General features: G+C 37.0%; 6 protein-coding genes across 8 annotated transcripts; 4 read left to right on the forward strand and 2 right to left on the reverse strand.

Annotated features, from left to right (window-relative positions):
* The first annotated feature begins 1,577 nt into the window (after nt 1-1,577).
* LOC145135931 (putative pectin methyltransferase QUA2) lies at nt 1,578-6,292 on the forward strand. The gene is made up of 10 exons (XM_079070143.1): nt 1,578-1,805; nt 2,238-2,518; nt 2,885-3,607; nt 3,714-3,849; nt 3,930-4,170; nt 4,245-4,464; nt 4,880-5,055; nt 5,122-5,425; nt 5,505-5,643; nt 5,757-6,292. Exons 3-10 carry the CDS (start codon nt 2,889-2,891, stop codon nt 5,919-5,921), a joined length of 2,100 nt encoding a protein of 699 aa, XP_078926269.1. The 5' UTR covers nt 1,578-1,805; nt 2,238-2,518; nt 2,885-2,888; the 3' UTR covers nt 5,922-6,292.
* A 2,379-nt stretch (nt 6,293-8,671) lies between these two features.
* On the forward strand, nt 8,672-12,855 carry LOC145135930 (uncharacterized). Of its 2 annotated transcripts, none has more exons than XM_079070141.1 (3): nt 8,672-9,637; nt 9,769-9,910; nt 10,067-12,855. In XM_079070141.1, the coding sequence occupies exons 1-3, from the start codon at nt 8,739-8,741 to the stop codon at nt 12,731-12,733; spliced, it is 3,708 nt and encodes a 1,235-aa protein (XP_078926267.1). In that variant the 5' UTR covers nt 8,672-8,738; the 3' UTR covers nt 12,734-12,855. The 2 variants fall into 2 exon arrangements, with proteins under 2 accessions (XP_078926267.1, XP_078926268.1); XM_079070142.1 differs by having other exon boundaries at nt 10,070-12,855.
* Nucleotides 12,856-13,725: 870 nt separating this feature from the next.
* Nucleotides 13,726-16,003, forward strand: APRL4 (APR-like 4). Its single transcript, XM_079070144.1, has 4 exons — nt 13,726-14,253; nt 14,509-14,696; nt 14,782-14,906; nt 15,373-16,003. Exons 1-4 carry the CDS (start codon nt 14,032-14,034, stop codon nt 15,810-15,812), a joined length of 975 nt encoding a protein of 324 aa, XP_078926270.1. The 5' UTR covers nt 13,726-14,031; the 3' UTR covers nt 15,813-16,003.
* A 4,484-nt stretch (nt 16,004-20,487) lies between these two features.
* On the reverse strand, nt 20,488-21,797 carry LOC145141412 (protein ADP-ribosyltransferase PARP3-like). Its single transcript, XM_079074707.1, has 4 exons — nt 21,584-21,797; nt 21,343-21,450; nt 21,096-21,259; nt 20,488-21,006 (listed from the first exon to the last, which is right to left on the reverse strand). Exons 2-4 carry the CDS (start codon nt 21,419-21,421, stop codon nt 20,617-20,619), a joined length of 633 nt encoding a protein of 210 aa, XP_078930833.1. The 5' UTR covers nt 21,422-21,450; nt 21,584-21,797; the 3' UTR covers nt 20,488-20,616.
* Nucleotides 21,798-27,286: 5,489 nt separating this feature from the next.
* LOC145137750 (nodulin-26-like) lies at nt 27,287-29,949 on the forward strand. The gene is made up of 5 exons (XM_079071890.1): nt 27,287-27,575; nt 27,662-27,880; nt 27,958-28,164; nt 28,248-28,309; nt 29,724-29,949. The coding sequence occupies exons 1-5, from the start codon at nt 27,423-27,425 to the stop codon at nt 29,947-29,949; spliced, it is 867 nt and encodes a 288-aa protein (XP_078928016.1). The 5' UTR covers nt 27,287-27,422.
* A 31-nt stretch (nt 29,950-29,980) lies between these two features.
* LOC145137749 (cryptochrome-1-like) lies at nt 29,981-35,187 on the reverse strand. Of its 2 annotated transcripts, XM_079071888.1 has the most exons (5): nt 34,285-35,186; nt 33,969-34,187; nt 31,204-31,910; nt 30,348-31,132; nt 29,981-30,198 (listed from the first exon to the last, which is right to left on the reverse strand). In XM_079071888.1, exons 1-5 carry the CDS (start codon nt 34,592-34,594, stop codon nt 30,195-30,197), a joined length of 2,025 nt encoding a protein of 674 aa, XP_078928014.1. In that variant the 5' UTR covers nt 34,595-35,186; the 3' UTR covers nt 29,981-30,194. The 2 variants fall into 2 exon arrangements, with proteins under 2 accessions (XP_078928014.1, XP_078928015.1); XM_079071889.1 differs by lacking the exon at nt 29,981-30,198 and having other exon boundaries at nt 30,344-31,132; nt 34,285-35,187.
* Nucleotides 35,188-71,597: the final 36,410 nt, after the last annotated feature.

Consider the following 71,597-nt stretch of genomic DNA (forward strand, 5'->3'; position numbering starts at 1 on the left):
AATACTAATTTCATTCAATAACAATATCAATTGCATTACATGAGGTGAAGATAATAGATTAGCCATAATGATTCCAATACTAATACCAACTAAATTTCACTTCATTATAGAAAACTAGGGCATCAACATTATTTGACCGATTGGGAGGAAGAAATCACAATGAATCTTGTAACCAAAAATTCTTTTGTTTGGGAAGTGCCAGATCGAGTTGGGAGGAAGCAATCACAATGAATCTTGTTGTATGCTATGTAGATAGATGAACCGAAGCCGAAGACATATTCTTCTCGAAGAAAACTAGGACACCAACATTATTTGACCGATTCGTGAATTATGTTACTGATATAAGTGAGATACGAGCCACATATAAAAACACTTCATTAATATTTTTCCCACGTAAGTAAAACCTGAAGAAATCGGTCATAATGATTGATGTGTATAAAAATAATAAACAATTACTTTGTAAAAAAACATTAAGGACTAACTGTGTAAAACTAAAAAATTAATTTAGAGTAGCCGGTCATAAGAATTAAATGTGTACAAAACAATAAGTTAAATGACTCATTTTACAAGAAATAACAAAAAAAAACTTAACATTTATAAAATAAGAAATACATTATTCATTTAAGTCGTTTCCGTTTTTTATATAATTACTAAAAAACATATTGGAGACAATTATAGAAAACTAAATAAACTCGTTAAAACGTTAGTCTGAATAACTTTATGAAAAAATAAGTTATAAGTTAGCTTATTAGCTATTTTTATTTTGTGAATACCGCAAAAAAAATAAAAATAAACGAAAATAAAAATAAAAATATATCATATAAGCATAGTATTATACAATGGATAAACACGAGATTGATAAAGTAATATATTTTTTTTATCTATATTTCAATATCATGTCCTTTTCATCAATTTAAGTTTGTTGTACACTTGTTTCCCTTCCGAATGTTAGAAAAAAATAGTATATATTTAAAAGAACTGCATTCTCATTATATATATATATATATATATATATATATATATATATATATATATATATATATATATATAATAGTTTCTGTATAAAAACTTGAAACGTGATTTTATATTATGTTCTATGATACGTTTTTACTTTTTAGTACAAAAATATTCACAATGTATATCTTTTAAATATAATTTTAGTTTTTAACTTGTTAAATTTAATGAATAATAAATAAAACTGTAGAATGTTGTACAGAAAAGGTAATCAAAAAGTGTTCTCATGTGTCGGTGGTCGAAACGTGAGATAATTATTCCAATTGTTTTTTATGTATCAAATACTTTAATGATAATATGTTTTTAATAAATTGAATCATCAAAATTTTTAACTCTATATTTCAAAATTTGTTATTACAACTTTTATTTCACATTTTGTTACAAAAAAAAGATTATTAATTTATTATTCAATGAGCATGAGAATATATAAATATAAATAATAAAAATTGGAGTGAAGCAGTAAAAAGGCTAAAACCCTGTACAAAGGGTTTTCAAAGATTCTATGCTTTCAATCAAAGTACCAATTTTCAGGAGCTTAAAGTTTTGGAATTTACCTTGGTCAGATTTCAAATTTCTAGGGTTTATCAGATATGGTGGAGCCTCCTTGGTGTTCATAAATTCATGCCGATGTAAAGCGTGAAACCGAAAAACCTTTCTCTCTCTTTCTATATCTATACATATATGTATAATGTATCTATTATCTTCTCTCTCATACATATAAATTGTATGTATTGACCGGCATTTCCGGCGGTAGATCTACACACTGACGGTGGTGGTGGTGGTGGTTCGAGGTAAATCTCTTTTTTTCTACATTTAATAGACCCAGCTGATCCCAAAGTCACCCATCCCTCTTTTAATTTAATTCAATATTCTACTATGTGTGTGAAATTATGTTTTAGTAAAGTCGTCTATGGATTCCCTCTATCTCTCTCTCTGTAACATTAAGTAAACGATGAAGTTAATATCGCGCTTAAATAATTGATTAAATTAATCAATTCGATGTGAATCTCATTGATTGACCTTGTGATCATAATTAATTACCAACATCTAAAGTAGTGTGTGAAACCAGTATTAGCGCGTTTAAGTTGACATTGATGCATTACGCATCTAAGTGTACTTGAGTCACCCCTATGTGTTTTAATGTATGTATAAAATATACATATACTCTCTCTCTCTCTCTCTCTCTCTCTCTAACTCTCTCTCTATCTGTCATCATATTATAGAGTGTGCAAGTGACTAGTATTAACGAGGGAGCTTTAGATCCAATTGCAAGATCAAATCTACACCCCTGTCTTTAGTCTCCGAAGTTGTACTAAAAAATCCTCATAAGCGTGTTCATAGCAGATGTAATCAGTGTTTTTGAGTGAGAAAAAAGCAGAGAAGAAATAGTGGAGTAGAATCGAGCGAAGACAGAGTAAATGAGAAACGGTGTATGAAATGATGGGGTATTGCAGAATTATTGGCTAAATTTGTTGATTTTGCTTGAATACTCTATCTAATTAAGGTAAACAAATTATTCCTTTCCATTCAGCCAAGTTTTCTCTTGTTTTCTGTGGATTCCTTGCAAATGTATGTGCAAATTATATTACATTTGTTGCTTTTTCCTAATTGAATTTCTGTTCTATTGTGAATTTGAATGATACATAATTCTGTTTCTCACTAAAGTGGTTAAGGATCTTGGCAAATTTTATTGAAAAAGTTGAGAATTGGCTTTGGGTTTATTGGATCTGCTGGAGTAATTTAATGAACAGATCTTGTATCAAGCTTTTACACCTTAATTCCAATGATACTTTGTCTTTCTTATTGTTTCTTTCAAAATTGAAGCTCTTTTTAGTACTTTTGTGATATGAATTTATCTTTTTAACTTCAGGAAAATGTCAAGACCACTTCATAGAGGTGTTTTGGGTGGTGGAAGACTTTCAGGAAACATTCAAGATTATGTAGAAGACTCTCAAATGAAGGTTAAAACCGATAAAGAAGATCTTGATAAAAGTTCAAAACTCCCCTCTGATTATGTATCTTTATCTTTAAGAAACCCATTCCAATTCCTTTTCTCAGATAACTCATCATCCAAACAAGACACCATTGAAAATGGTATCCTTGTATCTGATCCATTAACCTCCATAAGAAATCGCCACATGTTAACTTTACTTTTTCTTAAAGTCACTTTAGTTGCAATAGTAATCCTTGGTCTTTCCATGTCATTCTTATGGACAATATCCCTCACAACAACTTCAAAAGGTCAAATGATTCGTGGGTATAGAAGACTACAAGAACAACTTGTGTCAGATTTGTGGGACATTGGGGAGCTTTCACTTGGTTCCACTAAGTTTAAAGAATCTGAGTTTTGTTCACTAGAATCCGAAAATTTCGTACCTTGTTTCAACATTACTGAAAATCTTGAGATGGGTTTCACTGAAGGAAAAGAATATGATCGCCATTGTGGGCCCATGTCAAAACAGAATTGTTTAATTCTTGCTCCCCCTAAATACAAAATCCCTCATAGATGGCCTACTGGAAGAGATGTTATCTGGATTGACAATGTTAAAATCACTGCACAAGAAGTTCTTTCATCTGGAAGCTTGACAAAAAGGTCAGTAAATAAATAAAAGTAAAAAAGATACGAATTCGTTATTTTTCAAATCATTTTCTTATTCTTATTCTTCTTCTTAATATTGTTATTGTGATTGTGGTTGCAGGATGATGATGTTAGATGAAGACCAATTCTCATTTAGTTTTGCATCTTCAATGGTAGATGACAACATTGAAGACTACTCTCATCAGATTGCAGAAATGATTGGTTTAAGAAACGAATCATATCTTGTTCAAGCTGGAGTAAGTCAAACTTTGACTATTTGTTAATTGTTATATAGATTCATTTCCACTTATGGTGAAAATGATGTTTTTTTTTTCAGGTGAGAAGTGTATTAGATATAGGGTGTGGCTATGGTAGTTTAGGAGCACATTTATTCCCAAAACAAGTTTTAACAATGTGTATTGCAAACTATGAGGCTTCAGGGAGTCAAGTTGAAATAGCTCTTGAAAGAGGTCTTCCTGCAATGATTGGTTCCTTTGCTTCAAAACAGTTGCCATTTCCTTCTCTTTCATTTGACATGATACACACTGCATGGGATGGTGTTGAATGGGATAAAAAAGGTATCATTTTTCATCATTTCTTAAAGATTTATGAAATCTTGAATTAAAAAGGTCAACTTTTTGTTACATTACAGATGGTGTACATTTGATAGAAGTGGATCGAGTTTTGAGACCTGGTGGATACTTTGTATGGACATCAGCATATGCTAATACTCAAGCGCGTGATAAACAAAATTTAAAAAGATGGGATTTTGTGCGTAATTTTGCTAAAGATTTATGTTGGGATTTGTTATCTCAACAAGATAAAACAGTTGTGTGGAAAAAACCTAGCAAGAAAACTTGTTATGCTTCTAGGTATATCTTCTTTATATCTTTATACCACATGATATATTATATATCCAATAAATTATAAAAAAAAAAACATGAAATTGTGGGTGATGTGCATATTTACTATCTTTTACCCATAATAGCATCACAATTACTCACATTTCTTTAACCCAAAACATGTAAAATGCTTACAAGTTTCTTTTTCTAATTTTATATATGGTTAAAAATGAAAGACTGCAAGGTCTTTTTCATGAAAAAATAAAGTTAGGGTTTAATCCGGAAAAAACAGAAAATATAAGGTTTTTTATGCAATTAACCCTTTTATATATTGCTATTGTTAGTAAAGAAATAAAATTACATTGGTATTTTGGGTATAAAAGTAAAGTAGATTGTCTAATATTGAAAAAAAGAGTAAAGTAGGTTGCTATTTTGTGATTGAAAGGAAACATGGATCGGGTCCTTTAATCTGCAAAGAGGGGCATGATGTAGAATTACCATATTACCACCCACTTGAATCATGCATTGGAGGAACTCGTAGCCATAGATGGATTCCCATTGAAGAAAGGTCAACATGGCCTTCTAGAGCTTCATTGACCTCCAAAGAACTTTCAGTTCATGGTATTAATTTTATATAATTTGAAATCTCAAGAAAAACATTGAAAATATTATATCATATAATGACAGGTGTACTTGCGGATGATTTCATGGAAGATAATTTAAATTGGAGGTCATTAGTTGGAGACTACTGGTCTCTACTTTCTCCGTTGATATTTTCAGATCACCCAAAAAGACCCGGTGATGAAGACCCTATTCCACCTTACAACATGGTCCGGAATGTTCTAGATATGAATGCCCATTTTGGTGGTTTTAATTCTGCTTTATTGGATGCTAAAAAATCTGTTTGGGTTATGAATGTGGTCCCCACAACCGGGGTCAACCATCTTCCTCTTGTCCTTGACCGGGGTTTCGTAGGCGTATTACATGATTGGTATGTTTTTGTATCGAATTAATATTTCGATAAAAAAGTTTATTATTGTCAATTTGTTTATGTTGTTATTTTGTTTTAGGTGTGAAGCGTTTCCAAGTTACCCTAGGAGTTATGATATGGTGCATGCTGATGGACTTTTAAGCCTTGAAACAAAGAAACAGTCTCGTTGCAGTTTGCTTGATCTTTTCTTTGAGATAGATCGGTTACTCCGTCCAGAGGTATATATATATATATATATATATATATATATATATATATATATATATATATTAATAAAAATGATGGGGTTGTTTTAAATTTTAATATTTATTTTTTGTAAAATGAAATGCAGGGGTGGGTGATACTACGTGACACGTCAGCTCTGATTGAATCAGCAAGAGGCATCACAGCTAAATTAAAATGGGAAGCACGAGTGGTGGAAATCGACAGTAATAATGACGAAAAACTCCTTGTGTGCCAAAAACCCTTTTTAAGGAGCCAAATAAACACGATATGATATAATCACGTTTTCAATATTTTTTATTTATTCAGATAACTTTTGGGCAGAAAAAGAAAGCCCAAAGGGACTGAAGAGAAAAATAGAGTGTCTGATGAAAGGACTAAAAAAGCTCCCTATATGCAGCAGACAGGGATGGTGTAATTACACGAAAGTATAGGTGCGGGGTTTTTATACTTGAAGGGTATTTTCGTCTTTTGTCTCTCGTGGGTATATTTGACTATCTGATGAATTTAGTTTGGAAGATTGGTTATAAGAATAAGTGGAAGTATATATACGAGGCTTGACTTAGACGAAAGGAAATATTTGTTGTTTCTTGATGATCTTGACATTATTTTTTTGATTTATAATATTTGAATTCAATTCTTTGATATTTTGTTATTAAAATCCTTTTGACTTTTTATTAAAAGAGACAGGACTGGTTGACTCCTTTTGGCTTTGTAATTTGGAACTAAAGAAGGCTGTAGGACATGTTTGGCTTTGGCCATATCAACAGTTTTGGTCAATGTGGCTGCAGTTTCAGTCTAACTTTAAAATATTAAACAAACACCAATATACCCATATTTTTGTATTTTATAATATTTTAACATTTTAATAAACTCTAGGGGACCATTTCTGTAAATTAAATAAAAGAAGCCCTAAAAGCCATGAGGCTTCACGTTTTCTCCACGTCTTCCATCTTGGCAGCTACAAACTCAGGCATCACCTAAGCTAGACTTCGCTGGTTGTTACCTCTGACACGGATATCCTCCTTTCGACCATTGCTACAGTCGTCTCCCACCACATCGTTGCTCTCTCATTGACATCCAAATCGATTCGCAAAGAGTTGTGAATCAAGTATAGTTTTCTCCAAAAGGTTGTTGGACTTCCGACGATATTCTAGTCAAAAGAGCTTTGAAGAAGCCAACGATAACCATAAGTCGATGATCGAATAAGGAGCTTTGAAGAAGCCATAGCTAGCGTACACCATGTAAACCTTGCAAGCCTTTTTGGATTTTGTGTTCAGAATAATAATCTTCATTTTCTCATATATGATTTCATTCCAAATGGCGGATTATTGAACTGGAACTTAGTACACCCTTCATTTGCCGTGTACATAATCGTGGCAAATTGTGGCAGATACTTGCCGTGGCAACAACAACTGAAAACCACAATTAACATATCTAAAGCCCCATCATACCTACATCATAATTTCCGGTCGAAAGTCCTGGAAATGATGAATATAGTAATGAAAAAAAGGGAGGAGGGGGGGGGGGAAGAGAGAGAAACGTAATAAAATGTGTAGTGGTAGGATGATGCGGTGGTGTTGGTTTTCTGGTAGCAGCAATGATGATGTGGTGATGATGTAGATGGTGGTGATGATAGTTGTGATCGGTGGTTAGTTTTCAACGTCAATTAAGTGGTGGTGGTGGTGGTATGACGATTTGGTCGTGTTGGTATTGGTGATGGTGTGGTATCGTCACTAATACCAACAAGGTTTATATTCATTATAAGACTTCCGTTCAAATGATTCCAAAATTATATCCGTTGGGTGTGTTGGTTGTGTTTCTAATTTATATGACCAAGACGATAATGCAACATATACGTCTTCTCAAAATCATCTTTGAATGAATCAACATTGAACTATTGTTGCTACTTATTCTTATGCTAATCTTATAAATGCCATGAAAAACGTTTTCTTTAAAATAAATAACACATTTTATTAAAATAATTTAGAATCATTTTCTTGAAAAAGTCAAAACCATCTCTATAAAGCATACATAATGTATCTTACCATATTAGGCAAATAACAACAATTACATTTAAAACCAAAGATCAACATAAGAAAGAAATTGTTCCTTCCTAATCCTATAGACACCCACGATCTGTCACTGAGGTCACAAAAGCATCCGAAGAAGCCTCTATCGCCAAGTACCACCCCATATAACAAAACCTAATGGACAATGAAGCGAGTCGCCACTAGATGTCCCCAAAGACAATACTTCCACAAAACACCATGTGTCAGTCGACGTGCATAATCCTTCGTTAAAGAGCAACGCTACCTCTTTCATGTGTACACATCCTCAAACTAAAGAATAGTTTGGCAATGCCCATGCAAGATCACAACAAAATGAGCCGACTCTGGAATCACAAATCTTCATAGCTAACTCGCAAAAAAAGCTCGTGTTAGGTTTGGGAGGAGAAGAAGATTTTTGAAATCGATGGATAGTCTGGATCTTCTTGAAGGATCATGTGATCACTTTCCGAATATGATATTTTGACCCTATGCATGGTTACACGAAATCTAAATTATCGGGATATTTTTCTAAGAACAATCTCAAATCAAAACACTAATAAAAACCAGGAACTAGGGTTTTATAGAATTCAGATTCTTCTGATTACCAAAGATAAACATCCATCAACATTAAATGCTGATTTTATCCCTTAATTAAAGGAAGACGGTTTCAAGATAATCATAGAAAAACTTATCATGATTAATGTTTGATTTGAACTCTTTTGGTAATCTACAACCCCAAAAATCTTCACCGTAATGCTCTAATAGAAAATAATGAACATATGTATATGTAAGGTTGTAATAAGGAATAAGAAAAAGTATAATATAAATAGAAGTTAAAAACTACTTTGTATTTTTTTTTTTTCCAATAGTATTATATAGATTTATATGTTTTTTTTGGTAAGTACCAGTGTATGGTAACCCAAAGAGTTAACCTAGTCACAATTTAACTCAACCGGTTAACATGTACTTCTTTTCAAATTTCATCGAGTAAAAATTGGCACCCTTCACAACAACCCCGTAAGCCGTAAAATACCCAAATTATGGCCACCACCACCACCACCGGCGCTAGCGCCACCGTCGATCCCGATCGACCACCGCCTCTCCCACTAGACTCTATCCCCATCATCGATCTTAGCCTTCTCTCCCAATCAGAACTATTTTCCCTCTCCATGTGCTCCAATTCCTCATTCGATCGCAACCGCTGTGACGACGTTGTAATCCCCAAAATCGACCGGTCAGTTTTCAATGAATCCGCCGGTAGTCGTAAACAAACTTACTCACGCCTTCGCCTTGCCCCCGCCCAGTCCTCCACGTCCACCAAAACCACCATTCACCGCCGTACGCCTCGCCTACGTTCGTCACATACACCCACTCCCAACAACATTAATGACGCTGAACAAGCCGAAAACTCTCAGATCATTCGTATGTTGAAGGAGCTCTTTAAATCAGATCATAGTTTTGGGGAGTTAGTTCCGTTTGAAGTCGAACTAGACACCAATGTCGTAGTGCCTGAATCATTGAATCCCGAGACGAATCGAAAACGAGGGAGACCACGAAGGCAAGATGATGCGGTTTTCATTGATTCTCCGGACGCCAAGAGAATGCGTAATAATACAGTTAAGAAAGTAGTTGCTTACGATGCTGTTGGAGATATAGAAATGGTGAATAGTAGAGGCGTGAAAGTAAACTTGGAGAATTTGGGGATGCTGGAGGATCCATACGGGCTCGAAATTAGGAGGAGGACCGAAGGACTGTCGACTAAAGATGAGTTGTTAGGGTTTTTGGGAGGTTTGAATGGAGAGTGGGGGACTAGTACAAAGAAGAGGAAGGTCGTCGATGCAAGCTATTTTGGAGATGCTTTGCCCAAAGGCTGGAAGCTGAGCCTCTCTATCAAGAAGAGATCAGACCTTGTTTGGTTATTCTGTCGTCGTTACATAAGGTTTGTTTTCTCCCCTTTTCTTTCATAGTTTCAGTTTTTATCATGTAGGTATAGTTTTTTCATTTCTATTCATGTTTTAACTTTGAATCTAATAGCTATATGCTTCTTGAATGTACTCTGATGATAAACAGCCCTAGTGGTATGCAATTTGAGTCGTTCAAGGAAGTATCTATGTACTTGCTTTCCCTTCTCGGAGAAAAAAACTTGGATAAACCAACTCTCACTCCAAGCAACAATCGTCATAATTTTGGATCAAAAGGAGCTTCTATGAATGTAAGTTGGTATCTGCAGTTAGTTTCTTTTTTCTTTTTTCCTCTGTTCTTTGTTTTCCTTAGTCCTTTTTCTTTCCCCTCTTTATCATTATATATTTATATTATAAACTTTTCTCAGTTGCTTCTATTAACTTTTTTTCTTTTCAATTATCCATAGCAGAAAGATGTTTCTGTTCGAGTAGATACAAGAAGAAGCAGGCCTATTGTATTAGCACTGTCAAGTAGAGACTTTAAGAAGGAAGTCAAATCCAACATTGTGGATCCCATTGATATAAAAGTAGAAGAGTTTTTCAAGTGCCTCAAATGCTTCATTATCTTTGAAGGGAAGGTTGATCTATTTGACCACCAGGTGTTAGCCCACAAAACTGAAAGATCTCAACTTGATTCTGCAGTTTCTGAATGGAATGTAGTAAAAGGTGGAATTTTTGAATGTCAGTTTTGCAATACAACATTTAATAAAAGGAACCAGTATAATGAACATATTGGGACACATGAGACAAATGAAACCCAGACTTGTGAAGCATCAGAAGCTCCAACTGCAGAAAAGACTGTTGACCCTGTATTGTTTACTGAAGTTCCTGAGAATGTTGTAATGGAAACTGATAATGCACCTTTTGGTGATAAACTTATATCCGCTTCTCCTCAAAGTGATCATAAGATAAGTTCTGCAACAGAATCAGAAGTCAATGAGCACGTTCATGACCTTAACATTTTGGATAATGATAATAAAGGTGAACATGTTAACATGAATGAAGATGTTTCAGTTGAAGAATCTGGTGGTGAGATTGAAAAGGAAACTGATGATGCACCTTTTGGTGATAAATTGATATCTGTTTCTCCTCAAAGTGATCAAAAGATAAGTTCTGGAACAGAATCAGAATTCAATGATCATGTTCACGAGCTTAACATTCTGGATCATGATAATCAGGGTGAACATGTTAACATGAATGAAGATGTTTCAGCTGAAGAATCTAGTGGTGCGATTGAAAAGGAAACTGATGATGCACCTTTTGATGATAAACTTATATCTGCTTCTCCTCAAAGTGATCATAAGATAATTTCTGGAACAGAATCAGAATTCAATGATGATGTTCGTGACCTTAACATGAATGAAGATGTTTTAGTTGAAGAATCTGGTGGTGAGATTGAAAAGAAGTGTCATGAAGGTGAAAATGAATTCCTTGAAAGAGACAAATCTTCTGATGTTTCCGAATCTAAATCTGATTTCTCTTTAGGCCATGAAGCTTCTATTGATGAAAGCAGTGGGAAGCTTGAAAGTTGTGTTGTAACAGTTGATTGTATTGATGACAATTGCAATAAAGGGTTGGATGATTCCATTGATATTGTTGAGAAAGATATAGTTGGTATATCCAATGGTGAAGATGCACATGTTGATGAGAATCCAGAATGCATTCTTGAAAAAGGAATAAGTTCTGAAAACAGTCCTCTTCTTCAATCTACAAATGAATTATTAGACAGTATTGAGAAAGATAGTGTTGAGGTGCTCAATCTTGCAGATTCTGAAATTAGGGTTCAGCCATCATCAAAGATCTGTGAAGAAAAGGGCTTTCAGGAAAACATCAACATTTGTAGTCCTTTTGATGACTTGACATCTGAAAAAGAGGAACTTATAAATGAGGATCGTGTGGCTGAAGTGAATAAGCTTTTTGATTCAGAAACCCTTTTCCTTGATTCTTCACACAACACAAGCCTGAAAGATTCTCCTCAAAAACTAGGGTTTGACTTTGACGAAGATAGATTTTGTTATGGAAGAGTTGAAGATATTGGGAACAAGAGCAAGGGTGAGGAACCTGAGACACAAATGATTATGGAAGAATTTGAGCTTGAGAATGATGTAATCATCAACAATGCTTCTTCTTTAAACAGGTCAACAGAAGTCAACTTAGACGACTTCCAGATTCCTTCTTTGGGCAGCAGTCAAAACGACCTAAATCTTGAATTTTGTTCACTTGTCCCCACTGGGAACCAGCAAGAATTCAGCTTCCAAGATGATGATGTAACTGGTATTTACGAAAATGCCCATGAGGGGTCTGAAAGGGGACTGCTTGATCATTTCTCCATTACTGAAACCTCGGTGGTTTCAGATGATATTTTTGGGAATAGTTCTTCATATTCCACACCACTGGATGCGTTTAAATTCGATGAAGAAAGAGACATCCATGAGTTAAGTCTTAATTTTGGCAACTCCTCCTCACATGGTATTGGTCTGTATGAAAATACAGTCAATTTGAACCAGAAAAAAGATGATGTTCAAACCAATTTGACCATGGTTAACATCAACAATGAGATTGAAACTCAGGGTTTTGCTCATAATAATGCCAATATGGTTTATCCACAAGTTGTGGCTAATCAACAACAAAGTGGTAATGGAGTTTTTAGAGTTGATGAAAGGTATAATAATAATAATAATAATAATAATAATAATAACAATGGTTTTGGTTTTAATCTGAATGGGTTCAGATCATCATCATCAAGTAGTAGATCTGAACCTGTGGAATTCAGATTCCTAACAGGTAGATCTCAACATATCATGAATCCACATCGTCATCATCTTCAAGGGGCTTCTTCTGGGGTTTTTCCATACAATAATAATAATAATAATACAGGGATTATTGGGATGGATCAAGGTTTTGGTTCGGGGTTTTGGAGTGGAAAGAATGGAATGGGGGGTAGAAATGTAATTACAGGTGTATGTGCATGGTGTAGAAATGAATTCCATATGCAGCAGCCTGAAGTACAAGGACAAGGTGGTGGAATTGGTTCTTTATGCCCGAATTGCAGTGGCCAAGTCAACATGTTGTAGCTATAGCATATGCATATCTATCTGTGGTTTGACTAAGTCTAAGGTGACGTGTACATAGTCATGGATATTGTTAAAGACTCTTGAAATATCATGAATCAGTAGTTATCTCTTTTGAAACTGAATGTTGAAGGAAAAAGCTTTAATTATAAGTGGACTCTTTTCCTTTATTAGTATTATTGTCCTAATGGTAAAACATGGTGTTATGCTGATGTGGCTACTCATAATCCAAGTGAACGACTGAACAATGCATGAGTGAAGAGTGAAAAATGGCTATTAATTTATTTATATAATATGCATAAAGGGGAAAGATAGGGTATATAAGTAATAAGATGAGAAGTTCATAAAAACGATTATAATAGCATAAGATTTTTAATAGTAAGATGGTCATCTGTTTATTTTAATTTTACATAAAATGATTACCAATTTCGTATTGCAGATTCATAACTTCAAAAGATGGTTTCATTTCCTCAACTTTATACAATCTTTTTAAAAAATCTTTCAACCTAACATTCAATTTTCGCATTAATAATTTTTTGTGTGAAATTGATATTTGATTATTCTCACAACGACAAAAAAGAAACTTCTTAACTTTTTTGATAAAAATGTGTGATTTCCACGTTAACAATTTCGTAGCATATGAAAAACAATCTCACAGTACAGAAAGAATAATTCCGCAATATATAATTTTCTTTTTTAGTTGTTTAGTAGATGGTAAATCAAGGTAGATGAGCCATAATAAAACATGGTATAAGAAAATCATGGATATAATAAAATAAGAAAATAAACAATTCAATTATTTAATACATTAAAATTAGTTATTGTAACTAACAACCATACTAATCAAATAATTATTTCAAAAAATACAGCCGAATACATTTTTAATGTTAATGTTATAACATTGATTCTTGTTCTAGTTCGCATCTGCTCTTCTAAATAATTATTTTGTTAATATTAGATGTCTATGTAGTAGACTGACCAAGATTCCAAAATGTAAGCCTACCAAAAAAGAAAAAAGAAAAAAAAATCTATTTTTCCAAGTGGGTAACAATATTATCATTCTCTCAAGACTCTGAAACGCAAAAAACCCCTCGTTTGATTCACACCAACACAACCCATTCGCTGTTTTTGGTTTCTTCGTTTACCCTTTTCCCATAAATTCAAAATTATCAAAGGTTTTCAATTCATACCCAAATTCATTTCAATCTCATAGCCTCAACATTACCCGTTGAGGCTCATTCTGTTCTTCAATATTGAGGGTTTTTTTCTTTTCAATTGATTCTGTTTACCTGTGTATAAATATGTCGAAATCATCAAAACTCATGAGTCCAACAAGGATTTCTCAATTTGGGTTCGTTCTAATTGTGATTGTTGCTAGGCTAACATGCGCAGATGAGAACCCTAGGGTTTCTAATTCTATTTGTCATCCCAAATCGATTAACGATTCAATTTTTGGTTCCCAAGCTCCGGTTTGTCCTTTGAACGGGATTGATTATTCTTTCGGTGTTCTTGCTGTTATTGAGGTACGTACGCACACTTGAAAGCTCACATATTCACTTCTCGATTTATCATACAGCTGCTCTTTGATTTTACATAATAAAATTGGGGGTTTTCCGAATTTCAGATATACGAGTTAGCTTTCTGTATTTCGTTGTTATGTATTAGAATGATCACATTGGTTAATGTATTCAATTTGATTTTCATCATTAGTTGATGGATTTCAATTACACGAAACTATGATGTTCATTTGAATGTTGGTTGCAAATCTTTATTTTCAGGGAGATGAAACGTCATTGCAAAAGGCATTAAGTATGGTTCATAAGAATGCTGGAAATTACGTTGTTGTCCTCTTCTATGCATCATGGTGCCCTTTCTCAAGAACATTTAGACCAACTTTATCCCAAATGTCTTCCTTGTATCCTTCCATAGCTCATTTTGCAATTGAGGAATCTGTCATAAGGCCAAGGTTACATTTTTACCCATTGATTGGTTATTTATTTTATTTTTTTAAAATTTGAATATATGAATAACACCATAAAATTTGCATACAGCATACTCTCGAAATATGGTGTTCATGGGTTTCCTACTCTCTTTGTCTTGAACTCAACAATGCGTGTTCGTTATCATGGCTCAAGAACCCCTACTTCTCTTGTGGCTTTTTACACTAATGTTACAGGTAACTTCACTTTTTAATTAATTAATTTCTTATGGGATTTATGTTAAAAAAAGGAAAATGTCAGAAAAACATCGCATTATTTCAATCCACATGAATGATATTAAGTTTCTGAATGTTTAAAACCTTGCATTATTTCATGCATACGAAAAAAACCCATATATTAAATGTTTTGGAATGTCCGAAAAGCACAACCTATTATAGGCATCTTATTGAAAAGACGCAATATGGAGGTTTTAAAAGTCAAAGAATTTAATAGAGTTTTTTTTTTCAATAAGATGCCTATAATTGGTTGTGCTTCTCAAAATTTCCCTTAACAAAGGGCTAATCACAAAAATAACCAAAAATGGAAAGTTGAAAAAGTGATTATTTTTTGATATTGACTTCCTTTTTTTTATTAGACCTAATAAAAATGGTAAATTTACAAATAGATGATTATCATGTAACATTAATCTTATTTTATTTATAGGTATTAAAGCCGAATCTGTTAATGCAACATCCCTTGGTGAAACAATACACGAACACACAAATCAAAACATCAACGAGCCAGAAAACTGCCCTTTTTCATGGGCAAAATCACCCGAAAACATGTTCAGACACGAAACATACTTAACATTAGCCACCATTTTTGTGGTTTTAAGGTTGTTTTACTTAGGTTATCCGTTTATCATCACATGTGCACTTGTTTCTTGGAGAAGAAGGAATGTAAACATTCGGTTAAAAACATTGTGGGAGCACCCATTGGCTTACATGAATCGTGCAATACAATTATTCACTTCATTGACTGAGCCTTGCAAGAGAAGCAACCTGCATGGAGCCATGAATGCAAAAGCTGCATGGGCTTCAAAGTCTTTGGCTTCGGTTTCTTTTGGGGAGGCGAGTACTAGCCGTGATGGGTCTGGAAGTTGAGGGCGATTTGGTAATTTCCTTTTGGGATGTAATTTGTTTCTTGATAAGGAAGTTTTATGTCTAATTGGGTTCTTTGTGAAATGTAGATTACAATTTGTTTGATAGAAAAAGAATTGTTGTGTACTTGTTGTTGGTTGTAAATGTGTAAGAGACCAATTCACCTTTCGAAATCTGACTTTTATGCCCTTTCATTCTTTCTGTGTTTAAATTAAAAATAGTTAACGTGTAGTTTTGTTAATTGGGGTGTTGTGATAATGTAGATTGGAATAATCAGATGATTAAATATATTTACAAGGACGGCGAGAACATTACTTGGAATATCCATGGTGATATCTGGTTCTTGTTCCATGACCAAAGAATGTTATTCAATAAACTAATTTTACTTCGTTTTTGATATCAAAAGGTTGAGATTCTTTAAAGCTAGTCATGACAAAGATAATCAAACTCAAAGAAACAAGTTAAAAGTACATTCTACCGATGAACAAGATTCAAATGTTTTTGGCCCCTAACATTTATAACAAAATGATGTGTGGGGTATGTGTGTGAGTATCCGTATGGCATATGCATATACACATGTGTATTCGTGTGTACATGCAACAAAACTGAGTTTCAGATGAAAGATTTTGTTGTCAATCCGTGTTGTGAAAGGACAGCCACAAATTAGCATCCGAAAAGATGCTATGTTGGCGTAGTTTTTTGTTACGGGTTTAACAAAAGAAGCTTTAATAATCAAGAAATTATATATATATATATATATATATATATATATAGAGAGAGAGAGAGAGAGAGAGAGAGAGAGAGAGGTGTTTAAAGTAAGTATTGTGTTATTGTATACATAAATGTGGGCCAATCAAAATTTAAAATAAAAATAAATAATTAAATAAATAAATAAGGGTAAATAGGTAATTTGATAATTAGTTTCCACAAATAATAGCCTATAATTATGGTAACCATTGACTTAGCTACCTAGGTATTTTCATCCCTTTTTAAAACCACAATGACGATGTTTTTTTCATTCTTCACTTATCAAATCCGATCGACACATCCCAAAATCGGAACTCCTCTTCTTTGCGTCTCATCCCTCCGGTCGACAGAAGCCAAATGACTCTTCCGACGATTTGGGTCTACCCTCCATCATAGTGCGCAGCAGCAGTGCAGCCTGTGTTCCTGCTTACAGAATCATCCCTCAGCTCCATAAAGAAGGTCGATTCCCTGTAAAAGGTAAGTGCAGATCAAAAACCCACACAATACACTTTCCGTCTGTGAAATTTTCGTTTTTTTTTGCAGTGTTTTATGTGATTTTGGTTTCTGGTGACCAGAGGTGAGAGCAGCTTGATGAATTTTGGAATTTTTTCATAGATTTTCGAGGTTTGGTTATTGTACTTTACAGGTATAAACAATTTTGTGTTCAAGCTTCTTTTAAATTTTATTTCCATGTCTGTGTGCAAGTTTTTTATTTTTTATGGTGTTGGATTTTCATCGCCCACCAGGTGTCTGATCATTTGCTTCACTGAGTTTTGGAATATTTGATTATCGGAGCAAGGTTTCCGTCTTCATGTGCGTGCCTTGCTCGTAAAGATGGTATGACTTGTCAATACGTTTTCTTACTTTTTAACTAAAAATGTTCCAGGTGAAAGGGGGTATTGGAGATATAGTTGAATAACATAGAGAAATACAAACTCCGAGAAGGTGTTAGGATGTGGGAATGATGAAAGCAAAGCCACTAAAGGTATGTCATTTCCTTTCATAATTACTTGATAAATGATGTTTTATTTATTTATTTAATTTTGTGTATTTTCTTACATCTGAAAATCTTTGATATATATTCCAAAATTGGGCAGGAATATATTACATAGAATACACACTTCAGAATCCAGGGGTTTGTTTCAATGTTAGATAGAAATCATTGGGGTGTTTGGGTTTGTTTCATTTGATAGAAAACAATGGGTGTTTGGATTGGGTGTTTGACAGGGAAGGGAAGGAAATGAAAATCAGTTTTTTGGCTAATATACATATCAGAATGAACAGTTTTTTGGCTAATATCTATTGGAATGGAATCAAGAATTCCAATTCTGTTGGAATGGAATGACGAATTCCAATTCTGTTGGAATCACAGAAGTTGATGCTTGAAGAACGGACCAAAATTGAAACGAACCACATTATTCTTTTAGAATGTATTAGTCGTTGTTAGATTTTGATGTAATTATTAACAATTGTTACCCGTATTCTATAAGAAATAATGTATTTGTTGTTTTTATTCTTAAATTGATTGTTCAAGAATTTGTTATTCTACAAGAAGTTTTTAAATTCATGATAAAGAAATAGGTTCAAGAATATTTTTATTATTTATGGTTCAAGAATATTTTATTTTTGAATATACTCATAAACATATTATGTCAGAATGTCCGAATTAAAAGAATTATAATTCGTAAAATCGGATTTTTAAAATTAATAGAATCTACGATCCCTTAAAAAATACAATTTTCCTTTATTAAATCTATATTAATTGACTAAATTACCCTTGTAATTAATTAAGATGATTTTTTCAATTATATTTAATTCAATAATATATATTAATCACTTTCTTAAAATAAGTAAATTTGATTGGCCCACATTTATGAATACAATAACACAATAATTACTTTAAACAAAATAACCTAAGCATATATATATATATATATATATATATATATATATATATATATATATATATATATATATATATATATATATATATATATATATATATATACTAGTTTATAACCCGTGGGAACCACGGTTACAAAATTAATTAAACTTTTATAGTAAAAATTCAAAGTTATTAATCAATTATTTTAAATAAATTATTAATTAAGAGATTTTTTTAGTTATATAAAATTATAATTATTGATTTAAATAAATATATGAAATTATATCACTTTATAATTTGTATTAATTTTATTTTAATGCTATTAATTTAATGTAGATAGAGTAGGAAAATTTAAAATTTAAAATTTAAAATGAATAATCAATAGGTTGAGAAGTGGCAAGTATTAATTAGTTGACATAATATGGTGACACATGGCAAAAGAAGAATAAAATATGCATTAATTAAAAGGTCTAATAAGATGACACATGTCAAAAGGAGAATAAAACTATTCTTTTATTAGAATAGGGAGATATATATATATATATATATATATATATATATATATATATATATATAATATAGAAACAAATCTGTTGTTGCAGGTTAGTGACAAGATTTTTTGACTGAATAGCAACATGTACGGATGTCATCGGTTCTGAAATCGAAAAAACCGAAACCAACCTTCATCATTTGGTGGACATATAACCTAACTAAATAGGAGGGTCCAGTATTAATGGTACTGAGTTTTCGTTCCAAAACCGAAGATAACCAATTTTGAAAGTACATTGCCATTTTAGAGAATTGCTTTTAGTTGTTACTTGAACTGGTTTTGGTAGGAGAAAGAAATATATTTGTATGGGTGTTGAGTGTGTGGTGTTGGAATGGTTTGGCTTCAGGTTTTGGAACGGTTTTACACACAGTTTTCGCCTACATTCATATTTTTGCATAAGGAATAAGATGAAACAATAAAATTTAGTAATGGAACATAAAAGGGGTATTTTGGTCATTTTAATGACTTATATCCATGTTATATAGGTGTTGTTTGGGAGTATTGCTCTAAGGAAAAGGAACTAGAAGAAGAATAGCTAGCCTACGTGTGATTGAGGTGAGTACCTGTTGACATTTTTCCCACTTTGGGGTACATGGAAAAATGATTTTATGATAATGAAATGCAATGCTTTGATATCTGAAATATTTTGAAAAGAAAGTGTTAAATGTTTTTGGAAAGAACTGATTTGAAAGAACGCCTTGAAGGCAATAATGTTTTTGAAAGAAATGAAGTTTTGGAAGAACGAAGGTTTTGTTAACATGTTTGAAATGTTTTGAAATATAGATGCTTTATTTTCGAAATGAGTATTTTGATACTAATGTATGAACTATGTAAAACATGGAAAGTAATGAAAAGAGCGAAAATAAATAAAAAGAATGGAAAGTAATGGAAAGTAATGGAAAGTAATGAAAAGAATGGAAATAAATGTGAAGTAATGAATAGAATGGAATGAAATGGAAAGTAATGAAAAGAATATATATTGCTTGAACCATGATGTTCCCATAACGGGATACAGATGAATCTATCAGGGTGACGCCTCCCCTTCGTGAGATAGATGTCCTAACGGAAATGATGCCGTGGTGGATTGATTTGTTCTTTCCACATTGGTATAGACTTGGGGATATTGTTAGGCCCTAAGTATAAAATTAGCAACAGTTTACACAGAAATTAGCCTTTAATGAAATAAGGAATGGAATGTGAAAAGTAATAACTTTTAAAACATGTTATGAGTAATTAGGAATGGCAACGGGGCGGGTTCGGGGCGGGGCAGTGTATCCTATCCCTGAACCCGATATCTAAATTTATCCCCGACCCCGACCCGATACGCGACGGGTTTCTTATCGGGGCTCCCCGTCGGGGCTGAAAGTTTCCCCGAACCCGACCCTAAACCCGAAACCCGATAAAGACCCGAAACCCTGACCTAAAACCCGAAATCTATGCCAAAAAATTGAAATTGTTTGGAAAAAACTCAAATTTAGTGAAAAATTAAAAACTTACACAAGCTCACAACACCAAATTAGACCATAACATCATACAATCAAATATGAAAAACTAAATTCATCACAATATTACATTACATTTAAAACAAACTCAAAATCAAACAAAACCATCTAAACTTGTCTTCCTCAATTAGGAGCACACCCATAACCCATTCCCAAAGAAGCCACAGCCAAGACTAGAAACCCTTCTGGTCTATCCACGACATTATACCCATACCTTGCAGCTTCTGCAGCCGCATCAGAACACACAATCGCCCTACCAAACTGTACACCATAGTTAGTGACATCAACATGGTACAAAACAAAAAGAACATAGTACAAAACAAAAAAAAACAAAAAAACAGAATGGTATAGTTCCGTATTGTAGTCATCTGATTCCTTTTCCAAAGGTGAAATTGAGCAACCGAGTTTCTTGTATCTATCAAATAACGGGTCATCAATGGTGGAACCACTCATATCTTCTATAATCCTTGAAGCCACATTTATACCCCTCACAGTTTCAAGCACAGATGAACCCTAACACAATAACCATAATAAGTCCATAACTTTTACAGATTAAGAACTGAATAAATAACGATGGATTTTTTAATTTAAATTTTGCTTACATGATCTGCGAGATCTTGATGATCTCTAAAGATAAAAGGGCGTGTAGAATGCAATAGTGTGAACCATTGTTGACTGAAGTCTGACCACACAGCGCTAGGTTTGTCTTCTTCCCATTCAATCGTCTTGAATAGTTTCTCAACAAATTCAAGTAAAGTCTCTTCACCTAAAGTCGATTTTTCATATCAAAAAGAGGTTTTTTTAATAGTAGTTGAACTTGAGATTGGAAACCGGAAACAGGAAACTTACATGTTTTTATATGGAAATCAGTGAGCATGGCGAAAGGAAGATCAGGTGCATCAATTCCCATCTCCATAAACGCATACATCGAAACTTACCTGAGTCGTTGTTGCCTTGCTATGAAATCAGATTCAAAAAAGAAATTAGATTTGGAATCAGTTTACTTAATTAGATAACTATGAAATCAGATTCAAAAAAGAAATCAACAAATACATCTCATTCAAACAATGGCAAAGAAATCAAAACTTACCTAAGTCGTTGTTTCTCCAAACGGGGGTTGCCGGTAAGGAGCGACTACTAAAGCTGCGATGGGTCGACATTCGAGTGAAACGAGGCAACTGGACTTTTCGATTTGGGATTTTGAAGAACACAATGGGATGAGGGGTCGACGGAACGAGCTTCAGGCCTTCAGTTTGAATTGGAATTTCGAAGAACACAATGGAATTTTCGATGTCGGCTGGAAGTTCCAGTGGAAGAGAAGGGAAATAAGGATAGTGGTATTGTGGTAACGTGATTTTAGGGTTAGAGTCTCTCAGGGGCTGAAATGTAATTTTATGTGTGTGTGTATATATATATATATATATATATATATATATATATATATATATATATATATATATATATATATATATATATATATTCGGGGCGGGGCGGGTCGGGACAGACATACCCCAATCCCTGCCCCGAACCCGAAAAAAAAGACCCGATAACGACCCGAAACCCAATAAGCTCGACCCGACCCGCCCCGAAATCTTCGGGGATCTGGTTTTCCCATCGGGTTCGGGTTTTTTTGTGTCACACCCCCGAACCAGACGGCGGAAACGTCCGGGGGCTTGAGCGTGACTTCATCTTGTAATATCATCACAATTATATATAATTGAAACAAGACAACATCATCATCATGCATATCAAATACAACCAATATTGTTAACATCAAGTACAATATTATATGTTCAAAATATTTAATGTATGTTGAAAACAAAATATAATAAATTCCACCATTTCTTGCTGACCTTTCTTATTAACAATTCCCTAAGAATACAAGTTATTTTGAAAAACGTCAACATATATAATGTTGGTGAGTTCATAAGCATATTTGAATGAAATGTTTTGAATAGTTTGTAGACACCAGAAAATCCGATATTTTCTGAAAATGGTTTGAACGTGATGTATCAAAATCAAATATTAATGCATGCGTGTTTTCTATATTTGGAATGTATAGAAAAATGTAATCCAGATAAAAACCTTGTATTTTCCGTAGTACGTAAAAGATATTGTTTAACAGTTAATACTCCAGAAAATCCGATATTTTCTGTTTATAAAAGTGTTGTGGTCTCAACCCCAAGACCGAATGACAGTATATGTATGTTTTTGTATCCACAAGATTTTATAGGTATTCTATAAAATTATGTTGGAGAAGATTTCTAAGTGAGCCGTTTTAACCATACTTGATTTTTGACGAGTTCGCCTGTCGTGGCGTTCTAAGGCGCCGATTTTATTGACGGTAAGGTTTGTCACCCTAGACTGACCTAGCCTAGCTGTAGCGAACAACTCAGGTGTGGGGAGTCACCCCGTATAGATCTATACACAAACTTTCGCTCTCCCTCCAGGAGACTCTGGTTATAACTACAGGCTACAATGATACACTCTAGAGGTGTCAACCGACAAGTCTCACTAGATCATTTATTGTTTTCCACGAGTATTGAAATTCGCTATGTATAATGTTTTCGTATATATAGTTAAGATTCGCAAAGCCCAGAAAATAGGTATGTGAATGCATAAGGCCCAACAAAACATGTAAGGGAGCAGCTATGGCCCACTAAGCATGTGATGTATAGACTGGGCCCATTAAGCATGTTAATGGGTCACAAAGGCCCAACTTTACATGTAATAAACATATTAGGCCCAACAAACATGTAATTGGGCCACAAAGGCCCAAATAGACATGTAATGAACATGTTAGGCCCAACAAACATGTAAATGGGCCACAAAGGCCCAAATAGACATGTAATGAACACATTAGGCCCAACAAATATGTAAATGGGCCACCAAGACCCAAATAGACATGTAATGAATATGCTAGGCCCAATATCAAGAAATTAACGTTTATGACCCTAAATATATATTATTTTTGGCCCGTTTTTATAGAAATTGACATTTTTAGCCCAAATATATATAAAATATTATTTTCGGCCCATTTTTACCAAGATTTACATTTTCAGCCCATTTTTGATAAAAATGGCATTTTCGACTCAAGTTTCACAAAAATGACGTTTTCGGGCCGTGATTATAAAAATTTTCATTTTTATATCACATTTCACAGAAATTACGTTTTTGGCCCAAGTTTTGGAAAAATTTCATTTTTAACCCTTGAAACCGTAAGTTTTACATGTTAGTCTCAAACTTGTGAAAAATACAATTTAATCCATGAAAATCGGAATTTTACAACTTTGGCCCACTAAAACCGAAAATCCCATTTTTAAGGCCCATTATGCAAAAATTTACGTTTTTGGCCCCTTTGTCACCAAAATATCGTAAAAATCCATTTCTTTTATAAAAATGACACCTTTAGTCCTTGTAAAACCGTAGATGCGAAGAAAGTCTCACCTTTTTGGTTATTTGTCAAAAATGGCCATTTTTCAAGATTTTGTTTAGTGTCTTATAAATCTTGACATGTTTAGCACATTTATCCTTATGATAAGTTTTATAAAGTGTTGTAGTTTCCAAATATTGTCTAGATCTATGAAGTTCTTTACATAACTACAACATACACTTAGAAAACACACATAAACATGCACAAATACATAGATCTAACACATAGCAACTTGTATTCTCCCCCAAAAACAAGGTAAAACCGAAAAACAAGGGGTATGAACTCACCGTGGGGTTTGGATTCGGTTTTTGATGAAGAAGATGAGAAGATTTCGGCTTTAGCAAGCTTCTTGAGGGAACTTTCGAACTTAGATGAGTTCTAAGAAGCATGATCCATGATTTAAAGAGTAAATGAGTAACAAGTTTTTAACAAAAACATGATGTTAGACTTCTTGATTAAGAGTATCTTACCAAAAGGTTGAAACCTTGATGAAAAGCCCTTGGAATCTTGCCCCAAACTCACGAAAATTTTGAGAGGAAAGGAAGGTTCTTGAGTGAGTTATTGAGAGTGTTTGAAAGAAGGAATGAAGGTGATGGGGTGGTGGTCTCGGCCGAAGATAAGGAGGAAGGAGGAAAGAGGTTAGTGGTTAATACACCATGACTAATATTTTGCTTAGATGTATGATATGCAATTAGCTTGGTTATCCTATAAATAACAATGAGGTGTCAACATTTAGTTTCATGCAATTTTTTTTTTGAAGCTTGCGCCGAGAATTTGGCTAGGAGAAAAGGGATTGAAGAAATTTGGGCCTTCTTTTGACTTGTTCGAATTTATGAAGCCCAAAAATAAATTTTCGGCCCATTGGGCCCTTAGGAGGGTTCACGGCCCAATGAAGTCCATTTAAAAGGGTTTAATGGCCCATTAGGGTAAATGGAATCATTTATGGCCCAATTTGGCCCATTAGGAATAAAATGAACCATTTTAGGCCCACTTGGCCCAAAATGTTAAGTTTTATGAATGTGAGTCCAATTAGAATCCAATTAAGGTTTCTAGGCCCATAATAGTCGAATTGAATGCTTATTGGTCCATTAGGCCCAATAAGAAAATCCTAGTCCATAATAAACTTGAACCGAGATTTTTTTTAGGGTTTTCAACTCATGATTGACTATTTAAAATGTTTTGTATAGAGTTTTGAACTTTACTTGTGAACCTTGATTTAGTTTGTTGTCATTGAAATAGCATAGTGCATATTATCAAGTTTGAGTTACAAGTATCACAATAGATGATGTTTACATGAGCACATAATTTCCTAAGCTAAAATGCTAGTTGTGACATTTTGCCATCCCTATGAGTAATGAAATGTTTTGATATGGAATGAAATGTGGAAAAATGTCTATTTAAAAATATGTTTTACAAAGATGAAATGTTTTTCATATGGAACGAAATGTGGAAATGCCTATTTCAGATATGTTTTGCAAATATGAAATGTTTTTAATGAAAGTGTGATGTAGATTTTTGGTCACAACCCCGCGTAGCTCACGAGACATTATTGTTTGACGTATCTCTTTTAATTAGTTGTGGATCCTTTAAGGGGCCAGGGGAGGCCATGACCCCTCTGTTTTTCACCAGATCTCTGTTGTTTACCATAGATGCTGCAGAGGAAGGGTCCTAGAATGGTTGTGATGAAGGCAACTACCCAACAAAAAAAGGGTTGGGAGGTATATTTGTTGGGGAATCATTTCTACTGAATAATCAAGATGTAAAGATGCAAATGATGAAATGGAAACAAGACTGAAACAATATCACTTCCTCCCTTCAACCACCACCGATTCCATATTGTACTCTCTATATCTTTTTCTCTTTCTCTAACTTTTTCTTGCAAACGCCAAGTTCTTACATTTATGGTTATGTATTAGGTGTTTTATTATTATTATTATTATTATTATTATTATTATTATTATTATTATTATTATTATTAAATTTGTTGATTTGATATGTTTATTGCTTGAGAAAAATGTACATTCAGTCTTTTGTACCACAATTTAATGTTGTTGGAATTGAACGTGTGGAGTTGCACATGAAGTATTTGTGAAAAGTCCTCAATGAGGTTTATTTTGTGAAAATGAGTTTTGATTAACATATGCATAATTTGAGCTGCAATTTTTCTATGACTTTAGTATTTCTATACAACAATATATGTACGCATCATATACATGTATAGTTGTGTGTATATGTATGTATACGTATATACCCGTTCAAATATATATATATATATATATATATATATATATATATATATATATATATATATATATATATATATATATATATATATATGAACGGACGGAGATACATACAAGGTACAACTATAACCTCATTTTTACTATGAACTTGTTACTTGATATATTTTGTCATACTCACATGATTTTATTTTAGTGGTTAGGTATTTTACAAGTGAATTATTGGTGATGTTTTATATGTGAATAGATGTAGTGTATATTGTAACTATGGCTAATAAACTTACAATTTATGATCATTCGAAAAACATTTAACAAAGTTTTTGGTTTTAGCCCCCCAGTTTTATTATTCGTGTTCCGCCCGTGCTTTTAATGTCATATATCTCAGGTTACAGTTAATGAGAGAGGATGATATATGAAAGTTAGAAGTCCAGATAGAGAATGAAGTGAAACTTCTTAAGTTCCTTATTTATTATATTGATGTAATTCTCAATTGCTTGTTATTGTTTGTATGATGCTTAATACCAATATTTGTAAATATTTTTGTGGGACTGGTTTTTGTTAAATGTGGGTTATTACCCAAAAAAATTTTAAAACCATAACATTTTAAAGTTTGAATTTTTTTTGGGTGTTACAGTTCATATAAGATGTACTTAGTCGGTCCGAAACAATTAGAAATTTGTTTTAAAAAATAAATAATAACGATCGTACAATACTATTATGATCTTCCCACAAACGACTCACGTATGATGGGAATCTATTTACCTGGATGATATAGGATGATTGTTCGACTAGGATATCGAATTCAGCAACCTGTTTATTAGTCAAATTGTTATATCTAATACAATAATTAAAATATAAAAAATCATTACCTTATACACAAAAATTTAAAGTATGTTTTTATTACAAGTAGAAAATACATAAATAAAATGGCAATTAAAAAAACCAAAAATCCTTGAATTGATGTTTACATGACGAGTTATTTTTCTTTTTGTCTGTCTCTTTCACAAGCAAATCTCTTCACTGAATACCAACAAACAAGAACTCATTCGGCGATTTGTACACAGAGCCATTCATATAAACTCAATCACTCAATCAAGTTCACTTACTACCTACCATTTCAATGGCCGGCTTCATTATTCTACCAATCGTTCCGAAACCAAATCTGCCGCCAAAATCGAACTCAATTCAACTATATAAACACCACATTACAACAAAATCCATAACACTCTGCATCTTCTACTTCTCAAAGCTCATCAATGGCGGAATCCATTTCAACAGCTTATACATTTTCACCCAAACACACTCCACGCAGGAGCACATTACCAGTTACTCCGGAACAACCAAAGAACAAACAAACCCAGAAAAGTTTCCTCAATAATGTTGTTGTTCTTCCACCTTACTGTCAAAAGGTAGTGAATTTTTTTAGGGTTTTTACCCGTTTTCGTCAAGAACTCGAGAGTGCTGATAAGTGATCGTTTCTTTTAACAAAACCCAGATTATCGCAGAGCTTCTTGGGACGTATATCTTGATATTTGCAGGGTGTGGATCTGCACTTGTTGATAGAGATCGATCTTTAACAATTTTGGGGATTGCTATGGTGTGGGGTTTATCTTTAATGGCTCTGATATATACACTTGGGTATATTTCTGGTGCTCATTTCAATCCTGCTGTGTCTATCGCTTTTGCGATTACAGGAAGATTGCCTCTGATATATGTAAGAACCCTAAATTTCGCACCCAAATTTCAATTATCATGTGCTTTTTTTGATCTGGGATTTTGTTGTTGTTGTAGTTGCCGATGTATGTGGTGTCTCAACTTTTAGGTTCTGTGGTTGCATGTCTCACTTTGAAAATTCTGTTCAATCATCAAAACGACACTCTGCCGACTTTAACTCGGTATTCAAATCCCACAACTGATTTAGAAGCTTTCTTGTGGGAATTCATCATCACTTTTGTGTTGATGTTCGCCATTAATGGTGCTGCAACTGATGATCGATCAGTATGTTCTATCTTTTCTATCTGATCTTTGTTTCTTTACTTTCAAATGTGTTGATTTTATTCTTGAGACGATGAATTATGTAGAGCAAGGAGCTTGCAGGGGTTGCGATTGGAGGAACACTGATGTTCAATGTCATAATTGCAGGGTAAGAAGACGATACCATTTTCATGCAATGGCTTTATTTTTTTGTTGGTTCAACTTTTTCACTAATTTTATGTTTTTTATTTTCAATGCGCGCACTTTTTCAAAAGCCTTTTTTTTTTCCAATCAATTAAACATTATTTAAAATTACTCTAGTTTATCTATCAATCCCAACCATATTTTATATTGATGACAAGTACATAGTTATAAAGATAAACGACAAAAACGAATATTATATGATCGTTTTTTAATATTTGAAAATGGTTTCATTTTCATCATCTTGACAAGTGTTTTTATAAGATACTTTTTTTTTTCGTATATAAAATCCATTTTTATTTGAGAAAAAGATAAATGAGGTATTTTATTATACCCTTTTCAAGATTTAACCCAAATTAGCAACTAGACCAAAATAACTGTGATTTTTTGCACGTCTATGAAAATCTTTTAAACGTCATTGTTTAGATAATTTTCACAAATGACATTTGCGAAAATCTTAGTCATCAAAAAATGAGTCCGGAAACGAGATTTGAAAAAAAAACGCAAAATTCTGGTTTTATCTGTGAAAATCGATCATCATCTACGCAACTTTATTTTAAATCATCCCTTTTTGAAGCTTTTTGTGATAAAAATATTTAAAAACCATTTCCACAATGAAGAAAGCTTCATTTTATAGTTCGTCTATGAAAATAACAAAATAAAAATAAAAAATTCTCACATCTACAAAATCCACATATGAGATATCCTATGAAATATGATAAGAAATCTCTTTATTCCGTAATTCAAACTACAATATCAAGTTTTGTTTCGGTGTAAAATTGTTAATAAAAAAAATTTCCATATATGATCTTTGAAGATAAAACCTGGATTTTCGCGGATGACATCTGCGATTTTTTTTTTCAAATCTAATTTTAGGACCCATTTTTTTTTTATCAAATAACTAAGATTTTTGCAGATATCGCCTACAAACCTGAAAACGATGTGGTTTCAAAGATATTCACACATGACAAAATTTTCCAAGAAGCAAAACATGACTATTTTGGTCCGGTAGCTAAATTTTGCTTAAATCTTGAAAAATGGTAAATATGATTAAATGTTAATGAAAAATAGTAAAGATTTATATTTTAAAATATGATTAAATGTTATTGAAATGAGAATATGAAGTGTAAAACTATAATAACACAAAAAATGTGTTCACTTAAAGCTATAGGAAAAGAAACTATGTCCAATTTCATTTTTCACAAATCACCAAAGTACCATCAGAAGTTATGCATGAACCTTTAGTTTACAAACCATCTAAACAATCATTTTTTTTATAAACAGAAGAAAAATGAATATTTCGTTATCCATTTAATAGATTAATCTAATAAATAAAATCTCTCCATTAAAGATGCTTTTTCTAAGTTCATTTTTTATTGCAGGCCAATCACAGGAGCTTCCATGAACCCTGCAAGAAGCATAGGGCCCGCTGTCGTAGCCAACGAATACAAAAACCTGTGGATTTACATTATTGCCCCTATCCTAGGATCCATAACTGCAACCATCATATACACTCTTCTCCGACAACCAAATCAAGAAAATCAAGACATCGAAGTCGAAAGCACCAAGAACATTTACAACAATATTTATTCACAATCCATGGTGTAAAAGTAAAAGTTTTGTTATAGTGATCATGATATGATCAATCACCCCCACACATTGCATTGATAGATTGTACGCTAGAGTACAACAACAATTCCATGAATGTAATATAAAAAAAATCTGGGTTTCTAAAGCACTCCAGAATTCTTATGTCTAAAACACTTTTTTTCTTTATATATATATATAAACAGCACATGAATAATAAATGGAAAAACTATCTTTCCAGATCTTTCAGCTCCTAACTTCTCTGATTACCTGTTTATAAACACCACAATACAACATTATTAAACTAAGAGTAAATTACCCGAATGATCCCTGTGGTTTAGAGTAATTTACGTATTTGATCCCTAACTTATTTTTTAAAGATTTAAATAATGAATGAAATATGATCCAAATAAATTTACCCGGTTTGAGAAAGTTGTCTCCAGTTGATTACTTGATGCGACTGTGGATGCCTCTGCAAATAAGAAGAAGTATCTGAATTTCCAGGCGACCACACAGGCACCATAACTCCATCTCTTTCCCGCCTTAAACTTGTCCCACTTGAAGATTCCGCCGGTGAATGTGAACCACCACCACCACCTCCATTAATGTTCCTCAGATCTATCTGGTTATTAAACTGTGGAATCACCGATTGAATTCCTTCTCTTCCCGATTCCAGATTCATATCATCATCATCGGGAACTTCAGCTCTCCTATCATCGTGCCCAGCGTTTCTATGATCTGTGGACGATTCTTCCTCTTCTTCTTCTGCTTGTTCTGTTCCTCTAAACAAAGATGTAGTCACAGTCAAACTAGGTACCATTTGATCTTCGTAATGGCGTATTGTGGTTGTTACACGGTTCCCGAGATTATCCTGTTCCGTTTCCATTTGCATGTCTTGTGGGAAAGCAATCGGAGTATCATCGGTGGAATCACCAAGTCCTTCTTCGATTCCGTTTTCAAGAACAGCTCTGGAATTGGCTTCGTGTTGCCACATTTGTGTAAGTGCTTGTTGTAATCGAGTTTGTGCTGTATCAATTTTCACAATCGGAAGAGGGTAATTGGATCCGAGCTCAATTCCGGCAGCTTGAAGCACGTATTCCGGTGCGTTCCATGGATGGTGGATCCATTCAGTCGGTAGTCTAGAAAGCTCCGGCAGCCATCTTCTTACGTATTCACCATTTGGGTCAAATTTATACCCCTCGATCTGTGAAAAACAAACAAAAAGTTTAAACATTTTGATTCAACCAATTTGAACAAGTGAAATTAACGTCAAACCTGGGGATTGTCGATGCGTTCAAGCTCATGACTATCAGGAAGACTACCGGAGATATATTGCCAGCCGAGAGCATCACTTTCAAGATCTGCATCTAACAAAGTATCCCAGAAATATTTCATCCCCCATCTCCATGGAAGCTGTAAAACCTTGACAAAAAAACTCGAAACCACAACCCTAATTCGATCATGAAGCCAACCAGTAGCCCAAAGCTCACGCATCCCCGCATCAACCAAAGGGTACCCTGTTCTACCTTGTCTCCATACCTTAAAATACCCTTCATCAATCACCCAAGGGAAAAACTTCAAATGCCCTAAAAGCGGCCTTTCGTGACTGTAGGGATGGTTAAAGCTCATGTACCTTGAGTATTCACGAAGACCGATTGATTTGAGGAAAAGATTAACGCTTTCTTCACCGGATTTGTTACCTTCGTTTGCCCAGAGGATTTGTTTGATTCGAGCTTGGTGGAAGACTTTTCTGACGCTAACTTCACCGAAATGGAGGTGGGGGGAAAGGAAGGAAGTGGTGGCGCTATCGGCTTTTCTCCGGTTAATGGAGTAATGTAGTAATGGCCCGTTGATGAAAGCGGTTAAGGCTTTGTTTCCATTGCTCCACCCCGGCGTCCATGCTCGAGATAGAAGTGCATTGCTTCCTTTCTCTGATTCGTTTTCGAAAACTAACGTGTCTGAAGGGCATTTAGACACGTCACCTGAACAAACATTCTAAACTATTGAGCATCTTGGAGATGGATACTTATGCAAAATTTACATTTACCTCAATAAGAAAAAATATGGACAAACACAAAATATATAAATATTATTTAATAGTTTTAGCCGTTTAATTGTTTAGAGTAGTCGTTAAGTTAGACTTATTTATCATTTTGATCTTATAGCCACGCTAGGCAGATCAAGTAATAGGGACTCTAAATCTAATAAAAAAATCATTGGTACGAATAATCTAAAAGAGATGTTTACCAATGTGTTTGACTACAAAGAAGTTGAAGGTGTGTATGTCTTCAACTAGACTTCTAGGTATTTGAAGAGAAGGTGTGGAGTAAAGAAAGATGCTATAATTGCTAGGTAGACCAAGCAATAAAATCCTGCTCTCGAATTTCGTCACCGGCCAGATTTGTCTTATTGACAATTTTAGGTCAAAAAAACCATATACATATTCCCTATATTCCCTAAATTCATGTTACCTAATGTATCAAAAAGTCATTCACCAAAAAACAATAAATCTCTCTCTCTCTCACACACACACACACGCACACACACACACTGAACGTAGCCGATCATCTTAATCGTACGAACCATATAAATTGTTTGGCTTTAATTTTGTTTTTACATTACTACTCTTTTTAAGAAATCATTTACTATCAACTTACTCAAATATTTAAAATTAACATGAAATAGTTAAAAACTAACAATAGTCATTAAACTATTATATTTTTAAACATTTAAAAAATCTTTTTCCTTTGGGTTTTGAAAAATGTTAAATATATAATGTATTTTCATCATTTTATTGATTTAGCCGCTAAACTTTTATTCATTTATAATTATTATAATAATAATTCATGGACTATATTCTAAGAAATAATAGTTCAAAGACTAAATCAAAAACCGAAGAAAATAAGTTTTGTTTTCCTGGATTCTAACCTTTTCCATAACCACAAAAATTGATTTTTAAAAAAAGATATTGGTTTAATACTTTAGAAAATGGTTAAACCGAAAAAAAAAAAATAACAGAAGTCAAAGTGTCACTTTGCAACTATGCCCATTTTCGGACGGGTCGAGCAACTCATAAATGTTTTGAAAAATATTATAATACACAAAAAAAAACATAATTTTACCATTTTATTGATTTATTCACTAATCTTATAGGGAATTTCTATATCGTGGCCCCATATGAGTATAATAGGGTTTGTGTACCCCATGATGTGATCATTTATGTGAATGAATGTGAATGATGGCGATATATATAGTAGCACCCATCTTATATATAGTATTATATTTTGACATTTTCCAAAACTATTTAATTGAATTTTTTTTGTTCTTTTTCTTAAGCAGTTAAAAAAAGTATAACCAATCTTATATATGGTTATTATAATAATATTTAGTGTCTAAATCAATATGGAAATAAAAGTTCGGTAGCTATACCAATAAAATGATGATCATACAGTGTATTTGTCCTATATTTTGGCATTTTCCAAAACTAGGTAATTGAATTTTTTTTGTTTTTTTTTCTTAAACAGTTTCAAAAAGTATAATCAATCTTATATATAGTTATTATAATAATATTTAGTGGCCAAATCAATATGTAAATAAAAGGAGCTATATCAATAAAATCATGATCACACGGTGTATATGTGTATATATCCTATATTTTGGCATTTTCCAAAACTAGGTAATTGATTTTTTTTTTCTGTTTGTTTTTTTCTTAAACAGTTACAAAAAAGCATAACCGTTTTAAGTTGGGTGACTAAATTGACAAAATAACAAGTGGTTTTCTATGTTTTATCCATTTTCTTTATCTAAGTTAGCAATTATTTAAATTTTTTTTGCAAATATGATTATTTTGATTCTAAATAATCATATAATCATAATCCACTTGAAGTTGCAATAATAAGTTTAAGCACACATCTAGACACCAAGGACCACTGATTAGTTTTCTTTCCAAATTTACTCTATATCCAACATACAAAACAAAACTAAAAACTAACAATCAGATAAATATATGCCCTAAAATCCAAATCATGAAAGAAAATAACCTGAGATTATTCTTTTAGGTGGAAGTTGAGGAGGCTCAGGATCATAAGGCATGCTAAGACACCTTTCCCAAAACGCTGCAAATGTAGTAAACGGTCGACCTTCATCATCAAGAACTTCCCATGGTTCATATAACAAATCCGCATTAAATGAACGCACTACAATCCCGATTTCACTCAAAATCTCCTTCGCTCTATGATCCCTAACCAGAGATAATGGATCTACAACACATCAAAACACCAATTTAAGCTGTTTCATACGAAGATCTAAATCAAAAGTGCATAAATTGAACGAATAAAAGAAGGTACAGAGGCTAACCATATAAGTGGTTAAAAAAGAGCTGTGTAGCACCAGTGGATTTAATGACATCAAGAAGAGAAGAAACACTATCGGAAGATCGTTTTGTGATAAGAGAAGTTCCAAGATTCTTCAAAGATGAATCAAGCAAAGATAAACTCTGTTTAAGCCACCATCTTGATACCCTTCCAGGGTAATAATGACCTTCTTCTTCAGGTGCCCATATGAACACTGGTATCACTTTACCTGATCTTACACCAGCAGCTAAAGCAGGGTTATCTTCGACCCTCAGATCTCTCCTAAACCATACGATACTACACCCACCTGTCATCCCTTCAACAGATAAGATCCTAATATAAAATTCCGAAGCTTTTATCTCAAAAACCCGAAACCCAATTCGCTAGGCTATGGAGTTCTCATGCTTTTTCTTTCAAGAAACTAAAATCCCATTTCAATTGACTGAATATGAATTCTACCTGAATCGCAATTCACTTAACAACTTTTTATCGAGAAACCCAAATCCCAATTCGCTTCCAGAAACCCGAATACCAGTTCGATTAATTTCGGCTTCTCTCTTAAATATCCAAATCTGAACTCTCTTTGGACTTTGAATGACGCTTTAATATGGACAAGTGGTTCTATTTCTTTGGAGAACAAAAAGGGTGGTTCACTAGTTACTCTTATCTCCAGCGTCTTTTTTGTCACTCAGGGGTCGCTCATGTGATAGAGAATCATTTTAGGGGCAAAAGCATTAAAAAGCTGGAAACTTTGCTCCCATTCAATGGGTATTTCAAGAATCTTATGAACACTATTGATATCCGAATAATTGAGGTTTTAATGAAATACAAAACATCCAAAGCTGATTTAGAAAAGGAAAGAAAGGAGATTGGTTTCACATAATGGGGTCAGAATAGGCAATTTGCAGCCACAAAGCTTGTGTAGTCTCTTTTTTTCTTTCTTTGGATTTTATCTTTCATGGTTCTTATCTTTAAACTAGAGAACAAAATCTCCTTTTCTTTGCCAGAGTGGAATATCTTTTTACATGATCCATTAATTTTTTTTATGCATCTTCAATGATTTTTTTGGTCTTTAACTCTCACATCATAATCTATCTATAATTTAGAATATAATAAAAAGGGGTAATCAATAATCAACATAGTCGACCAAAATGGGTGGTGTCTTGTTACCGTTCGATCATACTTTCAATATTAAAAAAAGGAAAATATCAATCGTTTTTTTATAAAACGCAGAATTGTTAAGAATAATTCCCACTATATGTTAGAAATAAGGATTCAGAATAACAATAATGTTGGGATCGTGATTATATCATTTTCCGAAATCTGTAATTCGTCCCTTATGGCCTGAGTTATACAAATTCCGAAGTGGGATAATCCAAGAAATCTGATTTGGATTACAAGCCTAATCCAAACCTTAAACACAGAATACCTTGTGATGTCATATGTTCTTGAGAGATAGAGAGATTGATAATGATCAATTTCGTATGTATATATGTTCAACCCTTTTCATGAATATGTCCAACCTTGCATTTATACAAGGAGAGAAAAGTGGTTAAGTGTTGGTTACACTAAATTGGACCCAAAAGGATAGTTTTAGCACATAAACGAAGCTTACATCACCATGATGTCATTGGTGGGTTTTGTAACATCCCGAAAATACTAGTAAAAATTTTCATTTTTAAACCATAAAAAACCATACAATCATTTATTTCAAAGTCAACCAAAGTATAATGTAGTTCTCAACATCATAGTAAATCAAAATAGATAATGCGGAAATCAACTCCAACGGATGCAGTGTGATCAGGTCGGGCCTTTTCCTTTGGAACCTGAAGTACCTGAAACATTTAAACATAAAACCATAAGCACAAAGCTTAGTGACTTCCCCAAAATACCACATACCATACATAGCATCGAGCATCGCCCACACAACTAATAGGCCCCACCCTCATACTGGGCCCCCGCCTCATATTGGTCCCCGCCTACATAACGGGCCCCGTCCAACAAGCATGCAAGAGTCACAAAGACAATCTAGCACATACGAAGTATAGTGAGAAACTCACCCGCTCTCGAAATCGGATATCTCATAGCTCATATAGTCGTGAAACCCGTACTGCAACCCACCTAACGAAACACCCAAGGTCAGACGTCAGTTTACACTCTAAAACTAACAATTTGACCAAAAGTCAACCAGATCAAAGTCAACGATCAACGGTCTCCACGCCGTGGCAAACCTATAGCAACGTCATGGCTAGCCAACTAAGTCACGATTAAATCCGCTACCACGTCGTGGTAGGCATGCCACCACGTCGTGGCAAAGTCTAGACAAAACAATCATGGAGAATACACTTGGACAACTTAATGGGTTGAGTCCTTAATTTGTTAAGCCCTGTGTTCATACTTTCTAGTAAGCTTCTTGGGACCCTAATGGTCCATAAAAATGCAGAGTTTATGGGCATGCATGACCCATGCATGTCCTTCACCCAACTAGGTAAAAAGATGAGAAAATGACCCAAAACTCATGCATGGCTTCCAAAATTCATCCAACTACTAGATCCAGAAGATATAATGACCAAGGGACCAATGTAAGCCATAAATTTGCAAACTTCATCTCCTCTAACCATTCAAATCTCACTTATGGCCAAAACATTCTAAATAGCCTAGATCCATCAAAAGGAACCCAAAAGATGGAAGCTTGAGGGCTTACAAGGAGTCTAGAAGATGCACACAAGGAGTAGAAATGAATTGCTTGCTTGATCTATGCACAACAGTTCCTTCTTCTTCCTTCCAATATCACAAAATCATTAAAAAATGAGTCAAGAACTTCAAAGGGAGGTTAGGGTTGATCAAGGGCTCTTTGGAGGTGATGGAGGTTGAGGGTGGAGGGAAACCCTTGTAACACCCGCACATTTGGGCTAGTCAATTAAGATATAATAAGCGTTAAAAATGACTTTTTGATAGAAGAGATTATTTAGTATAAATAATCTTGACCCAAGTTAAAGTATATGTGAAAAGGATTTCGTACATATAAAGAACGCCTAAATCTGACTTTGTGAGAGGAAGTTGTGATTTTTAGAAGTTTCAACGTAGCAGTATACGACTCAGAAACTGAAATCAAAATCAGTCGATTGTTAGGAAAATCAATCTAAACGAGATTTGAAGATCTCTTCAACACCTATCTGTCAATATAAGGACATTCGAGAACAGAAATCACATGAAAAAGTTATGAATTTTTAACGAGCTTTAACAGTTTAAGCTTGTTAAAAATATAACTTTAAAAATAAAGTCAAAATTTGCCGACATAGTCTAAATGAAAGTTGTAGATCTCGTCGATAACTATGTGTGGATATGAAACCCGTTGAAAATGGAGCTTGTATTAAGAAGATATGAGTTTTTGAAGAAATAGAAATTCCTCGCGTGCGCTCGCGCACAACGACAGAGTGCGCGACGCGTACTGACACTCCACCCATTATCCACCACATGTCACATAACTGCTGGAGCCACATCATCATTTCGTAACAAGTGTGCAACACGCATGCAAAATCCCTCTATAAATACCCTTCAAACTTCAACCCATTCCCACACCTTTCTTGTAACGCCCTGTTTCGAATCGTTTCCCGTTTCGGGGTGGTGATCAGGGTTTGGGTATTAGCAGACTTAGTACCCTTGAAGAATTGAGATTTGGGTTCATTTGTAGGTGGATGATGTAATTTGGATGATCCGGGTATTTAGTTTGTGTTTTGGAGTCAAATGGTATTTTGGTAATTTGTCAGCTTGGGATTTTATGGGAATTGAAGGTTTGTTCGGGATATGGTAAGGCAGATACAAGTTGATTAAAGCATAGAGCTTCTCGTTACCTTTTCATGGATATATGGATCGTCGGAATCGGATTTATAACGAAGAAGTTATGGCCTTCAGAATATGTTAGGGTTTGAGGGGATACCATATACTGATGCGAAGGGCATTACGTTTGGCGTAATTTGGTGTATGTTTAGCATAATATGAGGGTTTGATCAGGGGTGCGAGACCTCGTATGCTAGGTGTACGAGGAGTATGTGGGGCGTACGAGGGGTAAAGGAAAAACCCTAATTTTTGGATGTGTGCCCTATATAAGCACATTAAGTCTTTTGGGCTGGTCTCTTTACCAACCTCCAAGTCCCCAAACCCCTAGAAATCATCCCTTAGCCTCCATGGTGGTGTTTTTGAGCTCATTATGTGCATCTTGGTGTTTTTGGGTCATTTCCAAGAAGATGGAGTTTGGTGCAAGGTTGTGGATCAAGGAAGAGCTTGTGAATCTTGATTATGTGCTTCATTTCCAACTTGTTTGAGGTAAAAAGTTATGATCTTGTTCATTGTTGGCTTGGATCTATTATATATGAGTTTTGTCCCTTTTTGGTCCCATGAGTGAGATCTAGTGGTTTAGTACCACTCCAGGAGCTATTAGTTGCCACTCTTGGTGTTTTTGAGGTTCTAGATGCATAAAGTTGTCTCCTTTAGGGTTTGGAATCCCTCATGCATGAGTTGGTGTCCATTTGGTGAAAGTATAATGTTGTATCTTGAAGATTGGTTCTTTTGGGGCATGCAAAGTCACCAAGTCAGTGACTTTATAATTCTAGACACTTGTGTGGACTTAGATCTGTGGTTTGGACTTCTGGAGTTAAGAATTAGGATCTTAATGTCAATTTTGGCTTAATGGATGAGTACTCTGGGCGTACAAGTCTGTACACACAGCGTATAAGCCAAATAGTGTAACGCCTGCAGATCCGGGCTAGTCAATTTAGAGACGATGAACATCAAAAATGAGTTTTTGATGGAAGATTATTTAGAAGGATTAATCTTAACCAAGTTGTAGTATATGTTACAAGGGTTCCGTACATATAAAGAACGCCGAAATCCGAGTTATAACGAAGAAGTTATGGCCCGTCGAAGTTTTACGGCAAAATCGGCACGACACCGGGAGACGTAAATAGTGAATTTACGGTAGAAGACTATTTAGCCTTAGTGATCTAAACAAAATTTTTATTATACGTTAAACCGAGAACATACAAAAAAAAAAGAACGCCCAAATCTGACTTCGTATGAGGAAGTTATGAATTTTCTAAGATTTTGGCATAGCAGTGCACGACCCGAAACTCGAATTTTAGTTCGAGCGGTTTTTGGCCTACGCGACCTAAATGAGAGTTGAAGATCTCATTAATAGGAACTCAAAGGTAAAAAGACAAACGGAAACGGAGTCCGTATGTACAAGTTATGAATTTTACGCGGACATTTAACAATATAATCTCCTCCTACTGTTAAATTTAAGATCGGTCGAGAATTAGCCGACGACGTCTAAATGAAAGTTGTAGTACTCGTAAATACCAACGCGTGGATATAAAGAACGTAAAAAATGGAGTTCGTATGAACGAGTTACAAATTATAATAACATATTTACGTATTAAAATAAAGTATATATCATATATACGTACACATATATATACAAATGTATATATCATTAGAAAGGTATCGACGATGCAGTTATTATAAGACTAGTATTGAGTACTTTCGACATTAGTTTAGTGAAAATATCGTTAAATCTATTTAAAATAGTATTATGAAGGGGTGTTTAGTCGTTTATATAACTATAAGGTCATTAAGTAATTATGGAGGGTAGTTTTTGTAAATTCAGTTACTATAAATAAGAGGCTTGGGCTCTCATATTTCTTGCACCATTCTCTTGATTCAAGAGTCTTTCTCTTCTTATCCCCCGAGCATTTCGGTCCCTCGTGATTCGACTTCTCTTTCTGTAAGTAAGGTGAGCGCTGAAGCGCTGCACGAATCTTTCTTAGAAAGATTCAGCGACGAAGTTCTGCCCCTGCAGAGCCCGACTCCTAGCTAAAACCCTCTTGTAAGTAAGTTATGCCTACCTTATTTTAATATAGCTTATATTTAAAATTAGTATTGTTATTATGAACTTATAATAAATATTTGAGCTATTATTATGACTTATATAAGTGTCGTTATAAGATCTTTTTAACTACTCGCGGTACGAAGAATCTGGTTTAAAGGGCCGTATAGGATTGTTGGATTTCCGAAGTGCTATATGCCAAAATGGTCCTGCGCTCCGGTGTTTTATGTCTGACCCCTGTCTGTACATAGTGGTTGGAAAGTATTATTTAAATGCTTATATAATAATAATAATAATAATAATAATAATAATAATAATAATAATAAGACTAATAATTAGTCACGGTAAATATTAGACTAAAATCTAGTGGTAATAATACTAGGTTTCGTCGTAGGAAATTATTTTAAAGTAAACGAAGCGCTGTCCGAGTACCGAGTCACCACCTTATCAAGTGAGTGCATAGTTACTTTCATCTTACACATAGATATGAAGTATTTTATATAAATTACGTGTTATGTGTGTATACTGTCTGAATACTTGCTGTCTATGTTGGATGAAACGTTTTATACAAGTTTTAAATGATCTAATTTGTATATGTATTTTATATCTACAAAATGCGTTGGGTAAAACATGGGTAGATTAGAGGTGAGATAAATGATGAGCGATGAAAGATGAGATAAATGATGAGCGATGAAAGATGAGATGAATGATGAGCGATGATATATGAGTGATAAAATATTGTGCGAAGCGATGACCTAAGCGATGAGCCAAAACGATGAGCTAAAGCGATGAGCCAAAACGATGAGCCAAAGCGATGAGCCAAAACGATGAGCCAAAACGATGAGCCAAACGATGACCCAAGCGATGGCCCCGTCATCTAGCAGAGTATGGATGACAACCACAGACTATTCTAAACAGTCTAGTGGAACACTAGCAGGCTCGCAACCTGTAGGTGTTGTGAACGATGTGTTCACCCAGTGTACTCTAAAAACCCATTGACATATATTACGAGTGGACTCTCGAAAACAATACTGTCAATAAACGAGATAAACCCTGGCGACTATGCAAACTTAGTGCCGATTCCTTAGGATACTCCTTAGGAATGAATGAACGAGGAATAGCTGAATCTTAGGGTAGATCCTTAAGAATAAAGAAGATAATGGGGATGGGTAATTGGGTTGATTGTTTGATGTTTAACATAATAATTACATTATTGTGGGTTGAAAACCCTATGTACTCACCAGGTTTCCCAACCTGACCCACTCAAGCGTATTTGTATCACAGGTGTCGATATGAAGCTACTTTACACTGAGAGATTTAAAAGAGATGTAGATCACTAGTGTAAATGAATGTAAGTTCTGTTTATGCTTATGTTTCTGTATTGATGTCGACATCCCAAATGTTTTAAATGAATAAAACACATTTCTTTGGAAATGCGTTGATAAAGTATTTATCATGTATTTTTTGGGAACAAATTCCGCAACATTTTTATTATAAGGGAACTTTGATTTTTATAAAGCATAAACAAAATCGGTCTTTTCTGGCCGTGAAAATGGGGATGTCACAGTTGGTATCAGAGCATTAGTTTAAGCGAACTAGGAATAAGGATTTATTTCTAGACTTAAACTTAGAATGCTAAGCGATGATCGTGAGGAGTGTGTCTAATATATTTTAGGAAGTACGCCTGAATAGACATAAGCACTAGCTTAATTAGGGAAGATGTCTAAGATGCTTTTATGTGCTTAATAATTTGTGATGCTTTATGCTATCGTTTAATCGGATCTATGGTCTGTTGCCGACCGGATCTGGAAATTTTATGTGTTCAGATTTCTAAACGTTTAATTACGATATTAGAATTGGCATATAATTTTTCGAGGTAATAAGGAGGAATACGCGTCTAAACCTTCATCTATCTTTATTCTCGTCTCAATACACCAAACGATTGCTTTGGTGTACAAAACATCATGGTGAAGACTTGTAGTGAATTGAGTAAATGGAGGAAATGAGAAGGCTTACGATACTGAATGATACTTATCGGAAGATATCATATGAGTGATATCTTGCATTTAGAATGCATCTAATAAATAATACGTCTAGTACGGGAGAAGTAAACTTTTAATTTGCAGAAAAGAAAGATTTTTGGTATAATCCATGAAGTTATCCCATCGTCTGACATTTCCATCACCAACCGAGTGGAAGTAGAATTGATGATTGAAGATATTCATGGAAGAAGTCCTAGTAGAGTCTAGGGAAAATTTTATGATTGATTGGACACATTTTTATGTGTTAAAATTGTTTTTGTGATAGTAACTTGGAAAGTTGCGAGACAATACTTGGGACGAGTATGAGTAAGTGTGAATGGTAGTAGAGGCCTATACTACCGGAAGCACAGGACTCACACTTGGATCAGGGAAAGTCACAAGGTTACCAATAAGCTAGTAGTTGATTCCAATTTATTCAAGTATGTCGTTACCATCGTTTCGGTAATGATTAAGAAGATGATTTTTGTTTCGACCCTAGTGGTCATATCAAATTGAGTCCGACTACGCTGAGTATGTTATGTGGTTCAGAGAATCAAGTTCGATGTAGCATCTGACTTAAGACGGAAGATTGAAATAAAAAGCGATCAGTAGAGGTATCGCGAAAAGTTGCTTGTAGCTAGAAATGCTACCTTTTAAGATAAGATTAGAACATGAACGAAAGTATAGTCTGTTCTGGAAGACTCTAAGAGACCCGAGTCTAAGCGTTGCAACATACGATGATAGGTCATTAGAATATGACACATCGTTCCATTGTAGTAATAAAAAAACTTATCTTAAGTTCGTATCTAGTGAGGATCGAGATTGTGACTTGAAGGTCATAATTTGGTGTCTAACGTGAGATAGGGAGCAAGTGCAAGATCGAACACCGCCTGCAGTCGAGAAGTCCAAGAATTAGATACTCATTCGAAGGAACATCGAAGTTACAATTATTACCTAGGATAAAGAGATAACATACGGAGTCATTATACAGCCCAGTTTCGTTGATGATTCCGGGACGTAATCATCCTAAGGGGGAGATAATTGTAACACCTGCAGATCTGGGCTAGTCAATTTAGAGACGATGAGCATCAAAAATGAGTTTTTGATGGAAGATTATGTAGAAGGATTAATTTTAACCAAGTTGTAGTATATGTTACAAGGGTTCCGTACATATAAAGAACGCCGAAATCCGAGTTATAACGAAGAAGTTATGGCCCGTCGAAGTTTTACGGCAAAACCGGCATGGCACCGGGAGACGTAAATAGTGAATTTACGGTAGAAGACTTTTTAGCCTTAGTGATCTAAACAAAATTTTTATTATACGTTAAACCGACAACATACAAAAAAAGAACGCCCAAATCTGACTTCGTATGAGGAAGTTATGAATTTTCTAAGATTTGGCATAGCGGTGCACGGCCCGAAACTAGAATTTTAGTTCGAGCGGTTTTTGGCCTACGCGGCCTAAATGAGAGTTGAAGATCTCATTAATAGGAACTCAACGGTAAAAAGACAGACGAAAATAGAGTCCGTATGTACAAGTTATGAATTTTACGCGGACATTTAACAGTATAATCTCCTCCTACTGTTAAATTTAAGATCGTTCGAGAATTAGCCGACGACGTCTAAATGAAAGTTGTAGTACTCGTAAATACCAACATGTGGATATAAAGAATGTAAAAAATGGAATTCGTATGAACGAGTTACAAATTATAATAACATATTTACGTATTAAAATAAAGTATAAATCATATATACGTACACATATATATATATACAAATGTATATATCATTAGAAAGGTATCGACGATGCGGTTATTATAAGACTAGTGTTGACTACTTTCGACATTAGTTTAGTACAAATATCATTAAATCTATTTAAAATAGTATTATGAAGGGGTGTTTAGTCGTTTATATAACTATAAGGTCATTAAGTAATTATGGATGGTAGTTTTTGTAAATTCAATTACTATAAATAAGAGGCTTGGGCTCTCATATTTCTTGCACCATTCTCTTGATTCAAGAGTCTTTCTCTTCTTATCCCCCGAGCATTTCGGTCCCTCGTGATTCGACTTCTCTTTCTGTAGTTTTAGTATAGTAAGGTGAGCGCTGAAACGCTGCACGAATCTTTCTTAGAAAGATTCAGCGACGAAGTTCTGCCCCTGCAGAGCCCGACTCCTAGCTAAAACCCCTTTGTAAGTAAGTTATGCTTACCCTATTTTAATATAGCTTATATTTAAAATTAGTATTGTTATTATGAACTTATAATAAATATTTGAGCTATTATTATGACTTATATAAGTGTCGTTATAAGATCTTTTTAACTACTCGCGGTACGGGGAATGTGGTTTAAAGGGCCGCATAGGGTTGTTGGATTTCCGAAGTGCTATATGCCAAAATAGTCCTGCCCTCCGGTGTTTTATGTCTGACCCATGTCTGTACATAGTGGTTGGAAAGTATTGTTTAAACGCTTATATAATAATAATAATAAGAATAATAATAATAATAATAATAATAATAATAATAATAATTAGTCACGGTAAATATTAGACTAAAATCTAGTGGTAATAATACTAGGTTTCGTCATAGGAAATTATTTTAAAGTAAACGAAGCGTTGTCCGAGTACCGAGTCACCACCTTATCAAGTGAGTGCATAGTATATGAAGTATTTTATATAAATTACGTGCTATGTGTGTATACTGTCTGAATACTTGTTGTCTATGCTGGATGAAACGTTTTATACATGTTTTAAATGATCTAAAGTGTATATGTATTTTATATCTATAAAATGTGTTGGGTAAAACATGGGTAGATTAGAGGTGAGATAAATGATGAGCGATGAAAGATGAGATAAATGATGAGCGATGAAAGATGAGATTAATGATGAGCGATGATATATGAGTGATAAAATATGGTGCGAAGCGATGACCTAAGCGATGAGCCAAAACGATGAGCCAAAGCGATGAGCCAAAACGATGAGCCAAAGCGATGAGCCAAAACGATGAGCCAAAACGATGAGCCAAACGATGACCCAAGCGATGGCCCCGTCATCTAGCAGAGTATGGATGACAACCACGGACTATTCTAGACAGTCTAGTGGAACACTAGCAAGCTCGCAACCTGTAGGTGTTGTGAACGATGTGTTCACCCGGTGTACTCTAAAAACCCATTAACAGATATTACGAGTGGACTCTCGAAAACAATACTGTCAATAAACGAGATAAACCCTGGCGACTATGCAGACTTAGTGTTGATTCCTTAGGATACTCCTTAGGAATGAATGAACGAGGAATAGCTGAATCTTAGGGTAGATCCTTAAGAATAAAGAAGATAATGGGGATGGGTAATTGGGTTGATTGTTTGATGTTTAACATAATAATTACATTATTGTGGGTTGAAAACCCTATGTACTCACCAGGTTTCCCAACCTGACCCACTCATTTATATCACAGGTGTCGATATGAAGCTACTTTACACTGAGAGATTTAAAAGAGATGTAGATCACTAGTGTAAATGAATGTAAGTTCTGTTTATGTTTATGTTTCTGTATTGATTTCGACATCCCAAATGTTTTAAATGAATAAAATACATTTCTTCGGAAATGCGTTGATAAAGTATTTATCATGTATTTTTTGGGAACAAATTCCGCAACATTTTTATTAAAAGGGAACTCTGATTTTTATAAAGCATAAACAAAATCGGTCTTTTCTGGCCGTGAAAATGGGGATGTCACAAATAGCGTGTACGCTCAGCGTACATCAGAGTACGCCCCGCGTACTCATTCAGGTGGGTTTTTGCATTTGGGCTTTGTGGTTGGGCTTCCTTTTTGGGCTTGGGTGTTTGAGTTCTTAATGGGCCATCTGAGTACAAGTGTTTTGGACTACGAAAATTGTTTGGGCTTTAGGGTAAGGCCTATGTAAGGGGCTTGGGCCTAATTTGGAAAATTGGGCCATATTTGGGCCTTGGTTTATTATTGGGCCTTAGTCTTGGACCAAGATAGGTTAGGGGTTAAATGGTCTTTTTACCCCAAGTATGGATTTATGGATTAAGGATTGGAACCCAATTGTTAATTGGGTGTTGTTTTGATATAGACAGTTCGGGGATCTGTCAGCCAGCAGCCAGGGATCGTCTGTGTGATTCGGCAATGCGAGGTGAGTTTCCTCATTGTGTTTAGTGGTTCCAAGGCACCAATGTCGGCCCATGGTTTATTATGTTAGGATGCTAGCTGTCTGCGTGACTCTTGCATGTATATGTATTGGTATGTATGCCAAGCGGGGCTCGATACCGGGCAAGGCCCGATGACCGTATCATATGTTGTTATCATTGTGATTATTGCATGTGTTGGTAGGATTATATGTTTGTATGTTGGGCGGGTCCTGTTATGTGAGCGTAGGTGGGGCCCGTATCTTAGTGGGAGGGGCCCGTTATGCGAGTGTAGGCGGGGCCCGTATCTCAGTGGACGGGGCCCGATATGCGAGTGTGGGCGGGACCCGTATCTTAGTGGGCGGGGCCCGTTATGTGCTTATTTATGTATGGTATGAAGTATCTTGGGGAAATCAATAAGCTTTGTGCTTATGTTTTTCAGTTTATATTTCAGGTACTTCAGATTTTCAAATAGAAGAGCTCGGGATGATTGCAGAGCACATACCACATGTTTCTGCATTCTGTGAATTACTCTGATATGATGATGTTTTGCTAAATCTGGTTTACTTTGGTTTTATGGAATTTATATGTATTAACCATTTAATAATCTAAAAACGAAAATTTTTATGTTATTATTTTTGGGAGGTTTCAATTTGGTATCAGAGCCTTGGTTTGAGGGATTCGGACATACCCTCGGGTGTGTACGAACTCAAACCGAAGATTTGGTGATTTTTTCTCAAAATGAAAGAAAAGTGATTTATAAAGGAAAAAACAAGTTTTCTAATGCAAGAAAGGGTGTGGTGCATGCAATCGACCGAGCTCAAGTAAGTTTCTCCCAAAATACCCATACATCATGAATCGCATGCTAGTTAGGGCTAAGGATTTGCTCAGTTTTTTCATGATAGAATGCAAGGAGAGATGTCTTGTATGCCTATTATATGAGCTTATAGATTTGCATGCTAGTTCTGATTAGCCAGTGATACGGTGGCCTGATATGTGATGCCTGGTAGCCTAGGAAGTATGGGATGTTGGAATGGGTTTGATTTGGATTTGTAAGGCAATCAGTAACGGGAGTGGGAGCTCCTAGTATGGGTAGCAGTATGTGGGATTGGATGCTTGTGATCATTCCGAGGATTGGAGTGCTACTGCACGAATGCTGCTTTCTTTGTGCTTTATGGAACTCTTAGGTGATGGGAGTTAACTACTAAGTGGATTTGACAAGTCACATGTGACAAGGGCCGGATAATCTCATAGTAATGGACTTGACCCTATTGCGCAGATCTTGTCTGAGTCCAACCGTTGTAAGGACGAGTCTGTTACTCGAAGGATTATCTAAGGTTTGTTACATGTGATTGTATTCATGAGGTGGGTGACTAGCATATGGAGAGTTCTTCAGCAGCTGATGACAGGGTGAGGTCGGGAACCTAGGAAAGCCTAGGGATTGCTTTAGTGGGGTTTGTTGCGCGGTTTAGCAAGTGTTGTTGTATGGATTTGAGAAGGTGACTTAGAGGATTCGGGAAGATTCTTTTTAAAAGTATGGATAGGTGTGGAAGGTAGTATTGGACCCGTACTACTAAAAGCACAGGATCCATACTCGAATCGGGGAGAGTCTTGGAGAATCTAGGAAGCCTGTGGGATGAGGATTGTCGGGTATATTCGGATCTTTTGCATGTTTTTTCGGCATGGTGTTGAGCACTTAGGAACGGGGTTCAAATTCTGGTTCTGGCTCAGGAGCAGGTACTGAGCCGATCGATGCACGGAGGCGAGAGTTCATCTCATCGGAAATTACTCGTGGTATTTTGGAATGGACCCCGGTGGTCTTTGGTTCGGCCAAGGTGTAACGCCTGTTCCAGGGATCATTTAATTCTCTAAGTTTTTAGGGTTTTGTGCTAGGAGTCGACGAGTTGGGGAGCTCCAACTCGTCGAGTAGAGATCATTTATGAGGACGCGAGATTTAGATCCTACTCGACGAGTCGGAAGGCCCCGACTCGACGAGTAGGCATTGTAAAGGAAAACCCTAATTTCCAGGGGTTTGTACCCTATTTAAAGAACTTATGGCTCATTTGTAGCCTCTTTCATCGTTCTTACAGACCATAGAGAAACCCTAGCCGCATTTTGGTGTTTTCTTGAGTGTGTGTGAGCCTTGGAGAGTGGAACTTGTGCTTTTTAGAAGGAAACTTGAAGGTTGAAGAGATTGAAGTGAGGAGAAGGCTTTGGATCCAGCATCTACCTGTTGTTAGCATCCATTTAGAGGTAAAAAGTTACTACCTTGATCTCTTTTGCTTAGATCTCATATGGTCACTTTTGGTGCAAAATGATGTCATACTCGGATTTGGACTTGTCATGAGCATATGGTTCCAGATCTGGACACCTCTAGGTCTTTCATGACATAAAGTTGCTTCCTTTACCTAGTTTAACCCTTTTTCCATGTCCTAAGTGTTGTTAGAACCCTAATTTTAGTGTTTTAGCCTTGGGAGGCCGTGCATGCACGTAAATTTTACAACTTTACGTGGTAACTACACCATAAGAGGTTGGATCTGTAATTTGGAGCCTTGGATTCCACTAGAAAGGACTGAACATAAAAAGGACTAAAGGAACTCGACGAGTTGCTTAGCCAACTTGACGAGTCTGGTAGGGTTTACCCATTTTCGAGAGTCCGAGTGATTTCGGTGAAGGATTAGGGTTTTCGGTCTTCTGGACATTAAGGAACTCGACGAGTTACTCAGGTGACTCGGCGAGTTGCTGGATGCACCCGACGAGTTGGGTTCAACATGGACTGTTGACTTGGACTTTGACCAGGATTGACCTTGAGGGTATTCATGGTATTTCGGGATTTTGACAAATTAATCGCATGATGATTATAGGCAGATGAGTTGGAGCTGTGCGTTGGGGCTTATCCGATCTTATCTTGTTAGTAGAACATTCTCGAGAGGTGAGCCTCCTCACCATACAAATGGGTCTAAGGCAGCAAGGCTGGCCCATTATTGTTATGAGTTATGACTAGTTGGTTATGGGATATATGGTATGCTAGTTATTTGTGATGCTTGCATGAAGGACCTCGGGGGATTCCTGAGGCGCTTATGTGTAAGACCTTGTAGGGTTTCCATGACATTCTAGTATATTTACATGTGTGATTTGTATATCATTTCTTGGTAGTAAAGACCGTGTGGGGGTTCCCACGACAGGAAGACCATGTGGGGGTTCCCATGGCAGGTAGTTAAGACCACGTGGGGGTTCCAGTGGCACTAGGTGTAAGACCCTGGAGGGTTTCCATGGCTTCCCTATATGTTTGTATGCATGGCTTTTGTGGTTTACGTAACTTTTATAGCTAATATGATTATATGATTATGTGGGTTGTGTGGGGTATGCTCTGGGAAACTCACTAAGCATTAGCTTACAGTTTGTGGATTTGTTTCAGGTACATCTGAGCCTAAGGGAAAGAGCAAGGCTTGATGACGCGGCATGCACTCTCTCTCAGGAGTTTTTATGGGACACTCTGATGTTTGGAATAATGTTGTTGATGTTATGAATTTGAAAACAAATGTACTTGAGATTTTATGGTTTATTGGAAATGTTTTTGACTATTTATAAATGAAAATTTTCTTTTGAAAATTGGGTTGTTACAAGTTGGTATCAGAGCCTTGGTTTGAGGGATTTGGGCACACTCTCGGGTGTGTCAGGACTCAAACTAAGGAAATGGTAAATTTGTTTTCAAAAATAAAAGTTAAAAACTTCTTAAACTGGAAAAGAGGAGAGTGCAATGTGCGTGATCAGCCGATCCAAGTAAGTAGTTCCCCAATATGGTAGCCATGTTATACTGATATTTGAGTTATGATAGCCGGATGGATTTTGCTATGTGTATGCTTTTAAAATTATATATACAGTTAGGAGCTTATAGCTTTAGAATGATTGATTTGGCCTTATTTCATGTTCCTTGTTTGGTTGTGGTCCTAGGGTAGAATCTATTATTCGAAAGTCTATTTGATCATTTTCTGTGTATAATTTGCATGCATAAAGGCAACCTGTTATGATTGGTCTGATTTCTGGTTCGATGTGGGTAGATAAAATCTTAGGATAACCTAGGATTTGAGATATGTTGTAGCCTGTGAGATATGTTTTGTTCTGGGATGAATTAGAGTTATCAGGTAGAACCTTGAGGAAGGTACAGGTAGGTGTGTAAGGTAGTATTGGGCACGTACTAATGAAATCACAGGACATGTACCCAAACGGATGTTAGATCTGGAGTTTGCACCACCCATCGAGGTGCAATGGTTAGTGAGGGAGTTTCAGGAGCTTCAGCAGACCACCGAGACTGTGGTGGAGATCACCGCCAAGTTTCGGGAACGAGCACTATTGATCGCGCAGTATGCTGCAGATGAGGATATGAGGAGGATGAGGTATCATTCCATGCTGATGGATGGTATCCGTGAGTTTGTGAGCTTTACAGGGTGCAAGACCCTGAACGAGATGGTGGAGAAGGTCGGCGTTCGGGAAATGGAGTTGGAGTTTCGCACCAAGCGGAACCCCGAGCAGGCACAGACAATAGTAGACCAGGCTAAAAAGCCTAAGACCTCGGATTCATCCAGCAGGGGATAGCAGGGTCGTGACCAGTGTGCTAAGTGTGGGAGATCTCATGGTGGAGTTTGTCGGGGGATGGGCCCGGTATGTTATTCGTGTGGTCAGCCGGGCCACGTGAGCAGGGATTGCCCCAAGAAGGGTTTGATTTGTTTCCACTGCAACTTGGCTGGCCATAAAAAAGGCCGATTGTTCGAGGTTGCAGGGAGGGGGAGGAGCAGTGGCGGTGCCTGCGCCCGCCACACTGAGGATCACTGATGGCCGCCGCGCTAAAGCGGATGCTCCTGCGGTGAAGAGCCGTGCATTTCAGTTGACCACCGAGGAGGCTCGGGCAGCGCCAGACGTTGTGGCTGGTACGTATTTTATCTTCCTGCTCTATATTTATTTGCATTGCTTATGTGTATATTGTGCTTATGTATATGGACCTTTTTGGTCAATGGTATGTCGGCTCACGTTCTATTCGATTCGGGTGCTACCTGATCGTTTGTATCTCTTGCGCTTAGCAAGAAGTTCTGGGATGCGCCGGGGACTTTGGGTTCCCCGCTTGAGGTTGAGATTGCGGAAGACTGCACTGTGAGTGTTGCGAGGGTGTATCGGGAGTGTGTCCTGAATGTGCTTGGGGGAGAGGTTTCATTTTGATCTAGTCCCGATACCATTGCGAGGGCTGAAGGTGATCGTAGGAATGGACTGGTTAGGGGCCAATAGGGCCATGATCGATTACGAGCGCCAGTTGGTGAGGGTTCGAACCCCAAGTAGCGGAGAACTGGTTATTCATGGAGAGAGGGCCTCGTAGGGGCCAACCCTCTGTTCAGATGCGAGGGCTAGGAGACTTCTTCAGCAGGGTTGTTCGGGATTTCTGACATATATGTCGGATACGAGGGTTGAGACCACGACAGATTTGGGCAGTGTACCGGTGGTACAAGAGTTTCGGGATGTCTTTCCCGAGGAGTTACCTGGAGTGCCTCCGGAGAGGCAGGTGAAGTTTCGCATTGATTTAGTGTTGGGTGCCGCTTCGATAGAAAAGGCACCGTACTGGCTAGCTCCGCCCGAGATACAGGAGCTATCTACGCAGCTTTAGGAGCTGCTAGACCGAGGATTTATCCGTCCAAGCAGTTCCCTGTGGGGAGCACCGGTCCTGATCGTGAAAAAGAAGGACGGGCCATACAGGATGTATATTGATTATCGAGAGCTGAACAAACTAACGGTGAAAAACCGTTATCCGTTACCGAGGATCGACAATTTATTCGATCAGCTGCAGGGTGCGTCTTGGTTTTCCAAGATTGATCTTCGGTCGGGGTATCATCAGATGAGGATTCGGGATGAGTATATACTGAAGACAACTTTCAAGACTCGGTATGGGCACTATGAGTTTGTGGTGATGCCATTCGGGCTCACCAATGCCCCAACAATGTTCATGCATCTCATGAACAGGGTGTTCAGACCGATGCTGGATCGGTCGGTGATCGTTTTTATTGATGATATCCTGGTCTATTATAAGACCAAGGAGCAGCATGAGCAACATCTGAGGGAGGTATTGGAGACACTGAGAACGGAAAAGCTTTATGCCAAGTTCTCCAAGTGTGATTTCTGGCTGCGAGAGGTATAGTTTTTGGGGCACATCATCAACCAGGAGGGTATTTCGGTGGATCCAACCAAGGTTGAGGCAGTGATGCGGTGGGAAGTACCGAAGAACGCATCCGAGATCCGTAGCTTCTTGGGTTTAGCGGGCTATTATCGGAGATTCATCCAGGACTTCTCCAAGATCGATGTGCCTTTAACCCATTTGACCAAGAAGAATGTGACTTTTCGGTGGGGCCCGGACGAGCAGTTGGCTTTCGAGACCCTGAGGCAGAAGTTATGTGAGGCACCAATTCTAGTGCTACCGGAGGGACTGGATGATTTGGTAGTGTATTGCGATGCATCGATCTCAGGGTTAGAGGCAGTACTGATGCAGAGGGGGCATGTGATTGCTTATGCCTCAAGGCAGTTGAAGCCTCATGAGGCGAATTACCCCACTCACGACCTAGAATTAGGGGCAGTGAGGTTTGCCCTCAAAATTTGGAGACACTACTTGTATGGAGTACGGTGCACTATTTATACTGATCATAAGAGTTTGAAGTATTTGATGGATCAGCAGAACCTCAACATGCGACAGAGGATGTGGTTGGATGTGCTGAAAGATTATGACTGTGAGATCTTATACCATCCAGGGAAGGCCAACGTGGTGGTTGATGCTTTGAACCGCAAGATGGCAGGTTCCCCGATTGGGAACATTTGCTTGAGGATAACGGTGATCTATCCATTGTTAGATATGATCAAACAAGCTCAGGTCAAGGGTGTGAAGAAAGAGAATTAGAAGATAGAGCGGATTCGGGATCAGAATCCTTTGTTCGTTCGGGATAGCCGAGGTCTTCTGACACAGTGTGGCCGGGTGTGGGTACCGGTGACTGGGGGAGTAAGACAGAAGATATTGGAGGAGGCACACAAGTCCAAGTTCTCTATACATCCGGGGGCTACAAAAATGTATAGAGATCTGAGACTGAGCTATTGGTGGCCCTGCATGAATCGGGAGATCGCTTGGTTCGTGGAGCGGTGCTTGACCTGCAGGAAGGTAAAGGCCAAACATCAGCGGCCGCATGACAAGGTTCAGCCACTACCCATTCCTATGTGGAAGTGGGAAGAGATCACTATGGACTTCATCACGAAGTTACCGAGGACAGCGAGGGGCGTGGACGCCATATGGGTTATTGTGGATAGGCTGATAAAAAGTTCCCACTTTATTCCGATCTCCGAGAGCATCTCTGCTGAGAAATTGGCGGACATTTATGTGCAAGATGTGGTGGTCAGGTATGGGGTGCCAGTGTCAGTAGTCTCTGACCGGGATGTCCGATTTACATCTAGATTCTAGAAGAAGTTCCACGAGGAACTGGGCACTCAGTTACATTTCAGCACAACGTACAACCCCAGACAGAAGGACAGAGTGAGAGGACGTTCCAAACACTCGAGGATATGCTTCGGGCATGCGTGTTGGGCTTTGGAGGGAGCTGGGATACATACCTCCCACTAGTAAAGTTTTCATACAACAATAGGTATTATGCTAGTATCGACCGACCACCGTTTGATATGCTGTATGGTCGGAGGTGTAGGACCCCGGTTTGTTGGGGCGAGGTTGGACACCGAGTCATGGGGAGCACCGAAGTAGTGCTCAAGACTACCAGGTTGATTCAACAGGTGCGCAACCGGCTGCGAGTCGCACAGAGCCGTCAGAAAAGCTATGCAGACCGGCAGCGATCGGATCTTGAGTTCCATGTGGGGGACTTTGTGTTACTAAAAGTGTCGCCATGGAAGGGAGTCATCAGGTTTCGGAAGAGAGGAAAGTTGGGGCCACAATATATTGGCCTGTTTAGAGTTACTGCCCGGGTGGGCAAGGTGACCTATCGCTTGGATCTGTCGGACGAGCTTAGCCAGATACACAACACCTTCCATGTGTCTCGGCTTCGGAAGTGTGTCACATACGAGGCCGCGGTTGTTTCTCTGGACGACATTCAGGTGGACGAGAGCCTGAACTACATTGAGAGGCTTGTTGTGGTTCTGGATAGGAAGACCAAGGTTCTTCAAAACAAGGAGGTGAAGTTAGTAAAGGTGCAATGACAGCACCGAAGGGGCTCCGAATAGACATGGGAGCCGGAGGATGAGATGCGAGATCACTATTCAGACTTATTTTCGTCAGCAGACTTCGAGGACGAAGTCTAGTTCAAGTGGAGGAGATTTATAACGCCTGTTCGAGGTATCATTTAATTCTTTAAGTTTTTAGGTTTTTGTGCTAGGACTCGACAAGTTGGGGAGCTCCAACTCGTCGAGTAGAGATCATTTATGAGGACGCGAGATTTAGATCCCACTTGACGAGTCGGAAGGTCCCGACTCGACGAGTAGGCACTGTAAAGGAAAACCCTAATTTTCAGGGGTTTGTACCCTATTTAAAGAACTTATGGCTCATTTGTAGCCTCTTTCATCGTTCTTACAGATTAGAGAGAAACCCTAGCCACATTTTGGTGCTTTCTTGAGTGTGTGTGAGCCTTGGAGAGTGGAACTTGTACTTTTTAGAAGGAAACTTGAAGGTTGAAGAGATTGAAGTGAGGAGAAGGCTTTGGATCCGTCATCTACCTATTGTTAGCATCCATTTAGAGGTAAAAAGTTGCTACCTTGATCTCTTTTTACTTACATCTCATCTTATGGAAGAATATGGTCACTTTTGGTGTAAAATGGTGTCATACTTGGATGTGGACTTGTCATGAGGATATGGTTCCAGATCTGGACACCTCTAGGTATTTCATGACATAAAGTTGCTTCCTTTACCTAGTCTAGGCCCTTTTTCCATGTCCTAAGTGTTGTTAGAACCCTAGTTTTAGTGTTTTAGCCTTGGGAGGCCTTGCATGCATGTAAAGTTTGCAACTTTACGTGGTAACTACACCATAAGAGGTTGCATCTGTAATTTAGAGCCTTGGATTCCACTGGAAAGGAATGAACACAAAAAGGACTGAAGGGACTCGACGAGTTGCTTAGCCAACTCGACGATTCGGGTATGGTTTACCCGTTTTCGATATTCTTAGTGATTTCAGAGAAGGATTATAGTTTTCGGTCTACATGAGTTTTCGGTCTTCTGGACATTAAGGAACTCGACGAGTTACTCAGGTAACTCGGTGAGTTGACGAGTTACTTAGGTAACTCAGCGAGTTGCTGGATGCACTCGACGAGTTGGGGTCAACACGGACTGTTGACTTGGACTTTGACCAGGGTTGACCAAGTTTGACCTTGAGGGTATTCATGGTATTTCGGGATTTTGATAAATTAATCGAATGATGATTATAAGCAGTTGATTTGGAGCTGTGCGTTGGGGCTTATCCGATCTTATCTTCTCAGTACATCATTCTCGAGAGGTGAGTCTCCTCACCATACCAATGGGTCTAAGGCACCAAGGTCGGCCCATTATTGTTATGAGCAATGACTAGTTGGTTATGGGATATATGGTATGCTAGTTATTTATGATGCTCGCACGAAGGACCTTGGGGGATTCCCGAGGCGCTTATGTGTAAGACCTTGGAGGGTTTCCATGGCATTCTAGTATATTTACACGTGTGATTTGTATATCATTTCTTGGTAGAAAAGACTATGTGGGGGTTCCCACAGCAGGAAGGATATGTGGGGGTTCCCATGGAAGGAAGACCATGTGGGGGTTCCCATGGCAGGTAGTTAAGACCACGTGGGGGTTCCAGTGGCACTAGGTGTAAGACCCTGGAGGGTTTCCATGGCTTCCCTATATGTTTGTATGCATGGTTTATGTGGTTTACGTAACTTTTATAGCTAATATGATTATGTGATTACGTGGGTTGTGTGGGTATGCTCTGGGGAACTCATTAAGCATTAGGTTACAGTTTATAGATTTGTTTCAGGTACATCTGAGCTTAAGGGCAAGGGCAAGGCTTGATGACGCGACATGCATTCTTTCTCAGACGTTTTTATGGGACACTCTGATGTTTGGAATAATATTGTTGATGTTATGATTTGAAAACAAATGTACTTGAGATTTTATGGTTTATTGTAATTTTTTTTTTCACTATTTAAAAATGAAACTTTTATTTTGAAAATTGGGTTGTTACACAAGGAAGGAATTTTGGAGCTCTTGGTTGGTCATCTCGGCGTCTTTTGAGCCGGGATTGTGGTAGGGCAGTTGGGGGCTCATCTGGAGCCCAAAGCTTGTGGATCCCTAGAATCTTTCAGGAAGGAGGATCCTATTGTTAGTTCTCTTCATTTGGGATCAGAGGGGAGTTTTCCACCATATCCTCGGGATGGTCGGGGTAACTCAGGAGGAGGAAGTCAGGATTCCTTCAGATGCTTTTGCGGGTATGTCATCTTCTGTTTTCTTCTGGGTTGATATCGGGAATTTGTATTGCGTTGGAATTTTACTTGGGTTTGGGTAAGTTATATCTCGGGTTGGTTCTCTGCTATTGTTTGTATTATGTTATCAAGGATTATGATATGTCATTTAACATGTCGGGAGTCCTCGATGAATCTTCAGAGGGCCGTATCTTGTTGAGTGGGTTTCAGCATGTTCAACTGCGGATCTAGGTCTTTGTACGAATCATTCAGGGGTATTGTTTGGAAGATCTTTGGGCAGGGTTAGCGGGTTAGTTCTCTAGTGAAGTCAGGGTTCAGTGGTTTTATCATCTATTCTAGTATGATCGGCGGTTGCCTATGGAAGAATTTTTGGGTTCAAAACCTACCGTTGCTTGAAGAGGAGCGGTAGCAGGAAGATGGTGATGTCAGTTGCATGAGTTGTTTGGTCATTGGAAATGCCAGAGGAGTTTTATATCCGCATGGGTTGTAGATGGTTAGAGTTCAATGATTCTTTGAGAATGGAAGTTGGGGTGAAGATTCATCAGTTCAGGGCAAGGGTTGTGGTTTTTAGTCGCCAGCATAAGAACTCAAGGAATTGGTAAGGTATCATGGGAAGTGATTTGGATTATCAGACTGATTAAGATTTCAAGAGTATTCATCAGGATTTCAGGAATTGGGCGATCATTGAGTTTGGATAACAATGGAACGTTAGTATTTATTAGCACAGGTCATAGGCAGTTCATGTTATATGAGGTTGATGGGTTGGGAACCCATCAGATATAAGGGATGAGAGAGCTTCATCGAATCCAAGTAGGGGTGATGATGCACCCGTCAGAACACAATGTCATATTGGGACGGACGACCCTACTAAAGTTCGAAGCAATCTCATCAACAATCCATGGGATAGTGAAATTCAGCACAAGCCAGGGACCGGGAACAATCCTAGCCACTCCCCCAAGGGAGCTCAGATGCTATGAGATCATGAAACCAAGAGACATCTCAGCCGAGGCCAAGAGACCAAAGCCGGACTCGTCGAATGGGGGAGAGGTAATTAACAGGGAATACCCAGACCAGCGGGTGAATGTGGGGACGACCCTCCCTGCGAAAACGAGGCAAGTGTTGGTTCAGCTATTGCAGAAGTATAAACATGTGTTCGCTTGGACGCCCACAGACATGGTAGGGGTCGACCGAGGAATCATAGAACATAAGCTAATGATAAAACCAGGAGCTAAGGAAATAAAGCAGAAGAAGCGGGTCCAAGGAGGAGACCGAAACAAGGCAATCAACACAGAAGTGGCCAAATTGACCAGCGCCGGAATCCTTAGGGAAGCGATTTTCCCCACATAGATTGCCAACCTGGTAATGGTAAAGAAAAACGACGGGAGTTGGCGCATGTGTATTGATTACTCAGATCTCAACAAAGCATGCCCCAAGGATTGCTACCCGTTACCGGAGATAGACCAGAAGGTAGAGTCCCTACAAGGTTTCCAATGGAAATGCTTCCTGGATGTGTACAAGGGGTATCATCAAATCCTAATGAGCAAAAACGACGAAGAGAAAACAACCTTCTACACAGATCACGGCGCCTTTTGCTACACCAAAATGTCGTTCGGATTAAAGAACGCCGGGGCAACCTACCAGCGACTGGTCGACTCCCTGTTTGCCAACCAAATTGGCAGGAACATCAAAGTCTATGTTGACGACATGGTCATTAAAAGCCCGGATGAGCAGAGGCTACTACGTGACGTGGAAGAGACGCTGCAAACTTTTGAAAGAGCTAAGATGAAGTTAAACCCCGCCAAGTGTACCTTCGGGGTAGAAGAAGGACAGTTCCTGGGGTATTATGTGACAAAGGAGGGGATCCAACCAAGCCCAGCCAAGATAAGCGAGCTCGAGGAGACGCCTTCTCCAAGCACGCTAAGAGACGCTCAAGGGTTGAATGGAAAACTAACGACGCTCAACTAATTCATATCCAAGTCAGTGGACACTGGAAGCCGAGTCCGCGCTGCAAAACATAAAAAAGGCGCTACACATACTCCCTACTCTGGCTAGCCCGATACTCGGAGAAACACTGCAGGTCTATCTGTCCGCATCAAAATACGCCATTTCGTCGGTGCTAGTAGTTGAGAGGCAAGGGCGGCAGCTCCCGATATACTTTGTGAGTCGGGCCCTACAGGGACCTGAAATCAACTATCCAATCATCTAGAAGCCGGTGCTTACCTTAATCTATGCAAAACGAAGGCTCCGTCGGTATTTCCAGGCCCATCAGATAGAGGTGTTAACTAGCTGCCCGATCAAGCAAGTGCTTCTGAAGCCAGAAACATCTGGACGACTTGCAAAATGGACCATAGAGTTGGAGGAGCATGATATCAACTATCATCCTAGGGTAAGCATCAAGGGACATGCATTAGCGGATTTCCTGGTTGAAATCCTAGGGGAATTCGAGCAAGAAATAATTGCCATGACCCGACAAGGGTGTCCGTTGGAAAAAACTGACCAACAGTGGACTCTCTACACGGATGGAGCCTCCAGCAAAGAAGGATCGGGCGCAGGGCTAATCCTAACTAGCCCTACGGGTGAAGAAATTACATACGCTTTACGGTTCGACTTCTACACCTCCAACAACGAAGCCGAGTATGAAGCCTTGTTGGCCGGCCTCAGATTGGAAGTAAAAATGGGGGCGGAAAGGGTTATAGCTTTGACTAATTCATGCCTGGCAGCCAACCTAGTCACTGGGGAATTCGAAGCAAAGGATAAACGAATGGAGTGGTATGTTAAAGCGGTACAACGAATCACAAGTTCACTAAAGAGCTTCACAATAAACCAGATTTCGAGGGGAAACAACAAGCGAGCAGATGCCCTCAGCAAACTAGCATCAACGTGTTTCGGGCACCTTTCCAAGGAAGTATTGGTGGAGGTATTAAAAGAGAGGAGCATTGACGAGCACCAAGTTGACTCCCTATCGACAGGACAGCCCAACTAGATAATGTTGGGTTTTGAGCATTCTAACACTCCTATGGTGTACATGCAACCCTATAAATCTTGGATCTATGTTTTCTCTATTATACATGCAAATATTAAATATTCCAAGGTTTCATCCTAACTAGCATATTATGAAGCACCTATACTACAAAATTCTAGTTAGATGACATACCTTTTGATGTAGCTTGATGTCTTCAAGCTTTAAGAGCTTAGCCCCAATAGTGTGGAAGCCTCAAGTGGAATCACAAATCACCAAAACACCTTGGAAAACCTTTAGATAATATGGATACTTGGCTCACACTATGAAATCGGTTATTGCCCTCTTTAGTGTATCCACACTAGCCACTAGCATAATTTCATTAACCATAAGACCCTTTATATAGTGTGGAGGATTAGGGTTAAACCCTAATACCCATGACCTTTCATTTCCTAGGATCCATGGGTTAAAGCTCCATGGACTATCCATGAAGACTTAGCCCAACCTAAATGAACTTGGCCCACTACACATATATATATCTAAGAGTCCATATTTAATTAGTTCCTTTTGATCACTTAATTAATTATAAATTAATTCTTTATCAATACTAATTAAATAATATGATTATATATTAATATATTAGAACTTATAATATATTAATATAAATCATAAATATACTATTCTCAAAAGACTATCCATATAAATTGTGTCGGTGAAGTGCAACCCAAATGGACCATGCCGGGTCGGGTCAAGTACATACCAAATATAGTTATGGATTTAGACATTAATCCAACAGTCTCCCACTTGGATAAGTCTAAAACTATTATTGAGTATGACTTCAAAAACCAACTGGCAATCGTAGCTCTTAAAGCCGCTGTCGAACTCTGATCTTGTCAATGAACTCTGACCTTTGTCAATGACTTGTCCATTAGATAAGGGATCATATATTCCTCCATTCTAGATATCATATGGACTAAGACATGGATTATAATCATTCTCTCTGTCCATTTGTTGTTTCCCGATTTTCGATTTATGATGACTGACTGATTGAACAAATCAAATCAGTCCTGGCTTGGCCAAGCACTCACATGTGTCATCGCTAAATCATCGAGGGGCCCACAGATATCGCTTTTATCCCGAAGGTAAAAGGAATGGATAAACTTCGACTCATATGGCTTATTCTACTACTTGTTGAATCATACACAAAGGCACGTTTTATAACATCGAGTTACCAATGCGTTTCGGTCTTATCAACTTTATACTTGAATTAAAAACACTAGTTGTCCCATGCTCCAAGCATGTACACTATGTTTTTCTTAAACAATAGCTTTGCCATACACCAAGTATGCACTCTATGTTTGTCTATGATCCTTACTTTGTGAAATAAACCAATTGAACATAATTTCAATGATTCTAATTTCACACTCCCAAATCCTTATCGAAAAATGTGAGAATTTCAAATTCATATCATTTATCGAAATCTGTTTAGATTTTAAACTTATATGCACTGACCCTCCTGTAATGAATATGTACAAAGTCACAAAGACTTGTCAACAGTCATTATAAGGTATTCCAATGGTGATCAACTCCATGGAAGCTAAGTCTCATATTCAAAGTACATTGCTTTGGACATGCTTCTTGCATTATGTTTTCTAATCTTACACAGATAACTTCCACCTATGGAGACAACTCCATATTTTCATTTTGACTATCACTTCTGAATAAGAGATGCCTCTTTTCAGAATATGTCAATATGGTCCTTCCAAAATTAGCACTATACTTCCAACTGTCCCTCAACAACCAATCTTTGGTAAACCTCAGATTGTCCTCGACAATTGCTTAATCATTTTAGTCATATCCAATTCTAGACCTTTTCCCTTCTTAATGCCTCTGGGCATTTGGAAAAATTTAGAAATGACAAATATTATAGCACATGCAATCAATCCTGTACCCAAAGCAAATGGTACACGATTCATGATGTCTCACATAAAGACATGATTCTAGACCAGTCTTTTGCTACAATATTTTTATTTGCCATGTTTTCAAAATTTGACTATGAAGAGGGATGCCGTAATCATAATCGAATTTTGAGAACGCAATATATAGAATTTCCTTAAGTTGAACCAATCCAACATGAAATTCATATATATATATATATATATATATATATATATATATATATATATATATTCTTGACTAAAGATGATTAAGGTCTCAATCTAAGCCTTTAGAACTGAAATGAAGTATATCCTCTCCCTTAATTATAGCAAAACAACTTTTTCAATCCCTGCAGCCTCACGAATTGAAACTTTTGTTTTCTATAATTAACATTGCTAACTTGCAACACTAACAATAATTATCATGCTCCCACTAACATGATGATTATTAGCATAACACTTATGCTCCCACTAGCTTTGACATGTACTCAGAAATCAGTTGGACTTCTAGAAATCAATACTTTATTGACTTTCTTACCAAAGTTCAAATTTCTAATACGAGATGCTTTGATAAAACTTTATCAAAATCATACACCTTTCCTTAGATAGCATGCATGTGTGTCTAAACACTTTTAGAACTATGAAAAGGGATGCCGTAATCATAGTCTCAATTGTTTAGACCTTTTGCCATTTGCTTCAAATCTACTTGGTGGAAGTGTTTCCTCACCATCATTTTCATGAATCGGAGAGAAACCTTATGACCCTTAGATTTTATGGTGTATGTGTTCTTATCCATGTGAATCGTCAAAACCATAGTCACAAGACAAGGATAATGACAAATCCAAACTCGTATGGACTGAACTTATGCAATCTTAACTTCTTGCCACCTGGCAGTACAGGGCCTGCCATTGCTTCCAAGTTGTTATGCAAACAATTGAGAACTTTCAGAACTCCTATGCAAAGCCAACTTTAACTGGAATGGGCACAAAATATGTTAACACGATAGGTTATAAACCTCAAATCGTGTGCTAGTGAAGAACCTCAGGTTTTATTCTTGATTAGTTCTTGAAATTCTTTTTAGGATCTTTAAGACTCCCACTATCCTCTTGACATATAAGACTATCTTGCCAAATATTCAAGAGATAGTGCGGATTCTTTATCAAGACAAACACTTCACACAATTGGCCTTAGTTGGTCTTTGTTTTATCCAAAACATCACAACTTACCAATTTCAAATGTACAAGAGTAGGACACTTTTACTCTTACATTTGACAAGTGTTTTAAACCTTTCTTTAAGATATGTCACTTAAGTTACAATCTTGGAGTATGACTCTAAGAATTGTTTTGGAACGAAGTATGACTCATCTTCCTGATCTAACCATTTCAACAATTCATGACTCCTCTTCTTAGTCATAAGAATGCACTAAGATGACCTTTAGAGGACTAATTGTGATATGATTTCTAAATCATTAAGATGATCACAAACATGATACTAAAGTACTCTCCCATCTTTTCAGATTTGAGAAACTTTTTTCTTTCTGCCTAGTTTGATTCTTCCCATTCGTTATGCCATACATTGAGACTTTTCCAATGTTTCAGAATTACACTTAAACTTGTAAGTATAACCATATTTACTAAACTTTAGTAAATCAAATAGTCTTAACGAGCTTTGTGGTGGACATGACCAGTGCACAAGAATGTGTACTCGATCCCTTTAGTCCTTCACTTGACTCACACATCCATGTGAACAAGTAATTAGTCTTGATTTTCCAATGCTTGAAAGTTCTCATTCATCATACTATTCAACTTGCATGATTCCAAGTTTCGGTCCAATTGAAACTTGGGCGATGAGGAACTTTCCTGATTTGGTAAATTTAGACACTACCACAAATGAAAGAATCAAATCCATTTTCCAATATTGCTGTCAGTGGAATCATATAAGCAACAATTTTCCACAAATGCCATTGTAAGGATACTTCAAATAAATAAAATTAAACAATTTTCTTTTATTTTAAAACTTTGCGGAAAAACTTATCCTTACAATCCACATGGAAAATTGTTGTTATCTATTCCTTAGCAATATATCATAACTTTTTAAGCAACTGCTCAAAATTCTGATGCGATCGAAATCCACCTTCGCGATCAGAATCAGCATATACTTCCTTTAAGATTTGTCTCTATTATTTGATTCTTAAAACATCAACATGTGACCCAATCACATCATGTAATGAGGATCTCAGAATAGAACTTAACAGAGTTAGATAATGGGCTCTACCTGATGTAGAGTCAAACTTATTGACTTTAACATCCTTAGGTAAATTTGGCAGCTTTGTAATCAACGCCCCTTCCCTTGGCAAAATAAACATATGGACCCTTTGGTAATGGGACTATCTCAGACTTATACCTTTCTCTTTACCATTTGGTCAACCGGGTTGACTATGGCCAATCCCTTTCCATTGGGAAGAGAATGCTTTTTCTGGATTTCCATTGTCACCATTGTCACTGTCCATAAAGTTTTTGGGAAGTTGATCTTCTAATCAAATTTGCTTTACTATCGTTCCAAATCATTGCTGATTCAGCAGCACCAAGCAAATAGATATGATCATTAAGGTTCATGTCATAGTCTGTTTCATAGTAGTCCCAAAGGAACTCACTATGTGACTTAGAAAGTGATTAAACATCCAACTTTCTCAAGACTTTGACACCCAACTCTCCCGGCTTGTCAATATGTGACTTCATCTCTAAGATGTGATCACACATAGACCTTGCTTGCCATTAGGGCTTGAGTGACCTTGAACTTGTGGGTTAGGGAGAATAGATGGAGGAGGTGGAGGAAGAGAAGTATGACTTCCATGAGCCAAACTCGGGAAGTCATATTCATTAGGAAAGCTTGGTTTGGGAAGATCACTGTTGTCTAAACCAGACATCAACAATGGGAGAAATTCACGTAAAGTTGATTTAAGTCCTTAATATAACACCCAATATGATATATTAAGGCTAGGACCGAACAAACTATTTTATAACTTGGAAGAGGGATGCCGTAATCCAAGCTATAAAATATTTGAAGGTAGGTAAATGACGATTTACCAATTTCCACCATGAAAAACGAAATAATTTAATTAGGTTTTTTACTTGGATTTGAAACTCCTAGATCTTTTGAGATTCATTGAACTTTTCAATGGCATGTTTCAATCTTGAGTGTGCCCTTCAGGTTTTGTGACTGGGATGCCGAGGATCACAAAACAAGGTGTGAAGTAACCATGTAAATATACTTGGTACCCTTAATATTTACCCCTCAATCGATGTGCCGGTTAACCACACGAGCTCCACCGATACTATGATAAATATTAAGTTACCCTTTGCCTACTTTGTTAAATCCAGGTTAGTGTGCCGGTTAACCACACACGCTCCACTAACGGTTTAAACAAAGTGCAAAGTGTAATTTCATGGATTAGCACCTTATTCACATTTTCCTAAGTAACTAAGATTGGGAATTAATAAAAGGTTTAGTTACTTAGTATTTATCATTAATACTTTTAATGAAGGGAGAATTATAGTCCTTGTCCTACCTGTTCGACTAACGACCCTCCACCGGTCAAGGAAGCGGTGAGTGAGAGTGGACACCCATTAAACTGCCATTTTATAGGCAGTAACCTTATACCCCCTTATAGACCGGCTTCGTGAATGAGGCCTACTAATGGTAAGACGACTTGCTCTTATACATATAATATATTAAACTTTTAATATTATAATAGTATAAGGGTGTATTTTAGACATTTAAAATACTTGGTGGTTTAATCTATTAATTAAACTAGACTTTTAATTTAATTAAACTCAAACCATATATTTATGGATTAATAATACTCTTTTAATTAAACGCTTTAATTAACTATTAATAAAGTCCATAAGAGTTAATTTGAGCTATTCAACAAAACATCATAATTCCAATTATTAAACTCAAAATTAAAACCATTTAATTAATTATTTAAGTTATGAACTCAAGAGTTTTAGAATTCAATTCTTTTTTTCATAAAAAACTTTTCTTAAATTCCAAAACTTGAGGGCAAGTTTTGTAATTTTTGAAAACCTTTGGATTCCATAACTTATGGAATTAATGGTGTTTTATGATGAAACTTTCCATGTTCCATAACTTAAGAACAAGTTATGAAATTCTTTAAAACATTAACACCAAATTTTGTAACTCCATAAAAACTTTGAATCAATTTTTTTTTTTTGAAAAAAAACTTTCATATCCATAACTTATGGAAGTTTCAAAAACCCTTAAGATCACAAATTTAAAAAAAAACTTTTGAGCTCCAAAATTTTATGACAAAATATGTAACTCCTTAAAACATTTAGATCAAACTTTTAAAACTAATAAAATAATCATATCATTTTATCTTTTACTAAATTTGACGTAATTCAACTCATATAGCAAATGATTCAAATTTTACAAATAATTAGTTTTTCACAAAAACAAGTAATTATCTTAAAATTTGACAAACGTCATGTTTTTTTCCTTTTTTTTCCAACTTTGAAAATAAAACATTTGCATCAATATAACAGAAAACAACCCATGGCTCTGATACCACTGTTGGGTTTTGAGCATTCTAACACTCCTATGGTGTACATGCAACCCTATAAACCTTGGATCTATGTTTTCTCTATTATACATGCAAATATTAAATATTCCAAGGTTTCATCCTAACTAGCATATTATAAAGCACCTATACTACAAAGTTCTAGTTAGATGACATACCTTTTGATGTAGCTTGATGTCTTCAAGCTTTAAAAGCTTAGCCCCAATAGTGTGGAAGCCTTAAGTGGAATCACAAATCACCAAAACACCTTGGAAAACCATTAGAGAATATGGATACTTGGCTCACACTATGAAATCGGTTATTGCCCTCTTTAGTGTATCCACACTAGCCACTAGCATAATTTCATGAACCATAAGACCCTTTATATAGTGTGGAGGATTAGGGTTAAACCCTAATACCCATGACCTTTCATTTCCTAGGATCCATGGGTTAAAGCTCCATGGACTATCCATGAAGACTTAGCCCAACCTAAATGAACTTGGCCCACTATATATATATATATATATATATATATATATATATATATATATATATATATATATATATATATATCTAAGAGTCCATATTTAATTAGTTCCTTTTGATCACTTAATTAATTATAAATTAATTCTTGATCAATACTAATTAAATAATATGATTATATATTAATATATTAGAACTTATAATATATTAATATAAATCATAAATATACTATTCTCAAAAGACTATCCATATAAATTGTGTCGGTGAAGTGCAACCCAAATGGACCATGCCGGGTCGGGTCAAGTACATACCAAATATAGTTATGGACTTAGACATTAATCCAACAGTTTTACCCGAAGATCTCCCAGGAATCCCTCCCGAGCGCCAAGTCGAGTTTTGTATCGACTTAATCCCCGGAGCTACTCCTGTAGTTAAATCTCCTTATCGTTTAGCGCCAGCGGAAATGCAGGAATTATCCAGTCAGCTCAATGAGCTGATCAGCAAAGGATTCATAAGGCCGAGTTCCTCACCCTGGGGAGCTCCGATCTTATTCGTGAAGAAGAAAGACGGATCTTTCCGGATGTGCATCGACTACCGAGAGCTGAACAAGCTTACCGTCAAGAACCGATATCCCTTACCCAAAATCGACGATCTCTTTGACCAACTTCAGGGAGCCAACTATTTTTTGAAGATAGATCTAAGATCAGGATACCATCAGTTGCGGGTTCATGAAAATGATGTGCCCAAAACAGCATTCCGAACTCGCTATGGACACTACGAGTTTGTAGTAATGCCCTTTGGTCTAACCAACGCACCGGCAGTATTTATGGACTTGATGAATCGGGTGTGCCGCCCTTTCTTAGACAAGTTCGTGATTGTGTTCATCGACGATATACTTGTCTATTCGCGGAGTGAGAATGATCATAAGCAGCACTTAAGGCAGGTGTTGGAAACATTAAGGGCAGAAAAACTATGCGCGAAATTCTCGAAGTGCGAATTCTGGTTCAGGAAGGTAAATTTCCTTGGACACGTGATTAGCAAGGAAGGAATACACGTGGACCCTTCCAAGATCAAAGCGATTGAGAATTGGTCTGCACCAAAGACACCCACAGAAATCCGGCAATTCTTGGGTCTCGCGGGCTATTATCGCAGGTTTATTCAGAATTTCTCCAAAATCGCAAAGCCTTTAACCACCCTGACACAAAAAGGTGTAACCTTTAGTTGGGGAGTTAAGCAAGACACTGCGTTTCAAACCTTGAAACAGGCCCTATGCAGCACACCTATCTTGTCCCTGCCCGAAGGGACAGAAGACTTCGTAGTCTATTGTGATGCATCCAATCGGGGCCTAGGGTGTGTGCTCATGCAGAGAGGAAAGGTCATCGCCTATGCCTCGAGACAGTTGAAAACACACAAGGTAAATTACACAACTCATGATTTGGAGTTTGGAGCAGTGGTCTTTGCGTTAAAGATCTGGAGACACTATCTCTATGGAACCAAGTGCACTATCTTCACCGACCATAAGAGCTTGCAGCATATTTTTGATCAAAAAGAGTTAAACATGAGACAACGGCGATGGGTAGAGCTACTCAGTGACTACGAGTGCGAAATTCGCTATCATCCCAGCAAGGCCAATGTGGTAGCAGATGCCCTCAGCTGAATGGAGTATTCGGGGCGTAAGGTGAAGGCACTGACCATGACTATCCATTCCCATTTATCTGCGCAAATCAAGGAGGCTCAACTGGAAGCCTTAAAACCAGAGAACATGCCGGGTGAAGCCTTGAGAGGAATGGAAAAGAACCTAGAGATCAAGGAAGACGGAGTCTATTATTTCATGGACCGGATCTGGACCCCAAAGTTCGGTGGTTACAGAGAGGTTGTAATGAACGAAGCTCACAAGACTAGATACTCCGTGCACCCAGGTTCGGACAAGATGTACCTCGATCTCAAGAAACTGTATTGGTGGCCGAACATGAAAGCAGAGATCACTACCTTCTTGGGCAAGTGCCTGACTTGCGCCAAGGTGAAGGTCGAATATCAGAAGCCCTCAGGTCTACTCCATCAGCCAGAGATACCTGAGTGGAAGTGGGAAAGGATAACGATGGATTTTATCACCAAGTTACCCAGATCTCCGAGTGGGCACGATGCCATCTGGGTAATTGTCGATCGGTTGACGAAGTCCGCCCACTTCCTGACAATCAAAGAAAGCTTCAAGATGGAGAGACTCACACGGATCTACCTTCAAGAAATAGTTCGCCTTCATGGTGTACATGCATCCATTATCTCTGATCGAGATAGCAGGTTTACATCGAGGTTCTGGCAGTAACTACAGAAGACTCTTGGAACTAAATTAGATATGAGCACGGCTTATCATCCACAGACTGATGGAAAGAGTGAGAGAACAATTCAGACCTTGGAAGATATGTTGAGAGCCTGCGTCATCGACTTCGGCGCGTCATGGGACACTCATCTTCCATTGGTTGAATTTTCTTACAACAACAGCTACCATACCAGCATCAAGGTTGCGCCGTTCGAAGCCCTCTATGGCCGCAAGTGCAGATCCCCTCTGTGCTGGGATGAAGTGGGTGACACGCAGCTAGTCAAGGGTCAAGTCCCTGACAGCACTCTCACTGGTCCTGAAATTATCCGAGAGACGACTGAATATATTGTGCAAATTCGGGAACGACTGAAAGCCTCACGAGATAGACAAAAGAGCTACGGCGATAAGATATGAAAACCCTTGGAGTTCCAGGTTGGTGACCGCGTCCTTCTGAAGGTCTCACCCTGGAAAGGCATGATACGCTTTGGGAAGCGTGGAAAGCTAAACCCAAGGTACATTGGACCGTTTGAGATCCTTGCTAGGATCGGTCCCGTAGCATACAAACTCCAGTTACCATGGGAGCTCAGCAACATCCATCCTGTCTTCCACGTATCAAATCTAAAGAAGTGTCTGTCTGATGAGACACTTGTGATTCCTCTCGTCGAGATTGAAATGAACGAGTACCTCAACTTCGTGGAAGAACCGGTCGAAATCATGGATAGAGAGATCAAACGAACGAAACAAAGTCGCATCCCGATTGTGAAGGTTCGCTGGAATGCCAAGCGGGGACCTGAATACACTTGGGAGCGCGAAGATCAGATGAAACAGAAGTATCCGCATGCCTTTTCAAATCCATGATTTGTATTCTATGTTCGAATTTCGTGATGAAATTCCTTCTAACGGGGGGATGATGTGACAACCCGAAAATTTGTCCGTTTCCGTTACGCGATTTCCGTTAATAAAATTTCGAATTCATTAACTTTCCGTCAAACTTCTTGGTTTAGAAAATAATCTAGTTATATATAATTAAATTATTTACGAGTCGGAACCAAAATCGCGCGGAAACCCGAATACCTCGAAAAATCAAACAATTCCGGCCTAAGTGAGTTTACGACCGTAAACTTGTTTACGGCCGTATACCCGTTGGACCCCCCCCCCACCACCGACCACAAAACCCCTATAAATATGAGACCCCCACCCTCATTTGAACACTTCTGGCCGAAAACTCTCTCCTTCTCTCTCTAAAAACCTTGACCGTAAACACCTAAAAACACCTTCAAACTTCGGGAAAACATCGAGAAACACCGTTTGGAGTCACTTTGGGACGTCTGGAGCACTTATCTCTTCGAAATCAGCACCATTGTTCTTGAGTTTACGGTCCATCTTCAAAGACCGTAAACCCTGTTCTTGAGTTTACGACCGTAAACTCACCAAGCCTTCAAAAACCGTAAACCCCAGTTCACGGCCGTAAACCCTGTTCACGGTCGTAAACTGTTTGTCGACCGTAAACCCTTGTTCACGGCCGTAAACACCTTTTTAAGTGGTGCTTTTGACTGAAAACCCACTTTCTTCGATTCGATCAAGTCCCGGTAACATTCCTCAACCAAACACAAGTGTTCCTCTAACACTTTATCTAACGAAATTGCTAATTTAGATACATATATGTATTTATTTGATAATAGGATTCCGTTAAGTGTCACGTGCAACAACTCGAGGATCTTCATTTCAGTCAGCGCTTTCACACAAGAACGGTGAGTTCATACCCCTACATTTTTCGTATTTTTAATGTTTTCAGGGGGGGGGGGAATACAAGCTAAACATAAATGTTTTCAAAACTTATACAAATCTCATACTTTAACCCTTTTGTACTGTGTTGAGCATAAGGGACGTTTTCACTAAAATTGCATAGTTTTCCGGACACGCTACTCACTATACATGCAAACTATAATCGGTATAGTTTGGGATTTTCTAAACATAACGAGTACAGAAACTTTCACTACTAAACATATGCACTAAGACAAAAATAGTTTACAGTTACATCACTACTTTATCATGGTTTTCATAACTGTAATTATCACTACATACGGTATGCATACGGATTTTCACTACGGTAGAATGCTACTACACTACATGTAAACAAGATTGTACGATACTGTGAGACGCTACTTCAATACTGTACCCTTAGGTGTATAGGGATAAATCCTATCATAGTATAACCAGAGTCTCCTGGAGGGAGAGCGTGAGATTTGTGAATAGATCTATTCGGGACTGACAATCCCACATCTGGACTGCTAGCTACAGTTAGGCGGGCACGCCTGAGATGTACAAATGTCATTTAACTCGACGCCTGAAAAACGTTGGAAAGGTCTCTAGTCATATCAAGCATGGTTATACGACTCACATTATGTATAAATCACCTTTAGTTTACAACTTGACACTCTTCAACAGTTTTATTTATACTAAATAGAACTAATACACACTACGACTGGAAAACTTTCAGAGTTTACAAACAGAACTGAACATAC

This window comes from Lactuca virosa, chromosome 9 (assembly GCF_052849685.1).
Source record: "Lactuca virosa cultivar CGN04683 chromosome 9, Lactuca_virosa_CGN04683_v6, whole genome shotgun sequence".
NCBI lineage: Eukaryota > Viridiplantae > Streptophyta > Magnoliopsida > Asterales > Asteraceae > Lactuca > Lactuca virosa.

Bases quoted from the DNA above. Each gene is read 5' to 3' on its own strand.
- LOC145135931 (XM_079070143.1), top strand. From the start codon at position 2,889: ATGTCAAGACCACTTCATAGAGGTGTTTTGGGTGGTGGAAGACTTTCA. The intron at 4,465-4,879 runs GTATATCTTCTT...TGTGATTGAAAG, and splicing joins AAAACTTGTTATGCTTCTAG to GAAACATGGATCGGGTCCTT. The intron at 5,426-5,504 runs GTATGTTTTTGT...ATTTTGTTTTAG, and splicing joins GTAGGCGTATTACATGATTG to GTGTGAAGCGTTTCCAAGTT.
- LOC145135930 (XM_079070141.1), top strand. From the start codon at position 8,739: ATGGCCACCACCACCACCACCGGCGCTAGCGCCACCGTCGATCCCGAT. The intron at 9,638-9,768 runs GTTTGTTTTCTC...GATGATAAACAG, and splicing joins TTCTGTCGTCGTTACATAAG to CCCTAGTGGTATGCAATTTG. The intron at 9,911-10,066 runs GTAAGTTGGTAT...AATTATCCATAG, and splicing joins CAAAAGGAGCTTCTATGAAT to CAGAAAGATGTTTCTGTTCG.
- APRL4 (XM_079070144.1), top strand. From the start codon at position 14,032: ATGTCGAAATCATCAAAACTCATGAGTCCAACAAGGATTTCTCAATTT. The intron at 14,254-14,508 runs GTACGTACGCAC...CTTTATTTTCAG, and splicing joins GTGTTCTTGCTGTTATTGAG to GGAGATGAAACGTCATTGCA. The intron at 14,907-15,372 runs GTAACTTCACTT...TTTTATTTATAG, and splicing joins TTTTTACACTAATGTTACAG to GTATTAAAGCCGAATCTGTT.
- LOC145141412 (XM_079074707.1), bottom strand. From the start codon at position 21,421: ATGTATGCGTTTATGGAGATGGGAATTGATGCACCTGATCTTCCTTTC. The intron at 21,260-21,342 runs GTAAGTTTCCTG...AATCGACTTTAG, and splicing joins TGATTTCCATATAAAAACAT to GTGAAGAGACTTTACTTGAA. The intron at 21,007-21,095 runs GTAAGCAAAATT...TTATTGTGTTAG, and splicing joins ATCAAGATCTCGCAGATCAT to GGTTCATCTGTGCTTGAAAC.
- LOC145137750 (XM_079071890.1), top strand. From the start codon at position 27,423: ATGGCGGAATCCATTTCAACAGCTTATACATTTTCACCCAAACACACT. The intron at 27,881-27,957 runs GTAAGAACCCTA...TTGTTGTTGTAG, and splicing joins GAAGATTGCCTCTGATATAT to TTGCCGATGTATGTGGTGTC. The intron at 28,165-28,247 runs GTATGTTCTATC...TGAATTATGTAG, and splicing joins CTGCAACTGATGATCGATCA to AGCAAGGAGCTTGCAGGGGT.
- LOC145137749 (XM_079071888.1), bottom strand. From the start codon at position 34,594: ATGACAGGTGGGTGTAGTATCGTATGGTTTAGGAGAGATCTGAGGGTC. The intron at 31,911-33,968 runs GTTATTTTCTTT...ATGTTTGTTCAG, and splicing joins ACCTAAAAGAATAATCTCAG to GTGACGTGTCTAAATGCCCT. The intron at 31,133-31,203 runs GTTTGACGTTAA...TGTTTTTCACAG, and splicing joins AACGCATCGACAATCCCCAG to ATCGAGGGGTATAAATTTGA.